Consider the following 72,089-nt stretch of genomic DNA (forward strand, 5'->3'; position numbering starts at 1 on the left):
AAGTGTTCCGAAGCTAAGGCTGATTAATAGGATTCCCTGTAGTGCTCTTCTTGATCTCTGCAGTATAAAAAAAAGAGCAAGAGGTGCAAAAATGGCTTCCGAGGCCTAATCAGATTGTTGAAAGTGTCAGAAGTTTTTAATTAACTGGAACAAGTTGTAGACTAGAGATTAGATATAAGAAACTTCAGTAAATCTCTGCTAATATCTTCAAATATAAAAGGAATAGAGATTTAGCATAACTAGCAGACTTAGCTAAAAGAAGCTTTTCCTTTACCGTATATTATACAACTTTCTCCTTTTTTAAGTGAGTTTGATTAGTTAGTTAGTTTGATCATCTTTTAAAGTGGTTGTATCATGAAAATGAGAAAATCAGTTAGTGTAATGTTTGATCCAATTATACTTTCCAAGTATAGTTTATAATAAAGGTCATGTCCTTTCTTACCCAATCTGCAACCAAAACTCTTATCCATTCTCTCATCATCTCCTCATGGCAATATCAGTCACTCGTTTTGTTTTCATTAAAATCAGAACTGTACAGCAGAATGAAGCCATGAACAAGCGCTATTGAGCGTGAAGATGTGGAGTAGGCTGTTACGTCTGAGACTGTCGCCATCCTTGTCTTTCCTTCCCCAACGACCGCCCAAGGATGACTCATTGTTTTCAGCCTTTATCATCGGAATACGTCAACATTAAAACCATGCTACATTTTTCTTTCATGTATTCTTTTTACTTTGGAGAACAACTATTCTCTTATATTTTAAAATGAATTTCAGTTTATGATGCAAACTCTCAAAAAGGTTGAGCACCCCAAAAAGCCCTGGGCCCTAGGCTGTAACCTTGTGCACCTATTGGGTAATCCTCCTCCCCCTATCTAGCATTTCCCCATCCAATTACACCTGCTTCAATCTATCCTTAATGCAGCCACAGGACTGATCCTGTCCTGTCGCTCCATATCCACTGCACCTCTTTGAAAATCCCTACACTGGCTCCTCCACCCTCCAGCTAATTTACTTACTTACCTTAACCTACAAAGTCATCAACAACAACAAGCACAGTGGCCTAGTGGTTAGCACTTCGGCCTGACAGCACTGGGGTCATGAGTTCGATTGCCAACCATAGCCTTATTTGTGTGGAGTTTGTATGTTCTCCCTGTGTTTGTGTGGGTTTCCTCCGGGTACACTGGTTTTCTCCCACACTCCAAAAACATACTAGTAGGTTAATTGGCTGCTATCAAAATTGACCTTAGTCTGTCTGTCTGACTGTGTGTGTGGGTGTGTTAGGAAATTTAGACTGTAAGCTCCAATGGTGCAGGGACTCATGTGAATGAGCTCTCTGTACAGCGGAATTAGTGGTGCTATATAAATAAATGATGATGATGAATAAATTACATTGAAGCAATGTAAGTCATCCCAGTTATACTCCTCTTCCTATCTGTCAGTAGTTTTGCAGCTCCTTGCGGACCAAGTTCTCATCATTAATAGTTTTTTTTTTGTATTTTTCCCTGCACTGATTTTATGCTGGAAGAAAGAGGAGGATCCCAGCTGCATTTCTGTGCACGTTAACTTGGTAAACTACGGTGTGTGGGACATTTTATTTCAGATATAGGTTTTCTTTTCGGTGTCCATGTGTTTTTTGACAGTATTTTGGATGGTGCGCTACAGGTTGTAGTGGGAATATCTAATTTAAGTCTTTATTACCCCCATAACACCCACTGGTAAGGAATGTTTGGAGGGGCCCTATTGCTTTCGGCATAAGGCTATTTTTGTCAAGGGGTGAGGCATTTTTATTGGATTGGTTCTCTTTAATATAGTGTCACCAGCCCAACCTGTTCAGAACGGGACTAGTAGCAGGAGGAACACATGCTTAACATAGTATAATCATGCTTCAAGCATTCACAAATACTGTGAAGAGAGAAAAAACAGAGGCCTGAAGCTGCCATTTGGGACAAAGTGGAAAACAGGAGCTGTTGAAGCAGACATCAAACAAGGAGCTTTGTAGTGGAGGAATTTAAGATAAGTATAGCTGGTTTTATTACTTTTTTCTGGTGGCAAATACTACTATTAGAGTGAAGAGATTAGGGATAGTGTGAGGAGTCCCGAAGATGTGGCTTTGTGTCATGCCCGTTTGCTAGTGCTGGACTGAGATATCTTTTGCAAGTGCATTAGAGGTTAGGGAGAGTGGGTGGTTAGTTTCAGAGACTGAGAACGACCTGCTTAAAGTGATATAGATATTTGCTGAGCTAACAACTTGCTACTGTTATCAGAGGTTGCAGGACTACAGGAAAATTAAAGCTACTGAACTGAGAGAATTAGGCTTGCCACCCACCATTTCTTGTGAATACAATGCAGTCCATGAGAAACAGCTATTTTGAGATTACAGAGAAAGTTGTGCTATTTGCTGTGGAAATCTGTAGCTGCATTTATTTAAGAGTCAAGTGATTTATCCTGTTACTTGCTGTGTGTGATTACACATCACTTATTCAAGTGACTGTGTTTGAATTCAAGCTGCTCATCTGCATAGAGTGAGAGTGTTCAACTGTGCTATTGTTTCTAGGGAACGCGATCACCAGGGATGTAAGAAGTCTCTATTTAAAGGCACCTGTGTAAAGTACTGTGTCCAACTGAAGAATTAGCTGCCTATTTTAGGCATATGCATAGACTGTTACGGATCACAGGCTACCAGTAGGCACCAACAAGAGAGCTAAAAGTATTATTGTGAATTTACATGTTTAAAGGTTTGGTACTATGTAAAATACTGTGAAATTATTGCATGATGTGTAAAAAATGAAACTGCTAAGGAAAGTACTGCTGCAGGCTGTTGTGCAATCAAACCATCTAGAGTAATTAGAGTGTCAGAGGTACCTCATCTATAGGCATTAAGTGAGAGGTAAAGGTAGTAGTGAAAGGCAAATTATAGGAGTTGCTATGCAAACTGTTAGGTTTCTAATATTCAAATAATTGTTGCATTTATTATTGTATGTTGAATTGTTTTATGCCCTTTCATTATTTAATTTGAAAAATATATTTTTGCTATGAAATACAGAAAAGTAGTTGCTGCTCAATCCTCATCTAATAGGGGTGGTTTCTACACCATCCTAGTGTCCCACTAAAGGGATTTTTGTGTTTGTGGTCATTGATATAGTGGTGAGCAATGTGTTCCCCAAGTCTCACCTTGGTGTTCGTGGTCCCAGACTCTCCCCAGAACCAGAAGAGAAGCCATGTGTCAAGAGTTGGATGGAGGTACTGTTCTAAATAAGAGAGATGAGAGGCAATCCTACACCCACGCCACTCAAGAATAGATATGATCTTGGCCTCACACACTCTGGTCCCCTTCTTGCCTGGAGTGGACTACCTTCCTAGAGGCATTTCTGACCACTCCCCTATCTTGGCTGTCTTTGATTTTAAGCATGAACGGGGATTACAATTTTGGAAACTTACTCCCCATTGGTTATCCAGACTTGGTTGGGTTACTGGCCTGACATGCCTCTGGGATGGGTACTTTAAAGACAATGAGATGAGGGTCAACCTAACTGTGCTTTGGGACTCATTCAAGAACTTTATGAGAGGTACCTTTATACAGGAAAGTGCGAGTATTAAAACACTTAACAAGCAAAAAGATAAAAACTGGAGCAGAGACGCCAAGAACTAAGTATCGTATACGTTGGGTCTCGTGCTGTTGAGTATAGACTAAACTGGCTTCAAGCACAATCTGATTGGACTGAATTTCTATATGACAAGCAAAGTCAAAGGCTTCTCTTCTCCAGACACAATCAGTATTTCCAAGCCGACATTGGAGGGAGCTACTTGGCGTGTCTTGCGAGAGATGAAATATCCAATAGGTAATCCCAGCCATCATGGACAAATATAATGTTAAACAAAATACAGGAGCCAAAATTGCAGGAGTGTTCTATGAATACTATAGTAATCTATATTCCATGCAAGCTTGATACACACCTACTCGACTTACAACCTACCTTTGTAGTGTAAGACTCCCGAAGCTGTCCCAAGAAGCGATAGACCTCTTGGATTCCCCCTTTACTGAGGAAGAAATTGCGGCAGCCATTTCTTCATTACCCAACAATAAAGCTCAGGCATTGATAGTATCCCAATAGAAGTATACAAACTATACAACTAATTCCTTGTCCCTAGGCTGTTAGAGAACTATAGTCAGTTGTTGGAGTATGGTTCACTTTCCCCCTCAGTGTCTGAAGCCATAGTCATCCTAATATTGAAACCTGATAAAGATCCTTTGCATCCGGGTTCATATCGCTCTATCTCCCTGATTACCACAGATGCACTTACTAATGTTAGAGGACTATTTTCACAGATTCAGTTGACCTGGTCGGCTGGGGAGAGGGCAGTGGTTATGTCCTTGGATGCGGCCTAGGCCTTTGACTCGGTTGAGTGGGGCTATCTCTAGAAAGTGCTGGAGCAGTTTGGCATAGGACCAAGGTTTATTAGTCTTGCTAGGCTGCTTTATTCTGTTCCAGCGGCAAGAATAAATGTTAATGGATTCATGACAGCCCCGTATGGTCTGGGTCAGGGTACTGGACAGAGCTTCCCTCTATCCCCTGCCCTGTTTGCTTTAGCTATTGAGCCCTTGGACTGTTTGATCTGATCCCATGAGCACATTAGAGGCATAGAGATAGTAGGAGTTACTGACAATATAGCACTTTATGTGGATGACATGTTGGTCTTCCTTGAGGGGCCTGAGTCCTGATGGGTCTTTGTCTCACCTTTTAGAACTGGTTGAGGGCTTTGGTTCATTTTCAGGAATCAAGGTCAACTGGGACAAATCTGTGGTTTTTCCGATGGGGTGGCAACCTCCACCAGGTGCTGTGTACTGTCAGACACTTCTCTGGACCAACAGGTTTAAATATTTAGGTATCTGGATTACAGCCCATGCATCGGAATATGTTGCTCTAAATATTGACCCAATAACAGAATTCTAAAGACCAAAAGCCACACATGGCGTAAGGTCTCTCTCACAGTCACTGGTAGGATCAACCTAATTAAAATGGTGATCCAACCAAAGTACTTATACCCCCTCCAATACTCCCCGGTGAAGGTTTTCAAATAAATAACTAATTTCCCTGATCTGGAGTGATAAGGGAGCTAGGGTGTGGATGGATGGTGACCGAACGAACCACCTTGTGTACCTCACTGGATTAATCTGAAGTATATCGGCATGAGCGGTTCATGTATAAAAGTAGAAAGGCCATACATAAATACCATAAGATATGGCACCACTGGTATGACTCAAGTTATGTTATCCACCCTCATCAGGATGATATGGTGGGTTTGGGGAGTCACCAGGTGGATGGTTAGCTCTCAGCCCTGTGCAGTTTCAATTGATTTAACCTGGAATGCAGTGAAAATGCTATGATATAATCACTCTAAAAGTTCACTAGATATCACTGTACAATGTTTACAGCAACATAGACAGAGATAAATGTTAGTTAGATTAGATGTTAAAAATGTTATTTGTATGTTGTAACTAAAAAATCTCAATAAAAATTTTTTATACACCCACACCATTTACATACACCAATCCGCAGAGGAGCCTGGAAAAGGGGTGTGATATAAAAAGGAATACTCATTCCAAAATAGAAATCTATTGATCATATTTACAAGAGATACTGAGGACGTTATTTTTTTTTTTACCAATGTTGGACAGATCATGAACGCAGCATGTTGTTATATGGACTGCACTAATAGTGCTTCTTGTAGAAACTCAGCTTTGTATATATCAGACTACCATTCAGCAAGAGTCCCATATTTTAAAGATTTGCCCATAGAATAGTTGGTCTTTCACATTGTCTCAGGTTTGTAACATTGCCCATCGGTGCACAGTACCACTTCTGTTTTTATGTATGACGATCATTATTCTGGGGTGAATTTTCTGGATCTGTTAATATGTCTGGACACCAACACATGTTTCCCTTGATCTATGTAATAGCAATAATACTCAGAAACAAACCCAAGTCTTGTACAACTTCCAAATAGTCTGTCACCTTTCTAACAAATATGTTTGTAAGTTGATACTATTTACTGTATTACTGCTGGTTATCATTGCCATCTCAGGCACAGCACAGTAATAACACAGTTTATTCTATGTGCAATCACTACTGAAGAAGGTGTCCAAGTGATCCGCTATGTCATGTGTTGGTAAGATGAATGACAGATGGGTTCAGACACCGTATCATTGCACTTATTTGTGATGTCTATGGACACAACTAAGGCAATATCACACCATGGGATGAGCAGTGTTAAGAAAGCCAAATGTTATCTCTTTATTTGCTCCAGAGACTTAAATCTGGCCTTTATAGTACCCCGATGTGACCTGCCACTACTTACCATATGGTCACATTATCTGTTTATATTTAGAATCAGATGGTGGTGGAAGATATATAAGTGTGTTTCCTCTCATTGGGCCATTGAGTTATTAAGCAGAGTAAGGCAAATAAGTAGTATATTTGATCCTGGACAAATCCATGTTACATATCAAGGGGTGCAAAGGGGTTTATTATTTTGCACATAAAGAAAATACTGACTTTGTTGCCAAGAAGCACACAAATACTTGATAACATTACTTTTACACTGAAATTTAAAGTTAATCTAGGACAGTGTTGGCTAACCTGTGACACTCCAGGTGTTGTGAAACTACAAGTCCCAGCATGCTTTGCCAATATATAGCAGCTCATTGCTGGAAGGGTATGCTGGGACTTGTAGTTTCACAACAACTGGAGTGTCACAGGTTAGCCAACACTGATCTAGGACATGCCCTACCCCAACTATAAATCAGTCCCTACATTTTAAATTTACCTCCCCCTCCAATGCAACATGGTTTTGCCAAGGTGCAAAGTTACTCCTTTTTTTTTTTGCTTTGCTCTCCTTAATGAATCAGGCCCATTGTGTTTTTCCTGATATTAAATACCCTACAGGTATTATGAAGTTCAAAGTGTTTTCACGTTTGAGTGGTGTATATTCACCTTTCTCCACACTAGTACACCGGTCAAGGTCAATTCGCCGGAACCTCCATTATTTGCTTGATACAAAATTTAGCTCCAGTGAACTGTGACTCTTTCTTAACTGTTTTATATGTTGTTTTATTGCTTCCCAATTATGGATACAGCTTCTTATAATTGGAACAAAACTATATGAATTATGCATGTTGTGATCGTCCTGGACATAATGCATTAATAAAATTCTTACTATTATTTGTACTGTAATGTGAACATTTCTGAAACTTTATACATTTACTTTATACATTGATGATTTTCTTTAGATGGTTAAAAATTATATTCTCTTATATCATAGATTTCACTTTACAATCTTTTGTGACATTTTTTAAGATGAACTTTGAATTATATTTCTATATATTGCAAAACAAAATGTTGTAATCCAATTGTATATAAGAATCACATTGAATCATTTTATGGAGCTTGATGGATAAAGTGAATTTTAATTATGACATGAATATAATGAACTATATCTAAATGACCATATATTCACACTTAAGATGATCTTCTGGATCTTCCCATCCTCAATCGCAGGATGTCAATACTTGATTTTAAGATTTGGAGGTATACACCAAGATTTGAGCTACCTGGGCGTATCTAACCCTAAAGCTGGGTACACACTACAAGGTTTTTGTCCAATAATGGGCTCAACCAGCCGACATACGACCACTCGTTCTAAAGTCGGGTCAGTGTGTGCAGTGACACAATGGTCAAAAGTCTGCCCAAATGGAAGATTGTCGCCTATTTTGGTTGGTCGTACCGTTCAATATTTTCGATTCAATCTCCTTTCCATTGTGTAGTGTGTATAAATTTCTGACCGATCCACGACAATCCTCCGATACTTCCTCGCCTCCGTTGGTGGCGTGTGTATGTAAATTTGTGATGCCTGTACCAGTCCCACGTGATGCGGTATCCGCACATCACTGACATCGCCGTGGACCAATCAGCGATGATGCTGCAGAAAATGGAGCATTGTGGGTAATGCCTATTCGTGTAACGTAACCTTGTGTGTGGATATTTTTGGCTGCAACTTTAACCCGTGCAGGACCATTACATACAAAGGGATTTTATTATTAAGGAATAATTATTGCGTTGCACTTTACAAGTTAAATGTTTTTTCTAAATTTTATGTATGGTAATAAACTTATTTTTTATATAATGAATGAAGAGACAGTGTGGTCTTCTCTTTTTATGCGGCTTTGGGTGTTAACTATAGTGAAAGCAATGCCCCTTTATGTTAATGTCTTTGGTATATAGTTACATGCGCCGCAAATGTTGCTTAAGTGTGTCCGAAATTAAAATCATTGCTCACAACAGCATGGCTGTAAAAAGTCGCTACCGGGATGGCCGCTCTTCCCTTTATCTTCTGAAACAAGGCTAGTTTGTATGCAGTCCATGGACTGAGCGATCGGACCATCGATTAGATGTAAAATCAATTGGCATAAAAAGTTGGTGGGAAATTCTGTAGTGTGTACCCAGCTTAACCCTGCTAAAACCAGATCAAATAGATCCCTGTTCATCTCTATCATGCTGCTTATCCATCCAACCAGATCCTAAAGCAGAGATGATTTAAACAATTAACACGGATGACTGTGACTGTCGTCTGTTCAAATACCACAAAACTTATTAAAAAATATGGCTCCCCATCCTGTGTATTCATCAATCTCTTTTGTTATCTCATTGACAAAACAACAATCCCCAGCATTTCAAAGCACATATTTCAGTGAAACAAATTCATAGGAACTTGATCAATTCTTGTGTAATACAATTGCATTATGAACATGTTCAGTGGACAGGACTTATACAGTGGGTGTAGTATTCAGTGTGTATAGAGTGGAATATAATTATATTATGATCGTGTGCTGTGGTCAAGTGATGTTGGAGGGTGTAGTGTCCTGTATAGAGTGCAATAGAATTATATTATCATGTCCAGCGGTCAGGTTACACTGGGTAGTATTGTTTTCTATGTCTGTTTAAAGTGTAATAGAATTAGAGAATATAATGCTGTGTCATATGTCTTTATATAGTGTAATAGAATTGTATAATGATCATGTCCACTTGTCGGGTGAGGTTGAGAGATGTAGTATTATATATCTGTTTAGATTGTTATTGAATTGTATTATGATTATATCTAGTGAGAGATGTAGTGTACTAAGTCTGCAGAGAGTGAATTAGAATTGCAATATAGTCATGTTCAATTATCAGATTACGTTGTAATGGGTAGTGTTGTATGCTTGTATAGAGTGCAACAGAATTGTGTTATGATCATATCAAATGGTCAGGTCATGTTGGTTAGGTGTAATGTCCTACATCTGTATAGACTATAATTGAATTGTAATATGATGCTATCCAGTGTTCAGGTCATGGTGATAAGGATAGTTTCCATTCACATCGTGTACAGATTCCCCCTCCCCAAAGTGCCCGTGGAATTTTTCTTTTCCCATTTTAACACTTATAGTAATATATAAAAAGATTAATGCACTGATAGCAGTAGATATTTCTTCCTTTTAAACACACAGTTCTCTGCACAGCTAGCCGACACAAGCAGACAGAACAGAGAGCACTTCAGCATTCCAGCAATGTTTGTCTGTAATCATCCATTCCCCGGTTAAAGCTGGATAATTACTTGCAAGTCAAAAGCCTGCAACATGTTATTGTGCAAGTAACTGATTATGATGCTGCAGACGGAACTCTGCCTCCTCACTACATTACAGTACGCTGCCTTCTCCTTCTCTGGCTCAACTGCCCTCTAGCGTGCAATACTTACAGCATTCAGCTCCGTGTCAGCCAGAAGGATTACTTTGTACACTTTTCTCTGCAATATAATATATCATTCCTCATTTCTCTTGGGATAGTTCCACTCTTTCAAGTCTACTCAGTATCTATTTATATCAAGCATCTCAATCATAATGCAGATGGGGCAGCTGTATGTGTTTTACAGAGGAAATGTTCCATTAAACTGGTTTGTAACAGGAGTCTGCATATTTTACACATAGACAGCGATTGTGTGCGTATAATCCACACATTTGATCTGAACATGCCCAGAACCCTACCATACACAATTAAATGCAGCAACGTTTCAATTCATCTGTGTACACAAAGGACATTTACTACATCTTATGATTTTTGGGAGAGAAAGAGGCGGGGAAGGGGCGTTAGCCCGTAGTCAATATACAGAAAGGACATGCCAAACTCCAACTCACGCAGCCAAGTGCGATTCAAGCATCGGGCATCTCAAGGTACTTGTTTGTTTGCTCTCTTGCTCCAGCTACAGGGCTAGTTTAAGTCCTGAATACTAGTGATAACAGTGTCGTATGCATGCTATAACATGTGTTTGCAAGCAGGAGGAACTGTAAAAATATATTCTATGTTCAGTAGACATTAAGAACATCCTAATAAATGTATTACAAGGGAAAAAATATATGTATATATATAAACCCTTATATTTTAACTGTTTTATCATTAATGTCTTTATTATTAAGAGGTGACATTAATTTTTGTATTTCTTTTTCTTTTTAAAACAAACACAGATTGCGCTCAGCATGCTTGCCTTGATAAATCGGGCCCCTTGTGTGAACATCAGGACGTAATACTGTGAAATCTGGTAATGGCATAGAGAACAACAACAGCTTGAGCGCTCCTTTTAAAAATATATTGAAAATTTAAATATGTAAAAAATTTTGGGAAAGATCTGTAGTTTGTCACAACCCTTCTCAAGGGTGCGAACCTTGTATAGAAGAAAAAGAACAATGTGGGTTCGCCAAACATAACAGATCATATGGAAAAAAATATTTATAATTACGTGACTGATAGCGAGCTTCATTGTACCCGAATCAGGGGCCTGATTCATTAAGGATCTTAACTTGAGAAACTTCTTATTTCACTATGCTGGACAAAACCATGTTACAATGCAAGGGGTGCAAATTAATATTCTGTTTTGCACATAAGTTAAATACTGACTGTTATTTCATGTAGCACATAAATACTTGATAGCTTATTTGTACACTGAAATTTAAAGTTGCTATTTGTGTGCTACATGAAAAAAACAGTCAGTATTTAACTTATGTGCAAAACAGAATACTAATTTGCACCCCTTGCATTGTAACATGGTTTTGTCCAGGAGACAGAAATAAGAAGTTTCTCAAGTTAAGATCCCCAATGAATCAGGCCCCAGTTTATTACAATGTGTAAAAAAAATCAATATAAAATATGCACAATATAAAACTGTATCACATATACTTAATGCAATTGTGCATACAACCACTGTTCAATAATAAAATGTCAGATAAAGCAATGTATCATCTGTAATAGGATATAATCCTAATAAATAGAAGCAAGGTGTGTGGATAGTACACCTTGTATAAATGTCTCTAATCGTGGACACACATAAAAAAAAAAATGGAATAATTACAATAGCGGTAGTAATGGAAAGGTCTCAAACCTCTGTGTGATGCTGGAGCCGGGGCCCCAAATATGTATCAAAGTATTAGATGGACATCAAGCGCCTCTAGTGCCCGTGGTCTCGAACAGTGTATACCGAAGGATCTGGCTGTTATGGGGAAAGTCTCCTCCCCTATGGATTGTAAACACAATTGCATTGTGTATATGTGATACAGTTTTATATTGTGCATATTTTATAATGATTTTTTACACATTGTAATAAAATGATTCGGATACAACGAAGCCCACTATCAGTCACGGTCATTATAAATATTTTTTCCATGTGATCTGTTATGTTTGGCGCTCCACATTCTTTTTCTCTTGTTAATGGCATAGTATTATCCTACAAAAAATAAAACACAGTTGTACAGTATTGGGTTATGTGGCAGCGGAGTGACGGGACTTTGGTCCCTGGTTTCCTTATGCGCTCGGTTGCCAGCAACCTAAACCAAGCCCCCAGTCTCCTGAGCACTTGCCCTTGTGGCATCAACAGGAGACAACATTGCAGTGTGAACGGAAGAGAACACCGACTTTGATGTGTGTGAATATTGAATAATGTGTAAATCTGTAAACGTTATATCAAAGTCAAAATAAAACAGCTTATGGAGGCAGTTGGTATTCTGAGCATTTGAACCACACCTACATCTATGAATTTTTGAATGAACAAAGACTTTTTTTCTAGGTCTAAGTAAACTGACAAATCACCAACATTGTTTTGGTCTTGCATGCCAATATATATTTGTCCATCACCCCTTTGCTGTTCACAATGAGTTTATTTATGGTTTGAATTTGCGTGAATTTGTGAATGCTACATTTCAGTTGATTGTATTTCACTGCTTACTTTCAGTTATGTCAACGTCAACGTAAGTGAAATGTACATTGATGTATACAATGACAACAGCATTTTTGAAACTTCCTTAAGCAAAAGGTTTGTTCAAATGGTGGAGAAGGCACCTCTGTCAGCTGCCTAAAAGATTCAAGATGAGCTTCAGACACAACTCACACCAACCATCGCCAATTCAGTGAGAGGGGGGGTTATATGGTAGGAGGCCCAGGAGTGCCCCAATGCTGAGGGAGAGAGAGAGAGAGAGGGAGAGGGAGAGAGAAAGAGAGAGAGATAAGAAATTCCGACAAGAGTTTTCCAAAACCCACCTGAACACGCCAAAACAATTCTGAGAGAATGTTCACAGATTACGCCAAATTAGAGCTTTTCAGTAAAACACATAATCTCTTTGTTTACAGAAAGCAAAATGAAGCTTTCAAAGAAAAGAACACCTTCTCAACATTAAAACATGTTTTGTGATGTTTGGGGCTTGCTGTGCTGTGTCTGGCACTGTATGAATATGTAAATGGCATTTTGGAACCTGGAAATTACAGGCCATTTTGGAGCGCAATTTTAAATCCAGTGACATTCAGACCCATGACCTCCGTCATAGGTCATACTTCTTCCAGCAGGACAATGACCCCCAAACACACTTTGCATAAGATGCTGCACTGTTTTGAAGTGGCCATGAATGAGCCCAGACCTAAATTCCATAGAACACTTGTGGCACCCTTCAAATCTGGGATAACGAGAGCAGTTTGGACAAGAAGAGTGGGCCAAGCTGCCAGTAGAGGGGTGCAGGAAGCTTGTCTATGGCCATAGGAAGGGGTTGATAGCAGTTATTATAAGCAAAGGCTGCGCTACCAAAAAGTCTAGGTTGTTAATAATTTTGTCAATGTCATTTCTTTTCATTTTCTGTTTTTAAAAAGATATACAGTATTTATTACAGAATCACAAACAAAGGTTCTGTAATATTAACATGGAATTGTTGGGGGCCGATTCAATTCAGCCAGGTTAGTGTAGAAATGACGAGGCGCTAATTGTAATACTGTTAATACAGTCATTTTAACCTGTATTTTTGCTCACGTCCCCAAAGGTTGTGAGCAAAAATCAGTGTTAAATTGACCATACTAATGGTAATAGTGCGCAGGCCGTGTTATTTCTAGAATAAAGCGGCCAAATTGAATCGGCCCCTTAGAATTAGTATAATTTTTTTTTACAAGGGGGGCAATATTTTTGGTCATGGATCCAAATTAGAGACTATTTCTCTAAAAAATCCAATGTACATGTGTCAAATAGTTAAAAATACATACCAATATATCACAAGATAACTTCACTACACACAGGAAAGCAATACTATTATGTTGGTTGTTCTACTTTACCTTTGAGAGATTGCGTTAGTTCACACAGGTCAAGAATTAAAGCTAATCATGATCTCTCACAGACTGAACTCTTTAATCATTTCCATGGAGGATGAACTAGGATGAACTGGTTTGAGAGTTATAGGTTTAGAAGAAATTCATAAGACTCCTAGTGGTTGTGGCATGCAGAACTCTGCTGAGGAGACAGATTCATTGGTTTTAGTGGTTAATCTGAAGTATGAATAAATAGAGAAATTAACTACATCTTCATATAGTGGTATGTTACTGAAAAGTGCTTGTGACATGTTCATTAAATATATTAAATATATATGATCATTGTGTGCCCTATGTCATTCAAACATAATCTGTTCAACAACAAGTGTTGAACTTAATTTTAATTAGTAGCCACAAGACAGAGGATATATGTGACTAAATGGGCTACCACTGGACTGAGGACTTTTTATTCATCACCCATTTTTCAGTTTATTGTACTGTTTAATCAGAACAATGTATGAGTGACTGTTAATATAGCTAGCTGGCTGCCCAAGTTAGTTATCTAGGTCAACTAGTAATCTAGGAGGTAATAAGGTTTGAAGTTGCAGATTATGTGCAATGTGTCTCCACAGTACTATCCTGGCTGTAATAGCATTGAAAAATGTATTAATATGTATCAAAAAAAAAATGTTATTCTATCAAAATAAATAACAAACTCAGATCATGTAACCCTGCAGATGCAATGTGTCAAATGTTTTACGCAGTGTGGAGTGTCATTCCCTGATGTAATATTGTAGCTCTTTGTTAAGTGTGTCTAGCCAAATAGTTAATTCAGTCAAGCCATTCCACAGTATAAATAAGGTAAGACAGAGACAGTATGTCTAATAGTTAAGTAATTTAAGTGTCCACTGATAGACCCCTGCTGAAAGGGGAAGGATTGCAACATCTGGACCCTACTCCCTGTGTAAATAATTAATATCTAAAGGAGTATAGAGTATTGGGGGAGAGAAAACTTATACCTATCGCACAAGTGATGGAGAGCAATGACCCACTAATTCCTATTGTACAGGTAGATTCCTGTCAATGTCCACAAAGAGGTGCAACCTATTCACTAAAGTATAATGTTATCAACAAGGAAAAGAGAGATTTGAGCAAGTGCACTAGTGCTCTTATATACACTCTGGAAGAGAAAACGGAACTGATTAAAACTTAACTTGTATTAGCTGTGTAGATCAGCGAAATATAAAAAATATGTATACCAATATAACAAATATATGCTATTAAAATTCGCTGGATGCGCCAAAGGTCCTATACATAATATGATGAGAGGGTTAATGAGCCCATATGCAATAGATCTCAGCTAGGTAAACAATTGTCCTAAAGTAAATGCTTCATAGACTACGTCTGGTGTATGAGTCATGCAGAGGACTGATCTCGAGATAAGCAAGTGAATTCACCTAGCGAGCCTGATAATCTTCAGGTAGTTAGCAAAAATCACTTGTATCCCAGTGATCAGTGGTACTTTGATAAATGTGCCCTTAAGAGGAGAATCTGGTTTATCTTCAACAGATTTCCACCCAGTTTGGACTTTTCGTATAAATCTTCACATTATTTACTACAGGAACTTGGTTTCAAGTAGAGCTGTGCGAAATTTGAAAACCCGTTCTACGGAATGTTCGCCTCATTGTACATTTGACAGTGGAATTCTGTACATTTCACTCATGCAATTTGACCTTAAGAGATCTGCTCAGAATTTCTCTTTTTGTTTTTGGTTTCGCTGTGAGTTTTCAGTCCTACCACTACCCCATCACACAGCAATTTGAATTGACTGTTGTCTTCCCAGATATAGTCCTAGACTATAGATCCAGTGAAATTTGTATGTATAAATCTGTAAAAAGGCCGACCTATTCCACTACGAAATTCAATTTGCAAGAAATTTCACCAAAGTTTTGCTCATCTCTAGTTTCAAGAAATCTATGACTTGCCATTGAAGAGGAAGTAAGTCATCTTAGAAGATGGTTTTGGCTTTGAGTAGGTATATAATTTCCTCCCTGTCACGTTACCTAACCCTCTGTGAGTTCACCAAATGTCCACTGTCCCATGCGCACTCTCCATAGATTTTGTTATTCTCCAGTATTTTTGTCATTTTCAATTCTTTTCATTTTCCTGTTTTATTTAATGCTCCTAAACTGGATCTCACCCACCTTTTGACCAATAATCCTTTTAAATGTTTGTACGCTAAGAGACTTGGACTAGCTTACCCACTGCCCTAGTCTTGGTTAAATTGTTGACATTTCTTATGTTCGCCATGTTCAGAACATACAAGAACCTTACAAATAAAAAATAATTAGAATAATAATGTCACCTCGGTGTCTCGGCAGGCGATGTTCTGAAATTATTTTATGCCTTTTTTTTTATTGGTGCATTTTTATTTCACTTTATGTTGTCACTAATGTAACATAGTTACTTTATATCTTGGCAGGATGGGGATTCTCTGTATTCTTGAATAATAAGGGAATCAAGTGCCCTTCTTGGATAGAGCCTTTTTGCACAGATAGAACAGAACAGAATATAAAAGAATCATGCAAATCAGAGTATTTGGTCCAATCTTGTTTTCCTTTGATAACTTTTCGGGATATTGCCTCTTTTGCTGAGATAGGTTTACTATGTCGCCTATTGCAAAGTAACATTAATTTTCACTTGGCAGCACAAGAAAGCACAATGGCTGTAAAATCTTCTAATTAAAATGTATGATGTTCAAATATAAAAAAAAAAAAAGCCAACTATGCTATAAACAAATATTGCCTGTGCCTCTCTGACAGTGTTGTTGTAAGATGTATTTTTTTCCCATTTTGTGAGCCAGTGAGATACTGAATATAAATTTCCTAAGCAATAAAAAAGCAATAAATTAAATACAAAAATACAAAAGCCAAAAAAAGAGAAAAAAGTGGATGTACTCAAGCAGGGATGTTTTTTATAACAGTAATGGTATAACAATAATGGTGTTTGTTACAACATTTGACAGTAGTCATTAACCTCAGGATCAATGCGATAAGAGGAGTACTAAATAAATGTTGGTTTAGCGTTCAGATTCTGCACATTTCTAGATTTTTTTTATTTCCCAAGGTGTTACGAGAAAATATGCTGTGTGTCACAAAGCAAACTCTGACCCAACAAATTAAACATAAAAAGAAAATATGACTAAGTAAATCGGATGTTTCACAGACAGACCTAAGATATATTCTACTAATTTAATGGGTAAGGTATGTCCAGCGTCGTAAGCTGATAAATAATGTGTATCCAGTTGACCTTTCATAGACGTTTCCCTATGCTCTTTCCTTTCATAAATGTTATGTTTATAGGGCTGTGATGCCTCCGTGTTTCAAATCTTGTACAGAATTTATAACTACTACCGGTATGAATTTAGTATCCTAATAAGAAGTAGTTTGTACACTGCACATTCAATGGAACCATTTGTCAAAGAGAGTAAAGCAGATGCGGGAAGTGCAACATTGACAAATCTTTGCATTCTTAAATCATACAGATTAATGTAAATAGTATGCGTGTATCTATGCAATTCTATTTAGCTTTAAGGGGAAATACACAACATTTCTCATTTGTGGTCCCTCTCTCATGACTAGTGGAACTATAGATGCTTGTAATTTTCCACGCAGAATTTAAAGGAGATTTGCATTTTAAATTAAATTGCTTAAAGCCACAGACCAATTTTACCACCAGTACTTTGCTGATGTTTTCTTGATTCAGCTGGGTCCTGGTAATTACAATTATGAGGGACCTCTGCTGACCAGCCTGTATAATCAATCATCTCTGAGAAGTGAAGGATTTCACACAGAGCTAGAAATGATAGCCAGCTCCTGCTGATTGGCCGCATCACTCTTCCAACCAGCTGGAGGTCATCCCTAGCCCTGTGTTGGATTGCTTCTTCCTATGTCGCTCAGCGATATTTTCAGAGACTATTCAGTAGAGGTCCACTGTCAGAGAAGGGCTGGGCCTGGTGCAGGGAGCAGTTCAAGGGGTAAATGTATCAAACTGAGAGTTTTCCGGCGGGTTTGAAAAGTGGAGATGATGCCTATAGCAACCAATCAGATTCTAGCTATCATTTTGTAGAATGTACTAAATAAATGATAGCTAGAATCTGATTGGTTTTTCAAACCCGCCAGAAAACTCTCAGCTTGATACATTTACCCGCAAGTTTCTTGCACTTGGTGGCTGGCCCCTCCTGTGAGACAAGCCACCATCCATCATTGGCCGCTGATCTTATGATCCATCCCCCCTCTCTCCCTTTCGAAGTATGTGGCCCCCCTCCTCCCCCTATGTGTGGCTGCCTCCTATTGGCGAGGGACCCAGTTTCACATGGGGTGCGCACCATGTGACAGGTTCCATCCAATGCAGGCAGAGCAGCAAGTCCTGCACAGCGCGGATCGAACAAAGTAAGTGTAAGGTGGGGGAGCATATGTTAATATATTGTGGGGGGGAGGGAGATATGTTAATATAATGTGTGAGTAAAGTAAACCGGGATCTTAATATAATGTGTGAGGGGGGATATATGTTAATATAATGTGAGTGGAGTGAGTGGGGGGATCTTAATATAATGTGGTAGGTAGGCTATTAATTTAATGGTGGACTGTAGGTGGGGGCTATTTGTTTAATGAGTGCTATTTTATTTGTGGTCTGGCGGTAGGGCAATATAATTTATTGGTGCGGCTGTTTAACCTAATAGCAGGGCCTATCAACTTAAGATGGGGTGATTAGACCTTTATTTTAATGCTGGGGTGATTTGGGGACTATTAATTGAATGTGGGACTGTTTGCGGAAAATTAGGTGTATTTAGTAAATGTGAATATGAATTATTTAATGGCAGTGATGTCTGCAGGAAATTACATTTACATTTAATAAACATACCTATTAATTAATTTCCAGGGTGAGGAGGGGTTCTTGTAATATTGGTGGGTGGTAGACTATTAATTTAATGATGGACTGTTGGTCGGAGCTAGTAATTTAATGGTAGGTGCTGTTAATTTATTTGTGGGGTAATGGTGGGGCTATTTATTTAAATAGTGGGGCCTATTCATTTAAGGTGAGGTGACAGGAACTTTAATTGAATGCTTGGGTGTTTTAGGGCTACTAATTGAATGTGGGGCTGGGTTCAGGAGGAGGGCAATTCATTAAACGTGAATAAGAATTATTTAATACAAGGGATGGTTGTGGGAAATGGTTATATTTATTAAAAGTAACTGCTTTTTAAATTATTACTGGGGCAGTTTGGTGGGAGGGAAATAGGTTTATTATTAAATGGGAATACTATTAATTTAATGTTGGGACTGGTTGGAGGGAAATAGGTCTATTTATTAAATGTATATACTATTAATTTAATGGCAGGGCTGGATAGAGGGAAATAGATTTATGTATCAAATGTGAACATTATTATTATAATGTTAGGGCTGGAGGGAGGCCTAATTATGAAACGTGGGTGCTATTGATTTAATCCAGGGCTGGTTGGAGTTTTCTAAACTTCATGTACCAATTTTTATTTCCAAATAGGGCCTCCAACATTCCAGGATCCAGACAAGCAGTAACTAAAGACACCAGCAGCCGCAGGTGGTGAAATTGACAAGAACAGGTAGGAGAGAGCAGGATAGACTGCCAACTGTTCTGAATCTGGTGGGGTAGTCCCGAATATGGGTGATTGTCACGTTTAGGCTTGGTACACACCACAGAAAATTTCAATGATGCAATATTTTTAGCAATTTTATCAGTTACTAAAAAAAAAAGTCCTGAACAGCATGCTGATTCCTGTGTACACACTATTGAAATTTTACACGATTTATCGTCAGATCTGTGTTCTTCATCTGTCATAACCATTGGCTGAAAATATTGTGACTCTGCACCCTCCATAGAGATCTATGGACACTGCGGTTATGAGTGTATACACACTGCAGGATTGGAATTACATCCTCCAATCGTTGAATGAGATTTTGAGTGCAGTTTAAAAATCTTGTTCAACAATATGATGGACTTTGGAATGGTAATCGTTCATTGTTGCAAGGTATACACTAATGTGATATCGGGCAAACAGGTAGTTTATCGCCTGATTAGCCCATTAATCAGCTGAAAACACTGTAGAGTGTAGCCAGCCTTAGTCAGAATTTGGTCTGACCACAAGGCCAGTTGGGAGGTATGTTTCACTTCACACTGTGCTGCTCGTGAAGGCAGAACTGTGTGCAACTAACAGTAATGCTCACAGTATTGCTTGTTTTTTTGTCTAAGATTTAACTAAAATAATAACCATATTTCATCGAGAGTTGATGACGTTACCGGCGAGCACTCGCCGGTGACGTCATCAACTCTCGCCGTCGTCTTCATTCGTCACGATGCCTTCCAGTCGTTGGTCACATCTGTCGAGAAGGAGCCTGGTCGGGAAGGAGTCGTTTGCTATCAACACGTTGGGGTAAGTGTTGTCGGAATAATGATCATCATTATTCCGTACCCCACCCATACATTCTGTAGTTTTTTCAACTAAATAGAGGAATTACTAGCGCTGTTTACATCTTTTTCACTGTTTGCCGAAGGATGCCTGACAACCAGAACAGTTATTCACACTTCCTTGGAACTAACATAATGGAGTGGGCAATGAATTTTAATTTCAGTAAAGTGAAAGTAAAACTGAACAATTGCTATCTGTAGAGAAATTTTTTAAGGGTCAATTGTAGTTTGTGGTCTGCAGTACCCATATTAAAACATAGTTACTCTATTGGAATGTCTGGGAAACTCCTGCATTTCTGGGACTCCAGGGAGAGCAGCGCAACCTCCCGTTAGGTCCACTTTGTTAGTGAAGTAGGTGAAGGGGGGGGGCTTAGTGACGCAAATTACGCAGGGCTAAAATGACACGATTGGCTGAGCCCCCACACACCCACCTCTCCCGGAGGTCAACTAACAAAAGGTAAGTATGTATTAAATTTGTGCCTAACCTACAACTGTCTCTTTTCAGTGTAAGACAGTTTAGCTACTTCGTATGTCTAGAAATTATTTTTTCTAATGCCACAATACATCCCTTAGGTATCGGAAAGGTAAATCCCCTTAGAGGCTTTTATTTATTCCAGTTCTCACCTGGAGGCCTTAAAACTTTATGCCGAGTCTAAAAATATATAACATGATCTTCTTAACTTCTTACATAATTATGCTGAAAGAACCCCTATTCAGCAACAAAATACATGGAGTTATAATACAATAAAAAAAGGTATTGTTCCGATTTGCTTATCATAGGTTAATGCTAACTGCACTTTTGTAACTTCTGTTTTCCTTTAACAATTGTGTCACTCTTTCTAAAAATGTCTCACATACTAAAAAAAAGAAAGTCTTTGTTTAGCCTCCCATTGTTCTGTCTGCCGCTACAGACTCAAAATATACCAAATCATTTTGTTAAGTAGTATTTAAGCTTTGAAACTCTTCATTACGACTTCGTCCAGAAGGCCACCACCTACAACTTCCTGGCAGCCGAGAAGGTCTGAAACACATTGCCTCACTAGTTCAGTGGATAATTTATTGGTGTGATTCCAAAGTCTGTTGAACCTTGGCCATAAAGCTATGAATGAATACATTTACTAATGTGTGCTACTGTATACTGACAGTTTGGGCATAGAGGGAAGAAAAATGGGAACTGTACACTTTTTAATCTGCAGGGTTCATACTGTGCTATGTGCTATGTAAAAATAGATGTATAAGACAATAACATCACTGTGTGGTTTATAAAATGCAAATGTGCGATAAGCAGCCCCTTCCACAGGCAGATTAGAGTGACAAAGGCCAGCAGGATTCACCATAATAGATCATGGATATTATACCTGCTTGTAAATGATTAATAGGCGTTGGTAACGGCAAAATATTCTCCAAGAATAATCCTATCCCTTAAAGTGTCCGAATGGCTGCCAAATAACAGGATCTGTTCCAAATTTGGAAACATACCTGGGTGGACAAATTGTACATACCCTTGGTGCTCGTGGTCAAGTAACGGAATCATTTGGGGGCCAGTTAGTATGGTCAGCAAACGACCGCACATATAAGCCAACAGTGGTCATTTGTTGACTGCATTTATGGGCATGTCCAGAACCTAGAATTTTTGGGGGTATGTGTTAGGAGCCTTCCCCTGTCCCTAGCGTCCCGGCCGTCTCCATGACGACCGGGATGTCATTTCCGGTTCTCGGCCTAACCGGAAGGGCAACGGCCAGATGCCAATCGGTCAGATTATCGCGCCCGGACTTCTACTAAGGCTACGGGCTATTAGCATTGATTACATTATTTAACCACACCTGAGGAGGCTTATTATGCCATTTCATTGCCTGTCCCTGATTGGCTGTCTTGAGTATTCAAGGCAGGGAGGGCTTAGCCTCCCTGGTGGTTGTAGTGTGGATTCTGTCTGTTGCTGACCTTCTCCTGTTCTGTTTCTGTGTTGTTCCTGTGGATACCCTGTTCCTCTATTATTGGACCTCCTGTTGTGCCCCTTTGCTTAGTTTCTGGATTCTGCTTTTGTGCTGGTGACCCTGAACTTTTGGCATGTTATTTGACTACTCTGCTTGCTTTGGACCCCTGACCTCAGCTTACGTTTGACCATCCATTACCATCTGCTCTGCCTCCTCCGGCCCTGCCACTGCAGCAGTGTTGTTAATAAACTTACACTACATTAAGAGTTAAGTCCTGGGGGCATCCGAGTACCTGTGAGCACATAAAGCTCTACGGGCAAGGCGGCTGCTATAGGCGAAGACCTCTACTGCTAGTCCTGTAAGTTTACTACCAGATCGGCAGTCTAATAGTATGTTGGTTGTTTTGGACTCAGCATGCTCCAAAGTCTGGGCAAAAAGCAGCACCTAGTTTGTCTACTGTAATTATTATTCTTCTTCTTTATTTTATGTTTTTAACTTTTTTGTCTTTTGTGGGCTTTAAGTTATTGTGCAGTTGTATGAACCTGTAAGTCAAGACCCCTCGCTGTCAGTGGAAACTGGGCGTCTGGTGGTGGTACCAGAAATCATATAAAGGGATCGATGCTGAGTGTTTCTGATTGAAAAAATGTTTTTATTTGTTATTTCAAGATGAATGTACATCTCAGTATCTGATCTTATTCTGTTTTTCTGTATGTATAGATATGCTTACATGATTACTTATCTTGCTTAGTGTGTTGTATACAGTTCTAAGTATAGGTTATTGTGTTTGTAAACAAGGGCACAGTATAACTTCTCTTCTTGTGTACACTAATATAGTGCTAAGCACTTGCACAAGTGGCCCTAACATCAGATTTTTTTTGCTCTTCGTCATTTGTAAAATTGTTTATAATTTTCTTTGTTAAATAATTTATAGCAACTTATTTAATGTATCTAAAGCGTTACGCAATTTCAACACCAATATAGCTACTAAAAACAGAACATTCTTCTTTTATTATCATCACATTCAGTGACAGATTTAAAACCATTCGACAAAATATCAATGTCAAGGTTCACACCTTTTCACAGTGGAATTTAGTATTTGGCGATTCCAATTCTAACCAATCACACAGCAGAATGAATTGGTCATAGTCGCCTAAGCTGTATTTATAGACTACATATACTGAGAAATGCTAATTTACAAATACAGGACCCATTTAGTGTTATGAAATCCAACTAAAGGGTGCTCATTTGCACCTAGATAACCCATGTTGTGATGTAAGGGGTGCAAAGGCAATTTTTGTTTTTTTGCATGCTGAGAAAATACTGCCTGCTTTTGTACTTAACACAGTAATACTTTGCAGTTCTACTTTAATTTGTGATTTAGAGTTGAGCTAGTGCGCAACTCCCATCCATCTCTAAATCTGCCCACACATTTTATAAATACAGGGGGGGGGAATTTCTGGTGCCTGGAGACCGCGTCAAGCCTGGGGCACTGTATGCTTGAATTGGCTGGATCCTGCCAACTGTCCTTATTCTGGGGGTCAGACATGGATTTTGGGAACTGAGACACTCAGTTAGGACTTTGTCCCAAATGTAGGGACAGTTGTGAGGTATGTTTCGCTTCACACGGCTCTGCTCCGGTGAGGTGGGAGCTGCATGCACCTAACAGTAGTGCATGCAGCATTGCCCGTGTATTTGATGGGGATAAGAAGAGTTTGAGAGCAGCCAAGCTCCGTCTAAAATTATAGCTACGCCCCCATGCATGCTGGTCACGCCCAATGGTGGCGTGACGTGGAACGCCCTCTCTCCAAGTCGTGCGTTTGCCCCTGAAATACCCTCCCTGCAGTGTAACATGGTTTTGCCAAGGAAAAAAATGACGCCTTCTGGGTGAATTCAATCTTAACTTGGAATATTATTCACATTGCGGAATGGTATTTCAAGGTATTGTTACGCAAAAGTAGAACTTGGAGATTATATCACGGAACTTCGCAACACTGCAATTACAGTATTGATGCTCTCTAATCACCTGTAATGTTACATCATCTTCAGGTGCATAGCAGAAGTATGAATGAATATAGAGAGCTTTGTAATGTGGTCTGCACTGATGTTTTGAGAATTTAGCAGTCTCCTTGTGTCAATGCCTGTTCCTTGCTGCAAAGATAAAATGCAACTGCACAATACCACTCCTCTTGTGCCATAAGATGTTTTAGGTCACAAGGATTACAATACAATTTAATAATATTTTGTCAAGTTATGTTGTTTTGTCCCAGGTCTGCTAGATGCACTTATCCAGCAAGTAAGTGGTCATGGAAACTGTACTGAGATATTGTCAGCAGCATAAAAGTATAGTAAGTTCTTTCAAGACCCATTGAAACACATTTCAAAATATCAGAGGTTTTCTCCTACAGCAGACAGATGTTTGCTGTAATCTCAAGGTGCTGGCTATAGACTTTAATTGCAGACATGTCAAGAGAAGAGTTCTCTGTGAATCACAGGATCACGAGTTCAAGCCCCAGTGAGAGATGGGTAACAAGTTTACACACATTGCTGAACTACCAGATAAGTTCAGCGACGTGTATTTGGTATATTAGTGATGTGTATCACTAATTGTATACTTATACTTTCGGTATTTTAACCTATGATTATCTGGGGAACACAAATTGAAAAGCTCAAGTTTTATATACATAATCTGATTTTGTATTGTTTTTCCTAGTTCCTAAAAATTTGAAATAATAATTATAATAATAATAATAATAATATTAGACTCCATGCTAAAATTTTCTCGAAAATATTGTTTTTCTTAGTAAATAATATCATAAGATCATATTGGGGTTACCGTCTTCTGGGGTAGACGGCTGCACTTCAGACATATCATACAAGGATGCCACACCAGTTAGTTAATTTTGGTTCAACTAGCCTCAGCTAGCTTTAGTCAGCATGTTCAAAACAAATAAAACATAAACAAAAGGCCTAGTCTGTCAGGCTTCTAACTAATACACTGGATCACCCTCTCTGAAGTGAAGGGCCTAGTGTCCCACACACACATACAAAACAAAATCACTTACTGGTCATAAATTGCAGTGTCTCTCAGTAGCATCCAACTACTCCCCAGATTATGAGAGAGAGAGAGCGAACTGCCTAGCAGCCTTTTAACAGAACTTCACCAGGTGCAACTCCTTATTAGCCAACAACTTGCTAGCTCTCTGGAAAACCCACAATGTGCCAAATTAATGGAGCCCGCCCTTCTCTCTCCATTCATAACCCCAAGGACACGTAACAATTTTTTTTTACAACTGAAGAGAATCTCTGGGAATCTTTCCCAACCACAAACAAACCCCCTGGGGTTTTAAAACACAATTGGCAGAAATTCAGGCCATTCACAAAAGTTCACTTTCAAAGTGCTTCTGTCACAATAACTACAATTATGGGGTACATTTATCAAACCTTCTATAAAGGAAAATTGGAGGTGTTGCCCATAGCAACATTCAGATTCCAGCATTTATCTAGTACATTCTACTTTTGTACCAACCTTTTACACTTTTACCATCCAAGACCTCTTTGCAGTATGTCCTTTTATAGTTTCTACTACTGCAGATTATTCCCCAGTAACCTTCTCAGAGATCTGCACTAAAAATTAAACTTGTGTAAATGTAGATCTATTTGTAACAGCATTTCCATAGTTGCCAAGATTTTAAAATATGTTCTAGGGCAAACTTTAATAATAAGTCTTAATTTATGTAACATATGCTTTTGGACTGTGTGGGAGGAAATCGGAGCACCTTGAGGAAACTCACGCAAACAGCAAACTCACACAGATAGGGCACTGGTCGAAATTGAACCCATGACTCCAGCGCTGTTAGCCAACAATGCTAACCACTGTGCCGCTGTGCTGAGTCGGGTGCCTCCACACAGATGCCAAGCTGTACTGTTTATTTGGACCCTGAAGCATTGCAACCTCCATCATGTTGTGTATACTGAACTTGATAAGAACATGCTTTTTTGCATTTTGAATACTCCTTTTCAATAAATATTACATACTAAAGTCTAGGATATACGTATTGCATTTAACGTGCAAAGATAGGAATTTTACTGTCAATGCTAAAAAATTCTAGAATGTCCGTAAATCATAATCCCTCTCTGTATAATCTCCCACCCTGCCAATCCTGTCCATGTATGCCAGTTTCTGCAATGGATTCCATACTCCCACAGTTACTGGCAAGAGATCATGTTCCTGTCAGGCTAGGTACACACTGAAAATTTTTCCGACCGACGTGTTATCTCAAACAATTGTACCTGCGACTGAAGATCCAATCTGTCTGGTGATTCATGTATACACACTGAGACCATTTACCTTCAGATCTGTGCTCTTCATCTGGTCCTCTAGTCTTCAGAGAATGACAGCACAATATTCATTCATTCATTTTTGTCACATTGTCAGACTGATTAAAACCGCCTTGTTATAGCTATCCACGTGTCCTAACGAATTTCATTAGCTTCTGTGACTCTGAATCAAAACATTCTGTCTCAGAGCGAACAAATTAATTATTCCTTCTACAACACTCTCTACATTTATTCACCCGGACATTCATCTCTAGCATCGGCTGAAATAAGAACACAACTCTGTAAACTCTATGGAGATGAGTGCATGAGTGCATACACACTACATGATCGGTCGGTGATTGGTCAGAAAAATTGAAACAGTACGACCAACCAAATGAGCCGACCATCGACACTTTGGAACGACTTTCGACCATCGTGTCACTATACACACTAACCCGACTTCCGACCGAACGGTCGTATGTCGGCTGAATTGCCCGATTATTGGACGAAAACGCTCCAGGGTGTACCCTGCCTAAGTCATTAAATTGAGTACAAAATAGCTGTATACCATCATATTTTGCCATTCATGTATGTGGATAACATGGGAGATACATAGATGAGCCATTTGTACAAAATGATTATAAAAGGTACTCTGAATTGAGAGAATGAAGGAGGAGGTTCTATAAGAAAAAATGAAATCATAGCTTGTCTCTAGCAGTCAAATTCTGAGTGTTACTTAAAGAAATAAAAGGTAATAAAAGAAACATTTGTATATGATGCATTTTTCCTGAAATAGAGCTTTATGGAACATTAAATGCCATCATTTCTTTGAGTATATTTCAGTAATATTGATATGTATTATTTACACATTAATGTTAAGTAGTTTGTACGATAATGTTGAAAAACAGTCATTTTTACGGAAGAAGCTAGGCAAATTAATTCCTTATCAGCTATAACATAATAGGTAAATTGTAGATCTGAGTGTTTCAATTTTCATACCACTGAAGATTCGGTGTCTTATAAACAAATTACTGTGTTTGATGGGAAAATATATGAAAACCTATCAAAAGAGATGCTCATTTCATATTTATAGGCTCAATTTTCAACCTTTTATCATTATTCAACAAGTTCCTCTAAAATGGAACAAAGGAAGTTACACTTCAGAAGTTGTTCAAAACTAGGCTATTGATGCAAGACGCACGAAGGATAAATTTGTTAAGGATGATGGAATATTTTAAACCAGAGAGATGGAGATATGAAATGTCCTCATGTTGTTGAGTGTGTCATGTAAAATAATGCTCTTTTCTCGAAAACAAAAATCTTTGCAAATTATGTTACTAAGAATTTTATGGAAATGGAGATCAAATTTTGTTTCTGACATTGGCAGTGAAGTTCACCTCTAAACTAAATTAAAGCAATCTCATGATAAAGTAGGTGCATTAACTGTGGCAGTCTAAAAGAAGAAAGTTTAAATTTACTATATTCCCTCGTTTTTTAATTTTATATTCTTCAGGCTGCCTTAAATGATTTATGATTCTAGACTACCATAGCAACCACAGTCGCATGGCACACGATGTAGTGAACAAAGGTTTGGAATGTCCCTCTGAGGTCTGTCTGACCTGTGACATCCACATTGTGACATCCCTCTGCCATCACATGACTTGTTGAGAGCTGTGAGCCTGTGTCTGTGCAGCAGAATGACTGTGTCTGTGTCTGGCAGCCATTTTTGCTTGCCAAATAGAGAGCTTCTGAAAATGAGATAATGATTTATAGGGGGATAGCGAAGAAAAATTATTCATACGTGAAGGGTGCTTAACTTGTTATTTAAAGAAAAAAAATCTTATATGTGGGGTTGGTGCTTTAATCAACCTACAGATAGAGCATACTTGTTTTGTGCACGTGAGTACCATGCTGCTTGAAGTAGGTTGCTTAATTGGCAAGTGCAGAAAAAATCTGTAGAAAGCAAGCTTACGCCATTAAGGCTTATGTATATGCCATCCAGAACCTTATAAATTATTTTTGGAACCAAAAAATGGTACCTTGCATCTATTTTCATAGGGACAATATCTTCTTTATTAAATGTCGTTTCCGAAAGTACCAGCAGGTAGAGCTTTTAATTATGTGCAAATCTGTCCTTCCCACATGCACACAACAAACATGGTGGAAAGAGTGAACACGACTCTTCATGTTCCATCCTACTACCACTTTTAAACAACTCCTTCAATTTTTCAATTCCCCCCTAAATATTGCTCAGTCGGTCCTCATTTTGAGCCTTAAATCGTTGAGTCCCTATTTGGTAAAAGGATAAGGAATATATTCACCTCTTGTAAATCTGAGCAACAAGGGAACACCCTAAGCCTCCCTTCCCCAAACAAGCAGAAGGGACGGATGGGAAAGGAAAGGGAGGAATGGATCAGACTGATTCGTGGGTCACCTACAATAGGGCGACTGGTCCGGGAAGGTCTATGACCAATCCACCCGTAATCACAAAATGCTAAATCTAGGCATGTTGCTTATAATGGGGTGCGTTGGCTATTTTCAATATAAAGGCGTTTGTCTTTTACTTTTGTCACTCTGTAATCTCTCTATTTTTTGGAATTTATTAGTTTTCCAAGTTCTCTAAAGTTCAGCTCTATTACCTCTGCTTAAAGTAATAATAATAATATTTTAACTCACCCAGATGTATTAATGAACATTAGATGCCTTATGTTACTATTATTATTATTATTATACACATGTGATGTTAATATATGTAAAACTGTAAATAATACATATATATCTATATAAATGGTGACTTTTAAATTAATCACTTCAATGTTCATTAGAGAAACCAAATCAGGCTATAGCACTGATGCCGGTTATTAATTTTGTTTAATGGGGAATTGGAATTTAGAATGAATGACTTTCCTGAGTCCTCAAAGTGGCCAGTACTGGTACTACATGCATGTATGTGCTGAAACACCTATAGTTCGATGATCGCAAAACATCAGCCTTTTTGTTTATGTATCCTTTATCTATTGTATGACATACATTGAATAAACTGATATAAATAAATAAATAAATAAATGATGATGATATAATATAATTCAGGTTGTTGGGAATGCTAACGCTAGTGTAACAATGGAATGAACATTGTGACAAGGAAAAATAGAAAAGTGAACAATCATCATCATCAACATTTATTTATATAGCGCCAGCAAATTCCGTAGCACATTACAATTGGGAACAAACATTAATAAAACAATACTGGGTAATACATACAGACAGAGAGGTAAGAGAACCCTGCTCGCAAGCTTACAATCTATAGGACAATGGGAGTTTGAAACACGAGGGCACGTGCTACATCATATTGCACAATGGACCAGCTAGAACGCAAAGGTAAAAGTATTGAGTGGGCTGTTTGTGTAGCAATGTTGGTCAGAGGGTTGTTGTCTTGTGTTAGCTGTGTAGAGGGTGGTAATAAGGTAACCTAGGGAAATTAAGATGGTGGTAGAGGAATATTATAAGCTTGTCTGAAGAGGTGGGTTTTCAGAGAACACTTGAAGGTTTGAAGACTAGTGGAAAGTCTTACTGTGCGAGAGAGGGAATTCCACAAAGTGAGTGCAGCCAGAAAAAAGTCCTGAAACCGAGAATGGGAGGATGTGATGAGAGTGGAAGAAAGACGCAGCTCTTGTGCAGAACAGAGGTGTCGAGTAGGGATATATTTTGAGACAATTATTGATTATTGAAATTAAACCAGGAGGGATAGTAGGGCAATAATGATGGGAAGAAAAAAGGGGGTGGGGGTGTAGGTCACTGGGATAGAGACACATCACTATATAGCAATTAAATACAAAAGAAGGGTGACTGCAAGCGCTTCAGGTTTCACTAATAAACAAACATCAAGTAGGTGATCTAACACAGTCTCGATACAAACAATCCCTTAAAAATGGGAGAATTCCTCCAATCCTGGCCACATGTAGTTGTACTTACAAGAACATACGCCACTGAAAGCAGTACCAATATGGGATTGGGTACTAAATTCCGATCCTGATAAAACCGACTGTCACGGGCACTAGGAGTCTTTGCCCAGGAAATCACCAGATGATGGTTTACCAGAGTAATATAGATGGTAATAGGTACTCTGGTATCAGGGTGACAACGGAACAGGAGGAACAGCAGATGGTGAGAGAATGCTAGAGGAAAGTCTATGACTTGCAGCACTGGTAATGAGTATATGACTGTACACGAGGAACTAGATGGACAAGGAAACGTGAGGGTAGTCAGTGGTCTGCGTATAGCAAGTTGTACCACTGCTATAGTGAGAGGATACTTGAAACTGGTGTCACAGGGAACTGGAATCAGTGGTCTGCATATAGCAAGTTGTACCACTGCAATATATATGTGAGGAGGGCACGAGGAGATGAATGCTATGCAGAGTATACACGGGTACACAGAACTTGATCCCACGATGATATCACAATACAATGATAACAGAGCAGCACTGCTAAAGTATACAAAGTCACAATAACAATCCAGGCAAATAGGAGACAAAGTCAATGGTAGCGATAGTCTCAGTGGATAGAGGACTCCGGAGGAGAACACAACTCAGTCCAGCTAGATATGCAATACACAAGCAAAGTCAATGAGAAGTATGCATACCGCGGTTCAGGAGAGCAGGCTGTCAGAGAGACGTGCAGGGATACCTGAACGGCTAAAGGCCGGCAGGAGGAGAGATCACTGGAAGGTGAAAGCGGTAATCAAGTTGGTGCAGCGCACGGCAGGTAAACCATCATGAACGAGGCAATACTCTGGAAGCAGTAGTAAATGGAACTGGAACCTGAAGAACACGGGAGAGTTGAGGCAGTCTGAACTCCAGTAGCAGAGATGGAAGCAGCGGAGCGCTGACCCAATGAACACAGGAGAGTTGAGATGAGCTGGAACTCTGTAGAAGCAACGGAGGCAGCGGATAGGAAACAGCTGGCTGCAGACACGATGAACACCGGGGAGTTGAGGTGAGCAGGAACTCTATAGAAGCAACGGAGGCAGCGGATAGGAATCAGCTGGTGCAGACACGATGAACACAGGAGAGTTGAAGTGAGCCGGAACTCTGTAGAAGCAACGGAGACAGCGGATAGGAATCAGCTGGTGCAGACACGATGAACACAGGAGAGTTGGAGTGAGTAGGAACTCTGTAGAAGATACGGAGGCAGCGGATAGGAATCAGCTGGTGCAGACACGACGAACACAGGAGAGTTGCAGTGAGTAGGAACTCTGTAGAAACAACGGAGGCAACGGATAGGAATCAGCTGGTGCAGACACGATGAACACAGGAGAGTTGAAGTGGTCTGGAAACCACAATAGAAATAACAGGAATCAGCAGGAGCTGAATACACGAGGAAACACAGGAACACCTTCAGAGGCTCATGGGAATGAGACTCCAAGATCAGGCAACGAGGTATGGACCTCAGGTGCTTTAAATTGGGAGTGTTGCCTGATCAGCCAATTAATGAAAAGCAACAGATACTGAAGGCTTGAAAGGGCTGCACATGCGCAGACCCTCAGGATGGCGGACGGCCACGGTTCCTAAACACACGAGAAGTAGCACTCACAGTCCGGTGAGTGACACCAACACTACTTACCCCTACAGCGTGATCACGAAACTGCCATTCCTGACATCTTCAACTGGCCGACTCTTTGAAAAGCTGACTTTCAATAAATTAGAGACATCGAGTGTCTGGCGCACAGGAATGACGTCACAGGTAAAAAGCGACAGTATTGTAACATCTAAGAAGTGGTAATGCTATGTATAACAATACTGTGATTTTATGATAGTAATGCAAATATATATGGGATATTGGATATTAATAGTCACTGAGGAGATGCTTAATTGTATAAAAGCATAAAGGACAAATGGGTTTTAACAAGTCGCAGAAATCGAAGGTGGCCAACAATATCCTATTCATTTATAATAGAGGTTGTGTCATTCCTTTTAATACACAAGATTTCCTAATGAAGACTAAAGTGATTACATCACAACTCACTATTAATTAGCAATGTCATCAGTACACGACACTTGTACAGATGTTATTTATGGGCGTTTTTCACATAATTTGTGTATTACACAGAATACATTTGTAATTATTCTACAGATCTGTCCTGAAACTTAGGTTTGCCAACTTAAAACACATAGGACATGTTAAACAATGTGCAACATGTGTAAGTGTTTTCAGTTTATTGCAACGTACATATGTCCTGTTAAGTGGCCCTGGATCTTTGAAAGCTGTAAGTAATTCTACTTAAAATAGCTTTAAATTAACTGTGTAGCAGTTTGTCAGGGTGTCACATTTGTGCCTTTGAGTAATCACAATTAATTTGAATTGCATATGGATTTTGCAGAAATCATTAGAAACCTCATGCTGAAAAGTTATTCCTCACAGCGACAATTAGTAGGGCCCCAAATGTGAGACATTTACAAAGGAATTAGGTTCTTGTTACATTATAGTATTATTAAAGGCTGAGGATATTGTAAACGTTATGCCGCTTTCATAATTGGTGGCCGAAGAAAGTGATACAGATGTACAGGTAATTAGTATGATTACACCCTTTGGCTTGAAACGAGAGAAGTAAAGAATTAAAAAAAAAAAAAAAAAAAGACTAACCAGATTGGGCTCTCATTGTCCTGTTCAGAAATATATTACAGCAGAATTAATTTCACATGAATAGGATGTATTATGGTGTCGTTACACAGCAGGTATTGGAAATTGCGATCTTTCCAAATCAAAAGTTTAGCATTAATTAGAGTGGTCTCTCTGTAGTTGTGACAAATTGTAATCATCATCATCACCATTTATTTATATAGCGCCACTATTTCCGCAGCGCTGTACAGAGAGAACTCACTCGCATCAGTCCCTGCCCCATTGGGACTTAGAGTCTAAATTCCCTAACACACATACAGATAGCCAGACACACAGACTAGGGTCAATTTGTTAGCAGTATGTTTTTGGAGTGTGGGAGGAAACCGGAACACCCGGAGGAAACCCACGCAAACACGGGGAGAACATACAAACTCCTCACAGATAAGGCCATGGTTGGGAATTGAACTGATGACCCCAGTGCTGTAAGGCAGAAGTGCTAACCACTAAGCCACCGTGCTGCCCACAATGGAGGGATACTAGCTTTAAAAGAGCAGAGAGCAATAACTGCCATGTTAATGTACCATAATATCGTTTGTTCTTTATGAACAAAACTTCAGATGCAGTTTCTGGACCGTATGTACAGTTGGACATTTGTGTAGCGTAAAATAAGAGTTTCGCTACTGCGCATGCGCACAAAAACAGACTTACGCATGCATCTATAGTTGCATCCTGCCTGTACGACTCCTAAGTCTTACAGAGGCAGATTGGAGGAGGCAAAGAGTGTGCAAACTAATAATGATGACGAATAGCTGAGATGCGTCCGAATGTGTTTTTTTTCCTGATCAAATTCATGACTGCAGTATATAGACGGAAGTTGAGTCCAAGTCTACATAAGACCCTTCGTGCCTCTTTTAAAATGTCTAGCTATGAGTGGAGCTTATGTCTCTCTCCCCTTTCCCTCTCTCTCTCACTTTCAGGTTCTTCCAACTCAATCATGCCCCCGTCTCAGGCTAAACTGTGAGTGGATTGTTGACAGGAGATCTATCAGCAGAAACAGAAACTGTTTGGTAAAGAAAATATAAATGGAACTAGACTTGTAAGCTTGACTATGGGGAAGATGGTTAGATCCAACTCATTACCCATTTTGGGTGATATCCTTCCGTAACCAGGCCTTCCAAAGCCTTAGATGAAATAATAAGTATTTTCTGTTGCCTTGGTTATTTGATTTGTCAACCTTCCTGGAATACCTTGAAGGTTTTCCCTGTGCATTTTGTTTTGTGTTAATGCAACATGTGGGTGAAAGTTATGCTTTAGTGTTCTACTTTCCGTCTTGGTGGGTGTCCTCATCAGCTATTCAGTCAGTCTTTCGAGACTCACACTCCTAATGGGAGGAGCCATACAGGAATATAAATAGCAACCTAACACAGGATGGAGTTCTAGGGTTTTCACACTCTCTGCCTCAGGACGTCCCTAGCATTCTGTCTTCTATTAGCTTCATACTATTAGTGAACATGTCTAGAGCAGTAACAGGGAAGCCTATACAAGAAGGAATTGCAAAATATTAAGTCTACTATTAAGATAAAATATAAAAGTTTGAGGTGATGGATGATGATAATGATGGAAGAGGATGATAAGCAGCTGACTAGTGCTACTTACAAATAATAGTCACAAGACGATTCCGGTAAACAGCATAGTCTTTCTAATGCTCCACACTTTGGCTCTTTCTTTAGCCTGTACTTTCCTAAAACTAGTGTGTTTTAAGTGAACTGAAGTACCCCTGATTTTTTTTACAATGAGCACAGTACTATACTGTCAATAATGTACATTGGAAGAAGAAAAGTAGAGTCCGAGACAATGTGGTGATTTCCTTCTTTTTTATTGTCTGTTTTAATTTTTTAAACTGATTTGCAAACATGTTGGCCCCAAATTCACCCATTTATCTCCGATCACGACTTTTGTTGAATTTTGATGAATTATTACACTTATCTAAGTACAGCAAAGTGAAATCATGGAAGCTGAGGGAGAAAACCTGTAGCTTCCAACAACAACAAAAAACATTTAGAACTATGTGCAAAATTATATCTATTCAATATAGAAAACTTTGCTAATGCTATGTGTAAAATAAATAAATATATATGTATGAATTATGCTCAATTTGGTGATAATTAGTGCTATTTAGTAACATTGCTTAAGGCTCAAATTTGCACTAACTCATAGTAACCAATCAGATGTTGTTCTCATTATTAAACGTGAAGCGGACAAATAAAAGTTAATATCTGATTAGCTGTGATGGGTTACTGCAAGTATGCACTTAAAGGCAACGGGGTTCATTTAAAGGTACACACATATGTGCATTAGGAAAATACACATGCACGAAAAATTACATCTTGCAATGCTAACAATTTCTAAAGAGTACACCAGACATAAGCTAGGCATACTAGTGTGTGTATGTACGCCTGACGGAAATGTAAGATATCCAGTCGTTAGGTGTATGTGTTATTACTCCATGTAGAAATATCATTATCCTACTTGTACACAAAGTAATAATGTAATAAAAACATTTTTGTATTTATTCATATGTTGGGTACGAATAGGGTAATGTGATCAGATACACACAAAAGAATAATGTCTTAATAATAAATATAAAAGTTGCATTTACCATATATAAAATAATTACAATAATATCTCCACATTGGTTGTTTATCCCTTTGAAAATTAAATGGAAATCGCCTTTCATGCAGCAGTTCGTATGGAAACTAAATCATAGTTACCTACTCTCACGGAATATCAAGGAGACACCCAAATTTCTGGGAGTCCTCCCTGGAAAGCAGGGCAATCTCCAGGATTGCTTGGTGATGCATTTCTTGCATCATCGTGGAAATAGGCTAAAATGGTGGACTGTTTAGAGGGGCGGGTCCAAATGACGCATTTCGCTGAGCCCCGCCTCTCCCCGGGATCTCCCGAAGGTCAACACACAAACGTTGGCAAGTATGAATCAAATCATGCAAATACACAGGGGCTAATTGATTCAATTTATATTGTGTGTACTTACATCAGCTCTCAAGTACCCGCAAGACATACACCACCTTTAAAGCGTATTTCCAATTATAAATGAATCTCAATGCTAGTAAATTAGCTGCAGTTTCCCATAAGAGATTAAAACACAAAAACCAAATGCATGATTGGCACACGACCCGATTACTCACTCCAATGAGTTGTTTAATTAGGTGAGTCAAACATGCAGTAATTTGGTAAAGTTGCTTTAACGAATAGGAGGGGAGGAGATGTGAAAATAAAATATATATTCTCTAAAATCTGATTTCTCAGTGTAGCATTTTCCAGCATTGCCATTGATATCTGGAGCCGTATTAAACTTCCACTGCTTTTTACCTTTTACTTTCTGCTTGAGGAAAGTTATGTGTTCAGCACCATAAATTAGAATTATCTCCCAGCTATTTCCATAGTGACATTCAAAGACTTTACAGAGGGTATAACTTTCAGTACAGGTCATAAATAGTAGATTTTAGCTTGCAGCTCTGGTGTTTTAAACTGAACCAGTTTGAAACTGTACAGAACCCAGTCTAGGTGTCAGTCCATCTACTATGATTATTACGGGATCAATTTTGACACATTAAAGTTAATTTATGAAATTGCTAAATTAGAGAGTTTCTCTAATCTAATAGTATACCTAGCTACACGCATTAGGGAACCCGCTGAATCGCTGGATTCATCCAGTGCTAGAAAGTAAAACTATGGGCTAGATTTACTAAGCTTCGTTTTTTAAAAAGTGGGGATGTTGCCTATAGCAACCAATCAAATTCTAGCCATAGTCATTTTGTAGAAGGTACTAAATAAATGAAAGCTAGAATCTGATTGGTTGCTATAGGCAACATCCCCACTTTTTCAAACCCGTAGCTTAGTTAATTTAGCTCTATGGGTTTTAATATAGGACACCTAAACCTGGGTACACGCTACAGAAAATTACTGCAGATCGATTTCTGTAATGATTTTACCAACGACTGAAAGTCCCGATGAGCATGCCGATTGATGTGTACACACCTACACAAATTACCTTCAGATCTGTGCTCTTCATCTGTCATAACCATCTGCTGAAAAGATGATAACTCTGTGAACTATATGGAGATCTGCCTACACTGCTGGTTGTGAGTGCCGACACGCTTCCACATTTGCCCGACATCGTCCCATCGTTGATAGTGATTTTTAGTCCGTTTATAAAATCAAACAAAATGTCACGATGTGCTTTGGTACGATAAAACATGATCGAGAGAGCGTACACACTAATGCGATGTCGGAACTAACAGTCGTTTATTGTGTGACTGGCAAGATAGTGGGTTGATAACCCGTAGGGTGTACCCAGCTTCACTCCTTGCAAAGCTAAACTTTTAGTTTTGGGTAATGTTAGCCTTTAATGATGCAAAATATATAGCTGTAATATGAGCTCTGTCTCTTTAAACAACTCTCAGTATTAAAAGATCTGAAGAAAGAGTAGGGTCCTGATTCATTAGTGATCTTATCTTGTGCAAAAGTTAAGATGAAGAAGAATCAGGGAGATAAGAGTGAAGTTAAGATGGATTTTTATCTTAACTTAAGAAATTTTTCACTTACGCAGTGGATTTTGATTCTTATCTCCCTTTTCTGGGCATGCACAGAGTGGATTTGCTTAAGATAAGCAAAAAACTGCAGATAAGATCACTAATGAATCAGGCCCTAGATGTGTAAGCAACATTCAAAAGTCCTGTATTCAAGACCTTAATTTTATTGCCATCAGTTCAAGCAAATTATGATGTATTCAGTCGCCCAGACCTCTCTACTCAATTCCTGGGCAGAGGCTGCAAACTGCAAACCTGCCAACTGATTCACTCTTCTAAATTGCCTCCCTTTGGACCAAATGTGTAGTCCAAAATCAAAACAACATTATCATATACCGTGTGTATTTGTGAGCTTCATTCAGTTGTGGTGTTTGTAGTTGTTAATAGTAAAATGTGTTTTCTGTTCAATTACATCCAAAAAGGGGGGGTGGATTTTAAACCTACCTTTTAAATGTTGTTGTAAAGGGTAAACTATATCATTTCACTTATCTCTGACTGCTAGAACAGCTCTACAGTGGTTAATTGGACATTGAAAATAGAAGTTGCTCGCTAGACGCTGCCACTTGTGGGCATATTTCTGTGAATCTCCTATCCTGAGTCACTAAAGGTCATCAACATACTGCAAGATAGGTGAATGTGCAGCAAATTTTATTTTCTCAGGTTAGTTCCACTATAAGTGAAACTGACCCTACTTATCGCAATGTTCTTGTCGGCCATCTAATAGGACATGACCGCCAGACATGCATAATGTCATTGAACATTCTAGATTTCCGAGGGACAGAAGGGAAGTTAACTTGTGGGAAATGGGCGTGACGTGGATAGATCAAGGTGTGGTCTAGGTGGATTGGGGGTGTGTCCTACTTTGTGTGTATTATTCTAAGTATATACTTGTTTGGTGAATCTACTACTCTGAATAGTCAGGTGTATACCTGATTTCCAAGTAAACATGACTCTGGTCTGTCTTCCTTCATAGAGGTCTTCAAATCTTGATTTCTTCACTACTACCTACCAATTATGGTGTAGCTAGAAGCACTAAAAGCTTGAAAAAGACATTAAATACTACTTTCCATCTTGCCCTTATCTCACATAATGATACTTGTGCTGCTTGATATGAAATGGGATTTCATTGCCTCATGTGACTCCGAAAAAATGCAACACCCCCAGAATTGTTATCAAGCTGTTTACAAATTGGAAAAAATGGCTCTTGCTGTTGTATGATTAGCTTTGTCATTTTATTAATCATGGTGTATATCGCTGACCAAGTAAGCACATCGAAAGCACAGAATGCTCCCACTCTGTACAGAATGTTGCTTTTGAGAGTTAAAAACTACGATTATTACCCTTCAAAGCAGTGACATGTTTGCCAAACTTTATTCAGATAATCCCCGAGTTTGTTAAGCATCTAATTTGCAAATTGCTTACACCTACGGCATAGCTAGAAGTTTAACCTTGGTGGTCTTAGTGGAGCTATAATTATTCTGAGCAGCATTAAATCACCTTCAAATAGAAGTAACCACAAAAGATTAAAGGTTAACTCCACTCCTGAACCTCTTACTAAGCTACGATATTACTGCTGAAAAGCGGTGAAAGCTGGACAGTTATTGCAAGTAAAAGATAGAATTTAAATAATAATATTATTAAAAGATTAAGACCCCGACCTGTGATCCAGGCCCCCCTTAAAGTTTGGTTATCCCTGCAAAGTTGCATTGAGGTAGGGAGGAGCATAATAAAATCACCCTTAGCCTAGTACAGGGGCTCACAACATCCCCTCTTGGTGTCCTGTAGGTCTGGGTACGTAATGTAAGCAATGGAAATGTCGGCAGTTATCCTGTCGACGTGAAAATGTAGGCAGGCTAAGTGCCGACACTTCCATTCTGGTGACAGCTCCAAAATGTTGACAGTGTGGTTGTCGACATTCACAATGTTGACAATCACAATACCGACATTAAAAAAGCAAAGCCAGCGGCTGCAGCTGTATAGCCGCTGGACCCTCTGGTATTGCGCTTATAGGGCCTTAGTCTTTAAGATGAGCAAGGCATAAAAAAGGAGTAACTTTGCACATGGGCAAAACCATGTTGCATTGGAGGGGGAGGAAAATGTAAAATGTGATGGCAGATTTATAGTTGGGGTAGGGCCTGTCCTAGATCAACTTTAAATTTCAGTGTTAAAATAAAGCTCTCAAAGATTTATCTATCCAAATTTGCTCAAGTATTTATCAAATAAATTTTCCGTCTACATGGGTGTCCGCAGGAGATCATATCCCATTGCGGAGTACAAATTATTTCCCATTTCTGGATGGCCTTCTGTAAAGATCTAAAGATGGGATTGAAATTCTCCTCTGGATATCACCCCCAGACTAATGGTCAGATGGAACGGGTTAATCAAGATCTTGAATTATTTCTCTGCTGTTTCTCCAATAACAACCAATCTGACTGGAGAAATTTACTTCCCTTGGCAGAGTTTGTTCATGGCAACCATACCCAGTGCCATAACAAGGGTGGTGTGGGTGGTGCCATCACCCAGGGCGCAAAGCCATGGGGGCGCAGCAGCCGCCCGCTACCTGCCTTCAGCCCTTAAATTCCGCTTAAGGGCTGAAGAGAGAGAAAGATATTAACTTACCTGCGTTCCAAATGCCGAACTTCCTGTCAGTGCAACGCACATGCGTTCCACGGCGGAACTTCACGGCTGAAGCATCAAACTCTGCTAAGTTAAAATCTCTCTCTATTTCTGTCCTTCTACCCCCCCACCTCCCTCCTTAGATGGGGGCGCCGGTGCCCTGTCTCACCCAGGGCACCAAAATGTATAGTTACGGCACTGACCATACCCATGCATCTTCTGGTTCCTCCCACTTCTTTATTGCATATGTTGCCCACCCCATTCTTCCTGATTTTTCCTCCTCCCTGACAGGGACAGTTCCTGCTGCTCAGGCTATGATTCGCAACTTTGGCAAAGTCTGGACAGACACCAAGGAGGAGCTTTTACAGTCCTCTCAGCAGTATAAGATCGCAGGAGAACGTCATAAGAAAATGGTACCAGTTCTGCAAGTTGGGGACAAGGTGTGGCTCTCCACACGGAACCTTAAGCTACGGGTACCCTCAATTAAATTCATGATTAATTGAGCCTTTTCCAATACTTCAGGTGGTTAATCCCGTAACCTACAGAATTTAACTCCCTTCCTCTGTTAAAGTACACAATACCTTCCATATTTCCATGCTGAAACCACTGGTGCTAAAGTTCTTTTTCTTATTTTCCATCTTCTCCTCACCCTATCCTCACAGCACAGAGTATGAAATAAGCCATCTTGGATACTTACAAGCTTCATGGACACTCCCAGTATTTGGTCCATTGGAAAGGCTTCAGCCCTGAAGAAAGGTCCTGGGTGTATGAGGATGATCTCTATGATCCACGTTTGTTGGGCAGTTTCCATACAAAATGCTCCTCAGAGGGTAAGACTTCCAGAAGAGAGGGGGGTACTGCCAGGTGCCGACCCCGCACTCTCCATCGGTGCCAGGAACGGACGCCTTCCTCCGCCGGCAGCACTGTCTGTTGCTAGGCAGCTGGAAGCCGCCCTCTCTCCTCAGGATTGCCATGTGCATGTGTGCTCGATCACGTCTCCGTTTCCTAGCTATGGGAAGCTGCTCTGCACTTCCTGTCGGCGGTCAGCTGTTTGAGCCATTGTCTCCACTGCCACCAATCAGGGAATCCACTATTTAAACCTGCCTCTAACACTAGGTAGGCACCAGAGTATCTAGGTCATCCTATGCTCCAGTGTTCCAGCCTGTTTCCCTGCTCTCAGACTGATCTCCTGTATACCGATCAAGCTCTCCCTGGTTCTGCTTCTGGATCTCCCTTCGGCCTGATTGCTCGCACTGCATCTGACCAATCAGCCTTTCCCTTTTGATACCACGTTTGCCAGTACAGTTTGACCTCTGCCTGCAGGGCCACGTATGTTCACCATCCACTCCCACGATAGCTAAGTTAGAGGGCCACCACCTGCACGTCCCTTGCAGCAAACTCCAAACTTCCTTGCGGAGTCCCTGGCAAAGACCAGGGGCGTGTCTGGACTCCGCGCCTCATAGCTTAGCAGTACAAATATCAGCAAGTGACCTTCAGTACCTGTGACTAATGACAATGTTCTCCCTTTGTTTGCGTGGGTTTCCTTCTACACTCCAAAAAAAACATACTAGTAGGTTAATTGGCTGCTATTAAATTGACCTTGTCTCATGTGGTCTGTGTATGTGTATGTTAGAGAATTTAGACTGTAAGCTCTTATGGGGCAAGGACTGATGTAAGTGAGTTCTCTGTACAGCACTGCAGAACTAGTGGTGCTATATTAATAGCTGATGATGATTACTGTCCCCATCATTTGACTTTTCGTTATATTAGTAAAATTATTATTATTAATTTTATTTGTTTTACTAATTTAGGCTCTGGTCCCTCTATTGTAAAGGGGGCAAATAGTCTGAATTAGACAGCTGGGGTTACTATGCAATGGCTCCAGCACTCTGAAGTGAGACTCAGCCCTGCTGTTCCCTGGAGTTTGACTATAGATGGCTACAGATGAAAGCCCTTTCCAAGGTTTGTTCAATCAGCTGAGCTGAGCTTAAATAAATAATTTCACATGATCTCCCAAGGGTCAGGTAGACATACAGAACAGTGTCATGATTACCTTTATCTGCAACAATATGCAGCAAAAATATAAGCTTTGTGTCCTGAAGCATTATGGGGCCACAGGACCCACCAAGGATGGGATTCTCCTGTGTCCTTTATATCGGGCACAGGACCTGTTGTACTTAATGGAGGAGACAGGGATTTTTTTCCAGACATATTCATTTTTCTTGGACTTCTGTTAAGAATGTCTCACAATAGACTGATGCTCCAGGAATACAATGTACAATCTGGTAAGTATTTTCCTGTATAAAACTGAAATTGATAGAATTGTCTTCTTTTTTTTCAACCTCACTAACTTTATTACTTTGCTTGTTAAAACTCAAGGCCATTCAAAAAGTATTGAAAGAACTTTTGGTAAGTGCTCTAGTGCAGCCATAATATAACCTTGCACAGACACGCTGACAATTTCATTAGTACTTCTTAAATTATGTTAAAGCATTAGGCTTTTTGGTATATTCAAAATCACCGTACAGGCATCTTTTGACAACAAAAAAATCTTTCTAGCATGTGAATGAGAGTTCAAGGATGAAATAAAGATGTGGGTTTACCTTTTTATAGAAATCCTTCACTGTGTGTGTATTGCTTAATGGGCTATCCTGAATTAAATTGAATCTACAAGGAATTTTTATACATGATTTTTTTTCTCTCTAAATGGAAAAGATGTCACTTTCATAAAAAAGAAATGTAGAATCTTTAGCCAGTTCTTAATACATTCATGAATATCAGACGTTAATAGCAATGAAAATTGCACTCTAGCAGACTCTGAAATTTCAATCTGGTTTTATTCACTCATTCGTTTAACTAAACTTTTAGTGTCATTTTTTTATTTTTAAATGAGGTAACTTTAAATATGGCTGAGATATAAAAACATTAATATGGCTTAAATAAATCATTTCACATGATCTCCCAAGGGGTCATGTAGACGTACAGAACAGTGTCATGTACGCCAAGATTGCATTTGTTACAAATCCCTTATGGTACTGGGTCAGGATTTATAACTGAGCAGAAAATAAACCATTTCACCAACTCTATCTCGACCCGCTTATCATTAGCTCCTCCCTTCAACCAACTTAGCTAACTGTATAAACTAACTGTATAAACTAAAGTGCTTTATTTGCAATATTCAGATCTTCTGACGTCTTTTTCACTTTGATGTGTTCTAAGTCTGGGGAAGACTTTGCACTGTATATTTACAACATTTTAATTGGTAGCTCTCTAATGAAAACTGACAATGTAGAAGCCTCAACGTGTGAATGTTGATCCTGTGTGTATTTAAATAGTATCATGTGTTTTCTATAAATTCAAGTCACCAACTTTGGACATAAGGCAATAACAGGCACATTTATGTACCTTTCCAACTATGGGCATAGATATGTAGGATCTAGGCATACCTTAACATAAATCACCTGTGCATACAATTACATTGACTATACAGTATATTTAATTTTTAACTAGACAGGTTGTTTGAGAAACCAACGAGGAGCTATATTCATAAAGGTCTAAAAATACGCCCAAAAGATGAATAGAGAAAGTAGAACAGAGCTCCCAAAGGAGGAGACTGGTGTCAGAAAAGTTTAATATTTTAGGGACCAACTAAACAAGCAATTTTTCTTGGCCTCTGTAAAAAAGTGTTTCAATATCTTACCTACTGTATGTTGCAGATTTGTCAATCAGCCAGATTTTTTAGTAGAAGTAATCATTCGTTTTCCAGAGAGAGGGTCAGGTGCACATACATTTTTAAGTGCTTTGGAGCCATGGATTAGCGATAAGGCAATATAGGCCAGGGCCTAAGGTGACAATTTTGGGGGGGCAGTCGCTTAATTCATCTTATCGCATTTTTGGAGTGGCAGTTTTGGGACACACATGCCAAACGCCATTAAATAGTACTTTTTTAAGTGCGCTTGACTAGACCCTAAGGATTTACTGTTATTCTCATTATAGGTCAACATACGGACAAACTGTAAATGAAGGAAGTAGGGTTTCATCAACCTGAAGCCAATCAGAGCATTATATTAACAGGAGGGCAGATTATTTCAGCTCAGCCAACTTCTTTGTACCCATGTGTAGGCATTTAAATTAGATGGGGCACGTAGTGAATTCAAGCATCTGTATGGTAATAAAAACAAAGTAGGGGCAGCACGGTGGCTCAGTGGTTAGCACTTCTGCCTCACAGCACTGGGGTCATTCAAATCCTGGCCAAACCATGGACTTATCTATGAGCAGTCTGTATATTCTTTCCGTGTTTATGTGGGTTTCCTCCGTGTTCTCTGATTTTCTCCCAAAAACACACTAGTAGGTTATTTGGCTGCTATCATATTGGCCCTAGTCTCTCTCCATCTGTGAGTATGTTAGAGAATTTAGACTGTAAGCTCCAATGAGGCAGGGACTGATGTGAGCGAGTTCTCTGTACAGCGCTGTGGAATTAGAGACACTATATAAATAGCTGATGATGATGATGATATGAGGCTCTTGTCAAACTGGTGCAGGAAATGTGAGATGTCAAAGGCACTTTTATACAGTATAAATCTGGATAATTATTGGTAGAATGCTTGATTTTTACTAGATGGGACAGGGTGGAGTTGGGGGCATAAAGAGTTGCAGTATTTTGGAATGGGAGCAATTTTGGTCTGGAGGATATATAAACAGGTCACACTCCAAAAGTGAAGTGACCATGAATCCTTACTCGTCTTTGTCCCGTCTTCAAGAATCAAAGTGTTAAGAGGTATTTACTACATACTTGCCAACTCTCCCTGAATTTCAGGAAGACTCCCTGAAATAGGGGTGATCTCCCTCAGTCCCTGAAGAGTCTGGCATTCTCCCTGATGCTGAGCCAGTACAAGACGTGGTTGGCTTCGACACCTGTGGCATGACGACACCGTTCAGAAATTGTGTCCTATGTCCATGTATTGATGCCTATGGAGGTGGCCATTTTCATGGAGGCCAAGATTTAATCAAAGACTGACAGGTAAGACAACATGACTTCAGTAATGGAGACAGAAATGTAAAAGACACTTCAGCCTCTAGAGATTCATTAGCTGCTTTTCTTTTAAATATCATGTAATCTTAGCCCTGCCCCCTGCTGTAATTGGTCAAAATTGTGACAATCGTTAAGGGGGCGAGGCCAAAATGATGCAATTCATCAAGCCCCGCCCCAGCATGCCCACCACCCCCGAGATCTCCCTGAGCCAATGAGGAAATGTTGGCAAGTATGATGTACTAGTACTGTTAGGTCTACATATTTCTCATAATGGCCTCTATCATCTAGTACAGAATGGCTTGCTCACACTTTTTCTGTTTATTTCCCAATTGCAATAACTGGTGCCAAAATAATTAATTGATGGTATCTGCATTGGTTTTTTTTATGCTTATTTTATTAACTAATAGGCAACGTAAGTACTGTCAGGAGCAAAAACAGGCCCAGGTCTATATGTGCTATATAAATTAGGTCTAGGCGCAGAAAAATACACAGCAAAAGAATATTGTATATTTAAATTGCTTACAATAGGCTATCTGTGATGTACAACATACCTTTTTTTGCATTTATAATAGTCTTAACATTGTTGTTCTCCAATAACGTTTTGGCACAAGACTGCTGACATAATTATTTATTGGCAAAATAACTTACTCAAGGACAGACAGAAAGTCAATGTTATTGCCAAAATTTGATTGAAAGACTCACTTTAGTTTCCACTCATAGAATGAGGAAAGTTGTTTGTTTATTACTATACGCAACAATGCTTAAAAAATTATGGATTGTTTGAAATATGTTTTTTAATTTTGTGTTTTGTATTAAGTATAAAAAGCATGCTTTGTGACAAAAAGGTTGTTGATGGTGATTGTGTTACAAGATTTGCAAGAGGTTGGGTCACATATAGGTTTTGAATAAAGACTTATGTATAGAATAGGAACTGAGGGCTATATTTAAGCTCGAAGGACATTAAAAGCTGAGGCTGTTTTGGACTGTATTGGTACTCTGGGGATTAATATATTTTGTCTGTGGAAGGACGCCCATATGAGCCATGGGGAGGGGTTATGGAAGTTATATCAGGGATGGGCGGAGAAGAATCAGTCCCTTGTGCAGCTGAACTTTGTCCACCCTCCCTCCCTGTTAAATGGTTTGATGGTCATTGTTTCAGTGTTATACAGTACCGGTATAGTTTGGTTTTGGTGGTTGTGTTGGATTAGCAGTGCCGGACATCGCAGTACAGTCGACAGCCAGTGGTAAGGGAACATTATGGCATTGGGCAACTTAACCCACCTTTTTTCAAATGGAATGGGCTATTAGTCTCGGTCCAAGTATTTCCTGAGCGGGTTTGCTTGTGGTTGCTTCCGTTAGCCTAGAAAAGGGAAGGGTTCTGTAGTGCCCGGGGCACTATGTGCATCTTGGGGTGTGTGGTTGTCCCCCGTTTGCAGATGTCCTATGGAAAGGCTTGGGGCATCCTGGTTTGCCTGGCGGAAGTCGACTCGGACTGCTCTCTTTCTCCACCACCATACCTTACAATAAATTTCCTTTGCTTTCGCCACATTAAGTTGTCTGTGTTTTATTTATGGTTATAGTTAAACGGTAAGAGTATAAGGTAAGGAAAGGTTATCAGCCGTTAAGCATTTTATGCATCCAGACCTTTCCTGGACCTACCTAGGGCTGGCTTAACAGCATTATAGGCCCCTGGGCAAAGCAGTACGGTGGGGTCCTACCTACACATCCACTCACCCAGTTATGTACAATTACTACATGTACGTTGTTTTTGTCAAGGTCAAAATAGCAAGTTCGTATGTATAGATAGCAGCTGTTTAGTCCACCTAAATGTTTTAATAAAGTAGGTTTGAAGATCTGAATAAATCTCCCGGAATAACTTACTGAGAAGTTGGCAAGCTTATGGGGCCCCATGCTTGTGGGGCCCCCGAGCAACTGCCCCAGGTGGCTCTCATCCTACCCTGGCCTTACTAGATCTCAAGACTGTTCCAATGGAGCGACAGACAGAGCTGTGTTTAGTGGAATGTGACTGAGTTGGAGTGAATATAAATTATTGTCATGTATTTACTTTACCTCCTTCAAATGCGCATAATATTAGTAAGGAACTGGTAGCATGGTAGCATTTACTTACTGTATGCAAGTGAATTGGTTATGGAAATGTATTCGATATGGTGTATCGTTTTTACTAGCTGCATAATGTTGAGCAACAGGAATCAATAAATGTATGTATAACTTAAAAAGCGTCTGTCACCTACACTCACTAGTGACAGCCATTTTACAGGGTGAAACGTTTTTTATGAGAATGCAGCCAACAAATCAATTGTAACCAGCGTCTCATGAATATTGATCATGCTTCATGTATTTGTTAATGAAGTGCCTCAGAGGTATCAATGGAACTAATGAATATTACTTGAGATGAGTATAAAGAAATAGTGTATAATAGTCTACATCATGCAGGGAGGATACACCGCTGTGGCTGAAGGCAGCATTATAAACATTTAGGAGCAGGTTTATCAAACCTTCTAAAAGGGAAAAGCAAAAAACCTCTAAAAAGCAATAGTAGAAGTGTTGCCCGTAGCAACCAATCAGATTCTTGTTATCATTTTCTAGAGTGTACTAGATAAATGATAGCTAGAATCTGATTGGCTGTTACGGTTAACTCCTCTACTATTGCTTTTTAGAAGGTGTGTTAAATCTACCCCTCAGAGGGATTTCATCACTTCTGGTACATTGTCAATATGGCAGTCTGTTGCTTTTTTACGGATGTGGTACCGCATAATGGGGCTGACAACACCGACAACACTTACCCCGACATCTTCAGTCCGGACGGCTGCTTCCCGACGAGAATTGATGACAACTGATCTGTGAACCGATGAAGGAAGACGCCAGCGCGACTTGATGATGTCAGTGACATAGGCGACGCTGTTAACGTTGCTTTTAAGGGGGTAATGTAAGTATACGGGTATGTAAAATGTAAGTTGGAAAAGGTTGTACATTGTACATACCCGCATACTTACATTACCCAATTAAAAGCAGCGTTAACAGCGTCACCTATGTCACTGATGTCATCAAGTTGCGCCGGCTTCTTCCTTCTTCCAGATTGGTTGAAGTCGGTTCACAGAACAGTCGCCATGGATCCTCGTGGAGCCGTCCGATCCAGCCATCCGGACTGAAGATGTTGGGGTAGGTGTTGTTGGTGTAGTCAGCATCGATATGCTGACTACCACCTCTTTTTTATGTGCATGTTAGAACCTACATTAGGTGAGGGTCATAAAATGCATAGCGTGAATGCTTCCTATCAGTCCACAAACCCATTCTCAATAATGTTAAAGATGGTTTCCCTGTAGCGCACAAAAGTAGGCAGAAATGTAAGAAATGATTTATTGAATCACAAAGCTGCAATGGTTAACATGCAAGGTAGCAATCTTAAAACACATACAGGTTAATTAACCGTTTCAGTTTTGGGACCTCCGTGTCCACCCTTTAAAGGACCATTGCTGATCCAGGGTTTGGAGCCAGTTATCTTGCTGGTTCATACTATATGTATGTGTTTTAAGATTGCTACCTTGCATGTTAACCATTGCAGCTTTCTGATTCAATAAATAATTTCTTACATTTCTGCCTACTTTTGTGCGCTACGGGGAAACCATCTTTAACATATTACTTAAGGGTCGGCAGGGCCATCTCTTCCATTGGGCACGATGGGCAGCTGCCCGGGGGCCCCACGGGCAAGGGGGCCCCATAGGCAGGGCTCTTAATGAGAATAAATAATCCTGCAAAAGAAAAAATCCTGAAAAAAAAAACCTTCAAGGGTCACTGAGCAAGTACATCTATCTATCTCTATCTCTATATCTGTATCTGTATACATCTATATATATCTATATCTATATCTTTATCTATATCTAGAGGCCCCGGTGCACGGCTATGCCCGGGGGCCCATAATGTTGTTAAGATGGCCCTGAGGGTCGGAACTATCCTTTGTAATTCTTTTATCCCCCTAAGCAGACTCTTTCTTTTACCACCAATAGAGGAGCGCTCACTAACCCCCAATTGCCATTCTCAATTATGTCTACAACTAACTTTAACCAAATAAATACACGGACACCAACTAAATTTTTTCAAGAAGGACACAGTTCTATTGATATAAATGGAAACATGTGTGAGCGAGAGCAGGGCAGTCAGCTAAATGTTTGCAAACCAATAAAGGTGGAAAGGTCAGACCAATATACCACCAACCCAGGATAAACCTAATCTATTGGCCGGTGCTAACTACTGTCAAACGGATTGACAACACCCTCTCTGGACTCGACAGTGGCGTACCCTGTATAAACCGGCCAAGGAGCCCCCCTCATGTGAGGACCAAGAGTCTGGTGACTTCAAAGGGAGTAGTAAACTGACTGCTGACTAAAATGCTCTCCCACCTTTGCTGTGCCTCGTCTGTGGGAAAGAAGATAGCGTTATTACACAAAATATTGCTTGTGAAACAAAAAACTCTTGCCGGGCAGGCGGCATCCGGGTACAGGAAACCAGAGTGACCACTGCTAGTTCTGGAATCTTCTAAAGAGGAAGACTGGACACTCCTCTTATCTTATTGGCTGCTGTCTCTGAAGACTTAAAAAATGACTGGATGAGTACTTCTGTCATTTACCCGCATGATTTTAACTGCGCTTTGGCTTAGAGCCTCACTTTCCATAGAATTCAAAACAATACTTTTTTTTAAAACTATTGTTGTTATGAACGGTAATCAATTGGTAATCAAGGCTCTAAACGTGCTTAAAAATGTAATTAACATAGGCCAAGTACAACAAAGACGTATTCAAGTAATGGCAACACATTTAGATATGGACGCCTCCGTAGATACGCATTTTAGGTGCTGATGGGCTGTTGCAAAGATGCGCAATGTTGATAGTGGATAGTTGATAGTGGCTTTCGGCCGCACTAGGTAGTCATTGTGTATTGACCCCTCCCGCTTAATTCATTAGCATTTCCATTGGGACTACTGCAGGAACGAAGATTCCTATTGGTCTGTTAAAGGGGAAAAGGGGTTTGTATTTTGTATTTGTGTTTGCATTTTATTACATCTTAAATGGAACATGCAACTTTCGCATTTAATAACAGCATTGTCAAGACAATATTCTCTCTTTTATATATGACACTTCATTACATTATTATAACGCATACAATCGGTTAATGCGACTTTAGCCTTTACTGCTAACACTAATATGCTATGTCTACGCTACTGCAGGGCGTACATATGAACACTTGTTATGCACTTGTGTTTGCCTGGCGCAAATGATAGTTTTTACACTGGAAGCATTTAGATGCATCCAAATTAACATATTTACGTAAATATGCTATTTTTACAAACTTTTTTTTCCCACCGAACATTCAGAGGGCATGTGAGTAAGTAATGTCTATGAAAGTATGTAGAAAAAGTTCAAACTTCATAAAGATTGAGAATATTGTCAGGACTCCTTTGATCCTCAAGATACCTTATGCATGACACAGATGTTACCGCAAAGTATTTGATTACACTTATCTGTTCATAACGGATTCATTGCAAGTTGTAATTGTGCATCTGGTCTAGTTTGTTTACAAGTAGGCCCAGAGAAGCAAAGCCGACTGCCATCCAGCCCTAACGTATCATTTGTTAAGAGAAGATATCAAAGTCACAAGGATATATAGATATATATATATATATATATATATATATATATATATATAATTCTTTGCTAAAGCTGGTGAGAATTACGGGTAACCCAGAGCAATCACACAGTTCGTCTGTACGTCTCTTTATTTTTTTTTAACTACTGTAGGAAATATGATCTGTTCTATTGGCAATTGTTTTGTTTAGTAAAACAAATTTCCACCTGGAAGTATAAGTTTCATTCCTTTTGCTTCATACATACTTGTGTAGCCAAAGTTTCTTCTTTACTCACATATACACGGATCGCCCACAACATTTAAACCACCTGCCTAATATTGTGTAGACCCCCCTTGTGTTACCAAAACAGCTCTGACCCATTGAGGTATGGACTCCACAAGACCTCTGAAGGTGTCCTGTGGTATCTGGCACCAAGACGTTAGAAGCAGGTCCTTTACATCCTGTAAGTAGCGAGGTGGGGCTTCCATGGCTCGGACTTGTTTTTCCAGCACATCCCACAGATGCTCAATCGGATTGAGATCTGAGGAATTTGGAGGCCAAGTCAACACCTTGAACTCTTTATCATGTTCCTCAAACCATTCCTGAACAATTTTTGCAGTTTGACAGAGTGCATTATCCTGCTGAAAGAGGCCAATTCCATCAGGGAATACCATCATCATCACCATTTTATTTGTATAGCGCCACTGATTCCACAGTGCTGTACAGAGAACTCACTCACATCAGTCCCCTTTCCATTGGAGCTTACAGTCTAAATTCCCTAACACAGACACACACACTAGGGTAAATTTTGATAGCAGCCAATTAACCTACTAGTATGTTTTTGGAGTGTGGGAGGAAACCGGAGTACCCAAAGGAGCACCCGGAGGAAACCCACGCAAACACGGGGAGAACATTCAAACTCCACACAGATAAGGCCATGGTCGGGCTTTGAACTCATGACCCCAGCGCTGTGAGGCAGAAGTGCTAACCACTTAGCCACCGTGCGGCCATGAAGGGGTGTACTTGGTCTGCAACATTGTTTAGGTAGGTGGTATGTGTCAAAGTAACATACACATTTATGCCAGGACTCAAGGATTTCCAGCAGAACATTGCACAAAGCATCACATTGCCTCTGCCGGATTGCCTTCTTTTCATAATGCAGCCTGGTGCCATCTGTTCCTAATGTAAATCACGCACATGCACCCGGGTACCCACATGAGATCAAAAAAAATGTCATTCGTCAGACCAGTCCACCTTTTTCCATTGCTCCATGGTCCAGTTCCAGCCCCCACGTGTCCATTTTAGGCACTTTCGGCAGTGGACAGAGGTCAGCATGGGCTCTCTGACCAGTCTGCGGTTATGCAGCCCCATTTGCAGCAAGCTGCAATGCACTGTATGTTCTGACACGTTTCAATCAGAACCAGCATTAACTTTTTCAGCAATATGTGCTACAGTAGCTCTCCTGTGGTATTAGATCAGATGGGCTAGCCTTAGATTTCCAAGGGCATTGATGAGTCTTGGGCGCCCTTGTTCATCGCTTGTCCTTCCTTGAACCACTTTTGGTTGGTAATAACTTCTGCACATCGGAAGCATCCCACAAGACCCTCTGTTTTGGTGATGCTCTGACCCAGCTGTCTAGCTATCACAATTTTGCAAGTCCCTCAGATCCTTACCCTTACCCATTTTTTCTGCTTGCAGCACATCAACTTCAGGAACTGACTGTTCACTTATGGCCTGAGTCATTAAGGAGACCAAAGCATAAAAAAGGAGTATCTTTGCACCTGGGCAAAACCATGTTGTATTGCGGGGGAAAGTAAATTTAAAATGTGGGGATAAATTTATAAATGGGATAGAGCATGTCCTCATCATCATCATCAGCTATTTATATAGCGCCACGTATTTTGCAACGCTATACAGAGAACTCACTATCAAGTATTTGTGTGCTACTTGATAAAGCAGCCAGTATTTTCCTTATGTGCAAAATAATAAACTAATTTGCACCCCTTGCATTGGAACATGGTTTGTCCAACTCCTTTTTTTTCCTTACTCTCCTTAATGTCTCAGGCCTTTGATGTCTAATATATCCCACCCCACTGTAACAAGATAATCAATGTTATTAACTTCACTTTTCAGTGGTTTTAATGTTGTGGTATATAGATAGATAGATAGATAGATAGATAGATAGATAGATAGATATGAGATAGATAGATATGAGATAGATAGATAGATAGATAGATAGATAGATAGATAGATAGATATGAGATGTATAGATAGATAGATATTAGATAGATATGAGATGTATAGATAGATAGATAGATAGATAGATAGATAGATAGATAGATAGATAGATAGATAGATATGAGATGTATAGATAGATAGATAGATAGATAGATATTAGATAGATAGTTAGATAGATATGAGATAGATAGATAGATAGATAGATATGGGATAGAGAGATATGAGATAGATAGATAGATAGATAGATATGAGATAGATAGATAGATAGATAGATATGAGATAGATAGATAGATAGATAGATATGAGATAGATAGATAGATAGATAGATAGATAGATAGATATGAGATAGATAGATAGATAGATATGAGATAGATAGATAGATAGATAGATAGATAGATAGATAGATAGATAGATATTGTTTGCAAACATACAAAAAAGAAAATCTTTTCAATGTTTTCCTCACTCTGGGACTTTGCTACAAAGCTCAGTGATTTGAGCCAGTGTGCACAATAATTAACTAGTGTGGGACTTCATTAGTAGAACACTCCTTGTAATTAATGAATACACTGGTGATGAATTGTTGTGCAATCATTCTCTGTGAAAAGAAAGTGCTCAATGCCTATTTTTCTCTTTACATAAAATCCCTTTGTCCTTTACACCCACATAGAACTTATTTTGGGCATGTATTGAATTGATGCTAGCAAAATAGTAATGTATGTCTTGTTCTACAATGTAAGACATAAAGAAAAATTCCTGCGCACTGCCCTTAAGAATATAAGTAAAATTTCTTACTGTTTTCATAACTAGCTGGACAAGAATAGCATCAAAATGTTTTCTTAAAAGAACAATTTAACTTAAAGGGGTGTCAAATCCCAAAATCTAAATGCATTAGGTTAATAATAATTTACTTTAGCGCAAAGTTTTCTAAATGATAATTATGGTCTTTTTTTTGGAGAGTACGCTATGTTTAGTAATTTTCTTCCTTTCCCTAAAATGATGTCACAGTTTTAGATATGTCTCGTGATCAGTGACCAGAGTGGAGCTTCTAAAGTTCAAACAAGTATTTTGGGAATGCTCAGCGCACACGCCTGTGACCTGTTTGTAACTAGAGAGATTAAGGTGCACATGTATTTACATATCTTTTGCATATAGTATTAAGTAATGGGGCATTGGGAGTAGAGATGCTCAGGCTCGGTTCCTCGAGAACCGAACACACCCGAACTTACTGTCACGTGCCCTCAGAATCGAAAACGAGGTAAAACGTCATTGTCACATCGTCGGATCTCGGATCTCGCTAGTTTTGAATTCCTTTTTAAAATCCAACATCACGGGGGGTGGGAGTTAGGGCGGACCCTCCTTTTTCTTTTCTGCCACTGCTGTGTGGCAATGTGTCCTAGATGTGCTTGGAACTGCCGTGTGTTTGTGTCATTGCTCTGTCGCTTACCATCCAGCCAGGTCGCTGCAGTATTTGTCCGAAAATGTATGAAAATAATATTGTGAACTGTGAGGTGGTCAAAATTGACTGCAAATGACTTGCAATTAGTGTTATCGAGGTTAATAAGAATGTAGGAACAAAAAAGAGCAAAATTATGTGATTTTAGCATATTTTAAGATTTTTTCTAAAAAATCCAAAACCAAAACCAAAATCAAAACACACGAGGGCGGTTTTGCCAAAACCAAAATCAAAACCAAAACATGAAGCTAATCCGGATCCAAAACCAAAACCACTTCACGGGGTCAGAGAGCATCTCTAATTGGGGGTCACATGGTCAATGTTCAAAATGATAGTATCATATTATTAAAAGACAATTTGTTATTGAATGGAAAGTAATTATGTGTGGTGATACAGTGATCAGGTGACCTCTGGCATTACTCCACGATGGGTTGAAACCCATATTAATATGTCTACTATGTTGCTTTAAACTTATCTGACGAAGGGACTTGTTGTCCCAAAACTCTGCTGAATAAATTTGCATCTTGCTATATGGAGCCGTTTCCTGTATTAATGTGATGTATCCCACTATTTGTGTTTGCCACAGGGGAGAGGGGCCATGGTGCAGTGTAGACCCTGTGTGATATCAAGGATGTGAATTAGAAATGGGGATATACATGTGAGTTTCCCCATAAATATTCCAACTGTAGCGGATCACAAGTAGGCATTGCTGAAGTCTATCTACAGATAGAGAGGCTTCAGCAAAGTGCAGGGACAGTGGTTATGGTCAAGTGGCCCAAGAGGAATAGAAAAAATCCACAAAGTAGCCTTTTTCCTCTCCAGAAGCTAACAACTTGGACACAAGAAGAATTGTTGGTTCAATTTTAATGCCCTGAACATACAGTGCTCTCAGTTTTCCCAGAAGCCAAGAAGTCCCCAAACTAAGCAATCGAAATATCCTCCCTTAATAGTCATCTTAGACAATTCCGTCCACAAGTAGACTGAGAGTGTCCACAAGTGCAGTGAAAGTGACAAGCCGATTGGTATGACAGATGAACAGCAGACATCTGAAGGCTATCATCGAGTGTATGCATATATCGGCCTGCTGATCAGGTCTTGTCTGTCGTTGGTGAATTGCTTAATCGTTGCCTCTTCCTCCAGTCTTACAAGCTATAACAAGCAATTCTGAAAACAAAGCAGGGAGGAGCGGGGGGGAGGGGGGGTGGGGAGGGCACAAATGGAGGCTAGGAGAGCTGCCTGTTGTCTATCACTGTACTAAACCTTCTAAAAAAGGAAAAATGGAGGAGTTGCCCATAGCAATTAATCAGATTTGAGCAATCATTTATCTAGTAAATGATAACTAGAATCTGATTAGTTGCTAATGGCAGCACCTCCCCTAGTCAGGATTCTAACCATGCACGTACAGGACAAAGGTCACCCTCAGCACAAAGATCACTTAACCCCTCCGCCCCCCTCTCTTCCCCTCCCCTACATGCAGGCTCTGCGTCCTTAACCATGTGTGCCCTCACTCACTGTACTAGCGGTCTCCACTGAATGTGAAATCCAAAAGCACCAGCGACCTGTCAGCCAGGCAGATGGAGGATACATGGGGTGATGACAGCGGAGCCCCGGACACCTCCAGTGACAGGTAAGTGCTGCTTCAATTCTGCATACACACTGCAGAACTGGACCGACATTGTTCCAAAACTTAAAAACTGAAACAGCACAACTAATCAGACCAGCCGATTTTCCATAGTTGCTAACTCTCCCGAAATATCCGTGAGACTCCCGAATTTCTGGGAGTCCTCCCGCACTCCCGGGAGAGCAGACAAACCTCCCGATTCCCAAAGGACTCAATAGTAAGGTGGCGGGGGGGCTACTGCCACGAAATTGCACATTCTGGTGGCCCCAGCCCCCTGCTGTGATTGGTCAACAAGATTGCTGTTAATGAGACGGGGTGAAATGACGTGACCCGCTGGGGGGTCCCGCGCCCAACACGTCCACCTTCCCCCGATCTCCCGGAGCACTGATTGCCAATGTTGGCAAGTATGCGATTATCTGTGCTTTAGAACGATGTTCGTTCATCGTTTCAGAGTACACACTGCTGGCATATCGGGCCAATCAGACGATAAACGACTGAAAACTGCCTAAAAAAAAATTGCCTAAATACGTTGTAGTGTGTACCTACCCCAACACTTGTTTGAATGCCCGCTGAAATGTTATTATAGATAGGTGTTTATATCTTTGATTAAATGTATTGTTTTAACTTATTACTGAGATAAAGGGTAATATGTGGCCCCTTTGAAGGTTAGAGGGCAGACAATGTGGGCCCTGTAGTGAATCAGGTTGCCCATCACTGATTTAGCACATCTACCACCAAAATGTTTTACTGGAATATGGAATACCATAATGACAAGAAAGCAACTGAACGGGCAAGGTTTAAAAAAAATGTGTGCCTTACACAAAGTAACACTTTCATCCATGTTCGAACTTAAGTGGCCCCATTGTATAGTGTATTAAATGTTTTTCCATGCAAAGGGGGAATCAAACTTCAAACTGGAGCTCCAGAATCAAACTCCAACACGGTAAAGTTTGTTGTTAGCACAAAAAAAAAAAAAAAAAATTTAAAATCCTATAAAATATAATAGATAGAAAAAGCAACATTTAATCATTTATTTTAACATCTTTAAACTGTGAGTTTACCAATGCAAGTTTCAAATTCAAGCTTAGTAGTTCTAAAATACAAACCATGGTGGTCAAACCCCCCAAAAATATTTTTACTTTTTTTTGAGAATGGTTTGACCAAAAGAGTTTATCAAACCGGGAAGATTCAAAAATATTTCAAAGTGGCACAAATACATCTTTAATTGTCAGAAGTAAGGATATTTAAGATATAGTTGTGATTGTGGAGGAAATATTTTTCAATGCACAGCAGACATGTTGCTATCCCATTTGAATTACTCTTTACGTCACACAACTGGAGTTGTAGATTTTATTGGTCCTTTAACCTGATCTACAGTAAAGAAAATTGGTGGATATAATCTTGTACGGTCAACTAAAAATATGTTGTACTGTCCTCAGTGCTCAAAGTATGGTCACCTTCAGGGGAACACACATAGGTATTATTTAATAACACAATGCAAAAAGAAATATTGTGCTCTAGCATGTAATAGCCAATCAGATATAAGCTTTTAGCAGCCTAGAATAGTCAGACTGAAAAAAGTCTAAGCACATGCACTAAACTATATTTGCAGCAAAAGCAGAACACATAATTAAGTTTAAATTTATGGCTCTATAATCCTTATCATTCTGCCATTAAAATATTTTTTTACATTTTTTCTTATACCCTTTAATACTATTACTGTAAAAATCATGAAAACATAAATCAACACGATAATAAAAGCATTATTTGAAATTAGCAAATCTGAAGAAGATATGCCCTTCAAATGTAAGGATGGAAACAGAACCCATTATTTCAGTTCCAAAACCTGTATTTTTGGGATTTTAACAGAACGAATTTCAAAACTTGCCACCTTTACAACCCGGTACAGTCTTATTTCCCATGGAGCCTGGAAGAACTGATCATTACCTAACATTATTATATTAAACATAATATCTTAAAAGTGCTATTACCTGCAATTTGCAACTGTGTATTATCTCAATGCAGGAAAAAAAAATTGAAAAAAAAAAAAATGTTTATATAATTTTAAAGCCAGCGTGAAAAATGAGAAAACCCTTAAATTAGGGGGTGCTTTAAACATATTTGGTGCAGTAGGAAGCACAGCAATAACGTTGAAGTATAAATTGTGAAGAAAATATGTATTCTATATTTCATATATTTATATGTGGGTGTCTATATAACTATTTAATGCTTGTGCGGTGGAAGTTCTAAGTTTACATTGGTGAAAAACAGTTGCCGAATGAGGACACGATTCCCAAATCCCAATCAGTCTCTACCAGTGAATAACTTTCTGGATAAACACCCTGATATTTGACAACTGTTATGATTCTGGTAATAAAGTCCAGATTTTGCTTGACTGCCCCACATAGTGAAGACTTTGGGGTATAGTAACTAAACCTGGGGGTTTGAAAAAGTGGAAATGTTGCCTATAGCAACCAGATTCTACCTGTCACTTCGTAGAATGTACTAAATAAATGACAGCTAGAATCTGATCGGTTGCTATAGGCAACATCTCCCCTTTTTCAATCCCACAGTTTAGTAAATATATCACTTAGTCCTGCTTCATACTACTCTCATACTTCGTGCACCTAACAGAGGTGCGTGATGAATTTCTGGAGTATTGGAAGGAGAAGGGTAGGTTTGGGGTGTTTGCCTAACACAGAGATAGTAACGCCCTTTCATGCTAACACAAAGATCGATAAGAAACCACAGCATTGAGAATGAACGGGGTCTGCACGTGCTCACTGTAGGTTGGCTTGAAGGCGACTTCTACTATCACTCCCATCAAGATGGAGAAGGCACCAATGTTCTTCGCATGGACTATTATCTCCATTATTGGCATGATTATGAATTTACTTTCTATTTTGATGTATGGTCTAAGCGAAATGTCTTACTGAACATTGCCTACGTTAGTCCATTAATACGCTCCCTTGTTCCGCCTCTCAAGTCTTCGGCAGCTGTAAGTGTAATTTGCTTTCAGACATGAATTGCATGCAATTGCGTTCATTGGCGTAAGGTCCAAAGATATTTCACGCAAAATACAGCAGGCAATGGGACTTACGTATAAACATGAATCAGACCCACTGTGTCAAGTCTACAGGACCACTTGGATGTTAGCAGTGGCAGAATATGATAGGGCATTTGTGGAGGGAGCCTGAGCCTCATTAGTGAAAATTTGGAAAGTAAGCTTGGAGTGAGAAGTTTGTTGTATATTTCAATGAACTACGGGAGCAAAATATTTGTTATTTGAGGCTTTCGATGGTCCTTATTTATGAAGCACCCTCTATGCACACAGCAATGATTGCATTGGTGTTGCACTAACCCGGCGGTTCTCAAACTGTGCGCCGCGGCTCCCAGGGGTGCCGCGGTGCTGTCACTGGGGTGCCGCGGGCCAGACATAAAAAAAACCCATAACACAGAAACTTACTAATCCGCCGGACGCCGGGACCCAGCAGCCTCTTCTCTCCTGCAGCTGTCACTGAATATCGACGTCAGTAACAAGCTGCAGGAGAGAGGAGGTTGCTGGGTCCCGGCGCCCGACGGATTGGTAAGTTTCTGTGGTTTTTTTTTTTATGGCTGGCGTGGGGCAGAGTGAGAGGGATCGTGGCAGAGGAGGGGGAAAGAGGATGGTGACAGCGGGACAGAGGATGGTGACAGGATGGTGACAGCGGGACAGAGGAGAGCAGAGGATGGTGACAGCGGGACAGAGGTTGGTGACAGGATGGTGACAGTGGGACAGAGGAGGAGAGCAGAGGATGGTGACAGCGGGACAGAGGTTGGTGACAGGATGGTGACAGCGGGACAGAGGAGGAGAGCAGAGGATGGTGACAGGGGGACAGAGGAGGGGGACAGAGGATGGTGACAGCGGGACAGAGGAGGAGAGCAGAGGATGGTGACAGCGGAACAGAGGAGGAGAGCAGAGGATGGTGACAGCGGGACAGAGGAGTGGGACAGAGGATGGTGACAGCGGGACAGAGGAGGAGAGCAGAGGATGGTGACAGCGGGACATAGGTTGGTGACAGGATGGTGACAGCGGGACAGAGGAGGAGAGCAGAGGATGGTGACAGTGGGACAGAGGAGGGGGACAGAGGATGGTGTCAGCAGGACAGAGGAGGAGAGCAGAGAATGGTGACAGCGGGACAGAGGTTGGTGACAGGATGGTGACAGCGGGACAGAGGAGGAGAGCAGAAGATGGTGACAGCGGGACAGAGGTTGGTGACAGCGGGACAGACGAGTGGCACAGAGGGTGGTGACAGCGGGATAGAGGAGGGGGACAGAGGATGGTGACAGCGGGGCAGAGGAAGGGGACAGAGAGCAGAGGATGGTGACAGCAGGGCAGAGGAGGGGGACAGAGAGCAGAGGAGGGGGGCAGAGGAGGGGGACAGAGAGCAGAGGATGGGGACAGAGAGCAGAGGATGGGGACAGAGAGCAGAGGATGGGGACAGCAGGGCAGAGAAGGGGGACAGAGAGCAGAGGAGGGGCACAGTGGGGCAGAGGAGAGGCACAGTGGGGCAGAGGAGGGGGACACAGCGTGAGAGGGGCAGTGGAGGGGGACACAGCATGAGAGGGCAGAGGAGGGGACAGCGTGTGAGAGGGCAGAGGAGGGGACATTGTGAGAGAGGGCAGAGGAGGGGGGACAGCGTGACAGAGCAAAGGAGGGGGGACAGCGTGACAGAGGGCAGAGGGGGCAGTGTGAGAGAGGGCAGTGTGTCTGGATGCAGAAGGGGCAGTGTGTCTGGATGCAGAGTGCCTGAGGGCAGAGTGTCTGGATGCAGAGGGGGCATTTTTGCATACAACTAAATAAGTATTTCTGTCCTGACCTAAATACTTATTACAATTTTTTGACCCACCTACTTCTAAAACAGGACTGCTCAATAATTATTTTGGAGGGGTGCCTTGAAAAAATTTGGAGTCTCTAAGGGTGCCGCGAACTGCAAATGTTTGGGAACCACTGCACTAACCCACGTCAAGGTCTGCACCTTATCTATGCACTTGTCTAGTCACCTCTGCAAACTGAATGTGCTCTAAAATGTGAGAAATCTTTAGTAGTTGCACTGTACATGTATAATCAAGGTCCAACATCCTACCTCATTTAGAAACACCCCTTTGAATTTAACAATATTTCTGTTTTTCTCCTAAAACACTGCTTGGTTCAGCTTTATTGATGATATAAATAAATCACAAGAGTGAGTGAGACATTAGGGCTGTCTATATTATATTTGTCACTCTGTGTGCGATGCTTTTTATTATATTGTTCAGAGTGGACCTAGAAATGCACTTCTACACCAACAACCTATGCTTCTAGTGGGGACAATAAGTTAAACTGGAGTGGAGGTGGAGTTCTATTGTTAGCAGATTTACAGAACATCTGCAAAAAAACCTTCCTTCTATTGTGAATTTAAGCAAGCGGGGGACGGCAGATGTATACCTCCATTAAGTAAAAGATTTTTAAATTAGCTCTGCATTTATTGATAGTTAAAGTAGTATGGCGGCATGTGTCACAACTCAGGATATTTGCTTACTGGTTTTGGCACTACTCACCAAAGAGGCGCGGAGTCTAACGTGTCCCAGGTCTTCACCAGGAACACCCGCAAGGGAGTATGGTCTTAGCTGCTGGAGACACGCAGGTCGCGGTCCTCAGAGGGAGTAACCAGTGAAGCTGTAAGATGGAACGGTGTCAGGCAGGCTGGATCTGAATGGAGAATCAGGATATGCCACAAGGAGAATCCAATATCGTAGTCAGGGATAGCCGGGTCAGGTGCCAGAAGCGTAGAGAGAGTTGTCAACAAGTCGGGTTTGGTACACAGGGAAGGCAGAGGAAGAATGGTCAGGAACAATCCGGGTAATTCACAAGAGGTAACACAGGAACGCTGGAGCTAGGTGAGACCTAATACTCTGGCACTCACCAAGTGCCAGAGTGACCCTTATATACAGGAGACAGTCCAATCATTGGCGGTGGTGACGCTAAACACCACCGCCGGAATTACTGGGAAGCGTTCCAGCAACGGAACGCGTGACCGCCGACCCGGAAGTACGCCCGGTTGCCTAGCAACCGGGCGCTCGGCAACAGAAGCAGACGTCCGTCTCTGTGCAGCGGACATAGCACAGGGACGGCGTCTGACAGTACCTCCTCCCCTACTTTGTTGGATAGATCTTTGCTCAAGGAACTGTTTTAATAGCCGTGGGGCGTGAAGATCTTCTTTTTGCACCCAGGATCTCTCTTCTGGGCCAAAACCCTTCCAATGTACTAAGAATTGGTGTCATCCATGGAGGACACTAGAGTCCAGGATGCGACTCACTTTAAATTCTTCACCATTAGTAGTCCGTACAGGAGCTGGATGATGAGGCAACCGATGAAACTTATTGAGTACGAGTGGTTTGAGAAGAGAGACATGAAAGACATTGTGGATCTTCAGGGAAGGAGGTAACCGGAGTCTATAGGTTACTGAATTTATCACATGTGTTATGGAGAAGGGGCCGATATAACGAGGAGCCAATTTTTGAGAAGCTACGCTCAACTTGAGGTTGCGTGTGGACAACCATACTTTGTCGTGAACCTGTAATAGAGGGACAAGTCTCCGATGGCGGTCTGCTGATTGCTTATAGCGTTGAGAAGTCTCTTGGAGTTTGGTTTTGGTAGTTGACCAAATCTGGGAAAAGTTCTGCATTAAATCCTCAACAGCGGGAACTGACGATAAAACCTGACCAGAGAAATCTGGGTGGGTGGGTTGGGCTCCATAAACGATAAAAAATGGAGAGGCACCAGAAGACTCATGATGATGGAAGTTGTGAGAAAATTCTGCCCAAGGTAGGAGATTAGCCCATTCTGTTTGGTTGTCTGAAGAAAAACATTGTAAGAAGACCTTGAGGTCCTGGTTAACCCGTTCCGTTTGGCCATTGGTTTGTGGATGATAGCCGGATGAGTATTTGAGATTAGAACCAAGAATTTTACAAAAGGCTCTCCAGAATTGGGAAACAAACTGCACTCCACGATCTGAAATGATTTCACGGGGACAGCCATGAATTCTAAATATCTCCTTAATAAAGATAGGAGCCAACTGGGAAGCAGACGGAAGGGCCGGCAGAGGTACGAAGTGAGCCATTTTAGAGAATCTGTCAACGACGACCCAGATGATCGTAAACCCATTACTGGGAGGAAGGTCGCTGATGAAATCCATGGATATACTTTGCCAAGGAAGGTCTGGAGTAGGAAGTAGTTGTAAAAGCCCTGATGGGGCTAACCTGGGGTTTTTACAACGAGCACACGTAGCACATGAGGCCACGAATTTTCGGACGTCAGCATGCAATGCAGGCCACCAATATTTCTGACGAAGAAATTCGTAAGTCTTCCTCACCCCGGCGTGTCCCACCAGTTTGGAGGAATGAGCCCACCGTAGGTCTTTAGTTCGTAGATTAGGTTGCAGAAAAGAACAACCCCTAGGAGGTGTTTTGGAGGAAGTCTTGGTAAGAGAGATAACCCTGGTAGGTGTTAGGGTGGGCAGAGGTTACAGAGATGTGCAGAGATCAACATTGTCGAAAGATCGAGACAGGGCGTCCGCTCGGATGTTCTTAGATCCCGGATGGTAAGTTAGAATAATCTCAAAGCGTGCAAAGAATGATGCCCATCGTGCTTGATGTGGGTTAAGGCACCTAGCGTCATTGATATAAAGCAGGTTCTTATGGTCAGTTAGGACTGTTACTGGATGGTGAGAACCTTCTAGGAGATGTCGCCACTCCTCCAAGGCTGTCTTGATTGCGAGCAACTCCTTGTCGCCAATACCATAGTTCTTCTCATGGGGCAAATTTTTTTTAGAGAAAAACCCACAGGGGAGATGAGGACCAGAATCAGATTTCTGAAAAAGCACTGCTCCGACATCTATGGCGGAAGCATCAACTTCTAGGAAAAAGGGCTCCAATTGGTTTGGTTGAGAAAGAACTGGTGCAGACGAGAAGGCTTGCTTTAGGGTGTCAAAAGCCTTCAGGGCATCGGAAGGCCATTCTTTGGGATTCGATGATTTGCGGGTCAAGGCGGTTATTGGGACAATGATTGAAGAGAACCCCTTAACGAACTGCCTGTAATAGTTGGCGAACCCAACAAATCTTTGAATGGCCTTGGTCCCTTGAGGAAGAGGCCAACTGGTAATGGCCGATACCTTCTTTGGATCCATACGTAACCCTGATCCAGAGACAATGTACCCAAGGAAAGGGAATTGCTCCACTTCGAAGATACACTTCTCTAGTTTGCAGAAGAGTTGATTAGCTCGTAGTCGAGATAAAACTTCCTTAACATGCAGACAATGAGAGGGAATATCCCGGGAGAAGATCAAGATATCGTCCAGGTAGACAACAACAGAGTGATATAAAAGGTCTTGGAAGATCTCATTTACAAAGGATTGAAAGACAGCGGGGGCGTTACTAAGCCCGAAGGGCATAACTAGATACTTGAAATGTCCATCCCGCGTATTAAACGCTGTCTTCCACTCGTCTCCTTGACGGATTCGTACCAAATTATATGCCCCTCGGAGGTCTAGCTTGGTGAAGATTCGGGCTCCACTGATTCTATCAAAAAGATCCATTATAAGGGACAGAGGATACCGATTCTTTATAATAATTTTATTTAGTTGTCGGTAATCGATGCAAGGACGTAGAGATCCATCTTGTTTTTTGACGAAAAAGAACCCTGCTTCGGCCGGAGAGGAAGATTTCCTGATGAACCCTCGGGCTAAGTTCTCGGAGATATATTGAGACATAGCCTGGGTCTCTGGCAAAGACAGGAGATAAGTCCTACCATGAGGAATCTGTTTTCCCGGAATTAAATCAATCGGACAGGCCCAAGGGCGATGGGGTGGAAGAATCTCTGATCTTTGCTTGGAAAAAACGTCCTTGAACTTTAGATAGACCGAAGGTAGTGCGGGAGTCTCCGAATCGGTTTGAGTAAGACAAATATTGGAACGAGAGGAGATACATTGTTTATGGCACTGCGGACCCCAGGGGATAACTTCGGCTCGAGCCCAATCAAACTGTGGAGAGTGGGCTCGAAGCCAGGGGAGGCCCAAAATTAAAGGATTGACGGACTGTGGTAATACTAGGAATTGAATCCACTCTTGATGTAAGACTCCAGTCCGCAACTGAACGGCATGATGCTGGAGATGGTACCGTTACTGACTCGATTACCGTCTACAGCTGTTAGTGTTAACGTCTGAGGCAGAGCCAGAATGGACAACTGAAGCTGAGAGGCAAGAGAAGCCGAGATGAAATTCCCAGCCGCACCGGAATCCATGAAGGCTAGAATCCGCTCGGGTCCCTTAGAACCGACCAGTAGAACAGCATGAGGAATTCAGGGTTAGAAGTTGAGTAGGGATTGGAAACAGCTACTCCTAAGGCGGCCTCCCTCTTACCATTTAGGAGGGAGCGTTTCCCGGTCTTTTAGGACAGAGGCTTAGTACATGTCCGGACTCTCCGCAATGCAGACACAGTCTCTGTTTAAACCTCAGGTGTCAATTTTGAGCGCCCCAACTGCATCGGTTTTTCCGTAACCGAAATAGGATTTTGAAAGGTAGGGGCCAAGCGAGAAGGGCGTCTTGTGAAGGGCGTCTTGTGAGAGATCTCTCTGACGTTCTTTCCCTGAAACGTAGGTCAATCCGGATACACAGGGAAATGAGGGTGTCCAGGTCAGAGGGCAGTTCCCTGGTAACCAGCTCATCCTTAACTCGGTCCGTCAGGCCCTGCCAAAAGGTAGCGATGAGGGCCTCGTTGTTCCATTGAAGTTCCGAAGCAAGGGTACGGAACTGTACCGCATACTGACCAACTGACAACGAACCTTGTCGAAGACTTAATAGACTAGAGGCAGCTGAGGAGATCCGACCAGGTTCATCGAAGATCTTGCGAAACATATCAATAAATGCTGCTGAATTCCCTAGTACCGGATCGTTGCGGTCCCATAAGGGTGAAGCCCAGGCCAAGGCTTGTCCGTTGAGCAAAGATATCATAAAAGCTACCTTGGTGCGTTCAGATGAAAAGGCAGCGGAGTTGCACTCGAAATGGATTGCGCACTGATTGAGGAAGCCCCTGCATTTTTTAGGATCTCCGTCATACTTCTCAGGTGGAGGCATTCTAAACCCAATGGAATGAGCTGAAGAAGGAGACTGGGCCACCGAAGCAGCTGCGGCAATGGACGGAGCAGCGGGAGGTTCTGTCGGGGGAGGTTGGACCGCCTGCAGGGAGTCTAGACGAGACATAATCCCTTGGACGCACTGGAGTAACCGAGCCTGATCGGCCTCCTGCTGTTCCACTCGGCGACCAAGGTGGATGAGAGGTCCCGAGCTAAGGGTTCATTTGTTCCATCTGACGTCATGGCCAGAGTATACTGTCACAACTCAGGATATTTGCTTACTGGTTTTGGCACTACTCACCAAAGAGGCGCGGAGTCTAACGTGTCCCAGGTCTTCACCAGGAACACCCGCAAGGGAGTATGGTCTTAGCTGCGGGAGACACGCAGGTCGTGGTCCTCAGAGGGAGTAACCAGTTAAGCTGGAACGGTGTCGGGCAGGCTGGATCCGAATGAAGAATCAGGATATGCCACAAGGAGAATCCAATATCGTAGTCAGGGATAGCCGGGTCAGGTGCCAGAAGCGTAGAGAGAGCTGTCAACAAGCCGGGTTTGGTACACAGGGAAGGCAGAGGAAGAATGGTCAGGAACAATCCGGGTAATTCACAAGAGGTAACACAGGAACGCTGGAGCTAGGTGAGACCTAATACTCTGGCACTCACCAAGTGCCAGAGTGACCCTTATATACAGGAGACAGTCCAATCATTGGCGGTGGTGACGCTAAATACCACCGCCGGAATTACTGGGAAGCGTTCCAGCAACGGAACGCGTGACCGCCGACCCGGAAGTACGCCCGGTTGCCTAGCAACCGGGCGCTTGGCAACAGAAGCAGACGTCCGTCTCTGTGCAGCGGACATAGCACAGGGACGGCATCTGACAGGATGACAACCTGCTACCAGTGGTTCCCTTGGATATCTTCCAATTGCATCAGTTTTTTATGTTTTGTAGTCTGTTCAGCGTGTAGGTGACAGGTTAATTCTGAGTAAAGCTGTTATCTGATTTGTGTTAATAAGCTTTTTGCTATTCTGTATACCTTTTTGTCTTTTGTTCCAGGAATAGGCATGCTTTGGAGTTATATTTTAGGAGGATAAAGGCTGAAATTTCCCTTTTGTCCTTGGCACACATAATAGTTGAATACACGGATCTGCTTTCTTTTATGTAAGATAAACAGCTCTAAATATATGGTAACACTTTGCAGTAACATGTCAGCCGCCTTATCTCCCGTAAGAATTATGCTTCTTTGACTCAGTATTTAGGGGCGTATTGAATATTGGAAAATTGATCAGATATTCAAAGCGCAAGAAATAACATACTGAACCTTCTAAAACACACAAACCACGACGGAAGCCAAGTGAGTAAATCTTATTAATCTATGATAACAATCATGGTAATAACACATAACACTGGCAGGGTTCCATGACTACTTATACATTTGCTTGCTTGAAGATCTTAAAGGGACATTTTGATGACTATGTCAGATGGTAGAAAAGAAGATTCTTTTTAATTGAGATGATGGGAAGTAGTGAGTATTGTTTGAGGGGTTGGGGGGGGGGGCAGCATGCCTGTTTTAGCCTCCACTACCCTATCTGCATTATAGAGACACCAGCCCTGGTTTGCCAATCTTGCCAGATGGTTTTCACTATAATAGGGGGACTCGACGCTTGTAGTATTCTGTTATATATCCTGTGGGCAGCATGGTGGCTTAGTGGTTAGCACTACTGCCTTACAGCACTGGGGTCATGAGTTCGATTCCCAAACATGGCTTAATCTGTGTGGAGTTTGTATGTTCACCCCGTCTTTGTGTGGTTTTCTCTGGGTGCTCCGGTTTCCTCCCACACTCCAAAAACATACTAGTAGGTTAATTGGCTGCTATTAAATTGCCCTTAGTCTCTCTCAGTCTGTGTGTGTGTGTATGTTAGGGGATTTAGATTGTAAGCTCCAATGGGGCAGGGACTGATGTGAATGAGTTCTCTGTACAGCGCTGCGGAATTAGTGGCGCAATATAAATAAATAGATGATGATGATAGTAAGAATTAGCCCAGGCTAGCCAAAGCTGGGCTGGATAAGGCATGCTGCTATTTATTAAATTGTTCTATTTATTGTCAACCCAATAATGGAAAAGGAAGGATAATGTGCTTTAGTGACAGGATGTAGGATAGTTCCATTGACTAAAATATTGAAGGGAGGTAGCAGGCCGGGCTTCAGAGCAAATATGAGGAAATGGGCACTTAGAATATTTGTGGTAGCTGGATGGCCAGAGAGTAGCTAGGTGTCACCCAGAGAAGGGGTTGTGTAGCAAGACCACGTATTGGAGATTACTTTCCCAGAAGAAGGCAGAGAGAAATTAGATGTGAACATTACTTGTAAGAGTGTTTTGGTAATATTTGCAAACTACACAGTCATCCACTTTTGAAAATAGGCGAATCACACTTCAGATTTGTGCTCTACCTCCATGTAATCTTCTCACAAATATAAAACAGTTAAAGATTTGTTTAAACATTGGGAAATTACAAAGTAGTGCAAGGGAGTGTCATCACAATACAAGCAATGGTTTATCTAGGATATACTACTAGAGTACACGTTAAAGATTGTGTTTTATTTATGAGATAATTTATTCGTCTTTACAATTGGGGAAAGTCAGCTTCATATCTAAGAACAACCAATGGACTGCTGCCATGCTTTCACATACCTTCTAGCAACAGCGCCATCTAGGGGTTGAAAGAAAGCCCCCCATTGCATTAAAAATCGATATTAGAAATTCTTTAACTGTTTTGAAAGCAGTTCTCAAACTAGTTCATAAAAATTACACAAAAGTTCTAAAAACAACAGGAAATGATCAAACTACTACAAGTTTGAAAGATTCAACCACAGTCATAGCCTGTTTGAATAAGTTCGTTTGGTAGGACCCAGTTCGACCATGTGTAACATGATCAGGCTCAAAATATTGTGAGATGTTTGACTTCAAGTTATTATTTTACATTCAGTTCCGGAATTTAGGTGGAACCAAGCACAAGCCAAAAGTGAAGAACCTCAAAGCCATCAAACCAACTCATTCTGATTGAATTTTGAACTTTCTCGAACAGTTTGAGCATCTCTAATGGATATATCTTCATTAATGTGATGGCTGATTAGTTTATTTTCTATTGAGAGAAAGAACTGATGAAAACTGAAGAATATTTTAAGCATTATCAGGAAAAATCAATGTTTTATGTAATGTTATGTCAGAAACATTATATATGATGGCCAAGTATACCTTTTATAACATAAGTTACATGTCTACGGTGTTTGGAATTTCTTTTTTTTTGGTATATTTAGGTCAATGCATTTAAATTATTTGTTTGTGCTATATTTAGTGTGTTTTGCACCAATAAGAACTTAGATTGTTTCCCCATTTTGACATATCCTAAAAGAGAGGACTTGAGGGAAACTAAGTGCCCTGAGGAGATGGAGCTTAGTTTCTATGGCTTTCTTAAATTTGTATGAGTCCATGGTAGTAGGACAGGTCATCACTCAGTACCTGGGACTATTGGAAGACCAGGTGGAGGCAGATCTTAGTCATTTAAGAAGACAATGTGGCAGGTTCATGTCTACGTTTTATTTTTGTTAAACCTAACCACTAGTCTCTGACTTGTACAACACTTTCGTTTTGAAAAAATAATCTGGATCCTGTGGACGAAAACCCTGTCCTATAGCAATGCTCACATACAGCATTGTCCAACACTAAAATGGCCAGTCATGCACCAACTTGTTATTTAATGGAAGTCACAGAAAAAGTAGTGTTACCCAATCTATGACATTCACCTCCCAGAGAGTTTGTGCCACCTAGATCCACGCACATGTCTTGAGCCATTGGTTGATACATTAATAGGTTCCTCATGTATTGCACTTGTCAAGGACAGGTTCCTTATTTTCCTCTCAAAATCTCTAACTCCTACTTATTTTATTGTAATTACTCCTACAGAACCAAAATTAACAGTATAAGTGGAGGCAGATTATTGTACCTTTTTTGCTTCTTTCGGTACCCAAAAAGGAAGAATGGATGGTTATTATGGCCTAATCAAACTTTTGATAATATGGGCATCCTGTTCTTTTCCTTAGTAAAGTATTTTTTTATGTTGTGTTTAGTTAAGATTTCATTATCTCTTTTCTGTGATTATATTTTCTATATCGAAACTTCTTAAGTTTCATAGTTTTCTTAACAGCTGCTTCTTCTGTAACACACACTTTATACATTTTTTGGCAAACTCAGATGTAAATGTGTTATGGTTTTTACGTGTGTTATTAATTCAAATTTCTAAATTTAAATCGAAGCAAGGTAAACATTTGTTTCCAACAACGATCTTTATCCTGGGAACAATACGCATGTTAATGTAATTGAAAAATGATCACCTAATAGTTTAAAGATATGTCAAAATTTATTGGTTAAAATCGTAGTTCAGTGCATAAATGATCTGCCACTTATAGCAGCCAATCAGGTTCTATTTGACAGTATAGATATTGAAAGCTATCATTTAATTTGGCTGCTATGGGTAACATCGCTTTTGGTAACCTAGCATTTTGGGGTTACTTTTTTGTGCCATATCCACGTGTCCGATAGACACCAACACATTGGCTTGCCCACTTGATCATGTGAATTGCGTCAATAAGTCACACCTACCTCTTCTTCACCTATCTACCCACCACACCTTATAAAAGTATCATGGCTCCACCAGTGCTCTTCTCCAGTGGTCAGTATTCTTTATAGGCAGCCCTCAATTTAAATTATCCATTGGGATATTATAAAGAGAGTCAACATTCTTCTTTAACAGGCATACGTAGGACAGTACATACTACTGAAAAGTACTGAACATTTTGGCAGGCTAAATGCCGACACTTCCATTGTGGGGACAGTTTGACAATGTCGACAGTGTGATTGTCAATATTCACACTGTCGACAATCACAATGCCGACATTAAAAGACCAACGCCAGCAGGACTGGCTGCAATATGATGCTGACATTTCCACTGTCAGAATTCTGACTGCCACCAGTTTTATTCATATTCATTTTTGGGAAAAAATGTTTTGTTCTGTAGTGGGGAGAAGTGGGGATATAAAATTAACACTTGGTTTAGAATGTAAAAATTTAATAAAGAGGAGGGGGAGTACAGACTGTAAACATGTGTGGTAATGATTAATTTAAACTATATGTATTCATTCACAATGCTCCTAAGGTGACTCTAAAAACAGCCCTGGACATTTGAAGCCATAAGAAAACATACATTACTGTTTGATTGGCTCAGTGTGCATTCAGGGCAAACGAACATTATTCAGAAGTACGTGTTCTGAAAACAGAAAATATGTCTAATATGTGGTTTGTTCACTTGATAAGGCCAAATCGGCATTCTTTAATTTTTCTTAATAGTTTGGTTAATTAAAACTTATATAAGGTTTTCTTTCAGAATAAACTATACCACGTGTTTTTAAGGAACATTTGGAGAAACATTATTTAAGACTCATATAGGAGCATGTGAATATTACTATTTAAGTGCGCCTTTGCTGAATTAAACGTACTAGAGGGCTGTTAAGCTGCGTACAGATGTATTTTTACCTCTGACTGTGGTACACTAACTTTAAGCTGTGTTCAATAGGTTGCCGGGAACACCTCCACGTGTGCAGAAAGATGGGGGGGTGATGTACTAAATACGGGTCCCAGCATTGCCAGGGGGCCCGGTCCCACACTG

The sequence above is a fragment of the Mixophyes fleayi genome, chromosome 10 (genome assembly GCF_038048845.1).
Source record: "Mixophyes fleayi isolate aMixFle1 chromosome 10, aMixFle1.hap1, whole genome shotgun sequence".
Lineage (NCBI taxonomy): Eukaryota > Metazoa > Chordata > Amphibia > Anura > Limnodynastidae > Mixophyes > Mixophyes fleayi.